Source organism: Cenococcum geophilum, assembly GCF_001692895.1.
Source record: "Cenococcum geophilum 1.58 unplaced genomic scaffold K441scaffold_36, whole genome shotgun sequence".
Classification (NCBI taxonomy): Eukaryota; Fungi; Ascomycota; class Dothideomycetes; order Gloniales; family Gloniaceae; genus Cenococcum; species Cenococcum geophilum.
In genome coordinates this window covers 148,303-220,391 of record NW_027137594.1, presented here as the reverse complement: position 1 = coordinate 220,391, position 72,089 = coordinate 148,303, and the positions used below count along the sequence as shown (strand labels likewise).

The window sequence follows — 72,089 nt, the reverse complement described above, 5'->3', positions numbered from 1 at the left end:
GGAAGAGGGTATTAAACTCTTAGGTGGTAAGCGTTAACGTATTACTATTGCAAGGGCCTTTCTTAAAAATTTAAAGATTTTGCTTTTTAATAAAGCTATATCTATTATAGATACTATAATAAAGAAATTAATTTCGCGAATTGCTTAAAAGTTAGGGGAAAGGTTAAATAATTTTAACTATTACTTATTGTTTTAGTATAGTTAAGGGTGCTAATAAAATTATTTTCTTAGAAAACGGAGAGATAAAAGAAAGGGGAAGTTATACTAAGTTGCTTAACTAATATGGATTATACTATAAAATGTAAATAGTAATAGATAATATAGACGAAACGGAGGGGGTTAAAAGCTAGTATATACGCCTTATAGATAGCTAGTACGCCTTATAGTAAGTATAGTACGCCTTATAAATCTCTATATTAGTAGCTATAAATAATATATAGCCCGTCAAATATAAAAGCTTATATAATATGCTAGACTTCTACCTTTTAGGCTGCCCGTATGTTTACCTATAAATTTTAAACTTTTAGCCTTTCTATTTTTAATTTTAGTAAAGAATATCTAGTATAGAAAATTATACGCAACTATTAAGATAACGTAAAAAGCTTAATCTTGGTACTAAATCTAACTAGGAAGAAAATACGCTTATTAAACCTAAGAGTTATAAACCACGTATTATAAGTTTTGCTATTAGGTAATTCTATAGGCTCTATAATAATAATTTTAGCCACTATAGTAACGTTAGATTTGCGTATATATCCTTTTATAATAAGATTAAATGGTCTAATAAAAGGTACAACACTATTATAACGGAGTTGGATTTAGGGAAAGGTGCCCTAATTATAGGCATTTAATATACGTATAGTGTAAACCTATATAAGCCTTAACTACTATTACTATTTTAGTAGTGCTAATATAGGCTATATAGATTTCCTGTAATGGAAGTTATAGAGGCTAGCTACTCTTAGTCTCCTATATTTAGCTATCTAGTCTAGTATTATATAAGTTTAGTCTTTTTAATTATTAAGCTTATTATAATCGCTACTAGTATTTCTACGGAGATAGTTTGTTAAAACGTAGAATAATATATGTCTGTAAATATAAAGCCTATATAAAATGTTTAATAGAAATAGAAAAAGAGCTAAATATAGAGTTGGATATAATAATTTGGTGTTATAGCTCGTATAAATGCCTCTAAACTAAAGCTTATAGAATACTATATTACGAAGATACTAAGCTAAAGAGAAGAGGAGAGGTATATATAGAAGGTAGAGGCGTAATATATACGCGTTATAACGCTAAGTCCTTAGCTAAACCCTTAACTAGGCTCCCTGTCCAGGTTACGCGCTATAGTACTATAATATTACCCCCCCCTTTAAAAGAAAGCCTGCTTTTAGGCTTTATTAGAAATAAAGTAAAATAAAAAAAAAGGAGATATAAGTGCGTTTGGACTAAGTATATAAGGCAACCGTAGGTTACGTGGAAGCGCTAGAGTAAAAAGGGTAGCTATTAAAACTCTTAGTAAGGATCTAGCTAATTAGAGAACTTTAACTAGCGGTTAAAGTTCCTAAATATTTAAAGGCCTTATGTAACGCGTAAATCTAGGTAGCCGTATATTATAGTAGGCTTTATTCCTTAGGCCTTAGGGCGTTTTTATCTCTATACTCTTCCAGTAACTTATTGTCTTTATTATACTAATATTCCATCTACTTATCTAAGTACTTTAGAGGTCTAGGTAAGTTACGGTATTAATTATAGAACTCTTTAAGCTTTTAGGGGTAGTCTATAAAGTTTTAAGCGGGGTACTAGGTTAGGTCTGGGTTATAGCCCTTTTATTAAATATAGTATTTTAGCGCTCCTCGCACTAGCTTATATACTAGTATTTTCTTAACTTCCTATTTATTATCGCTACTAACTTAAATTAGTAGGGGAGGCTTATTCTTCTATCTGGGTAATAGGTTACTTATAGCTTTCTATAACTTATCCGGTGAGAAAATAGGGTAAACTCTAATTAAATCTATAAGCTTTACCTTATATAAGTTGCCTACCTTCTCTAAAACCTTATATAGTCCTACTATCTAGTAGATTAGCTTACGGCTAGGCCGCTTAGTCCTTTAATTCTTTATTATAACCTAGACCCTATTACTAGGGGCAAAGTTAGGTTCCTAGCGGTGTTTATTTATCTGCTGTTTTATTAACATTTGGGCTTTTTCTAAGTTCTTATAGGCTATTGTCTAGGCCTCTTCTAAGCGTTTAGCGTACCACTAGGCCTTACTATAAGATAGTTTCTCACGTATAGTCTAGGGTTCTTCCGGTCTTTTTTAGTTAAAGCTTATATAGGGTAAGTAGCCTATTTCTAGCTAAATAAGGGCAAACCCTATAGAGTTATAGGGTAAAGTCGCTTAGGCATAGTCTATTAGGGGGAGTAGTTTAGACTAGTTGTTTTAAAAGTAGTTAATAAAAGGCCGAAGTCTCTAGTCTAAATACTAATTTACAATCTCTGTCTAACCGTCTATTTAAGAGTAATACGCCGTAAAAAGCTTTAGCTTAATGCCTAGGATTTAGGTAAACTTGTACTAGAAGGCTAATATAAACTGCGGCCTATAATTAGATATAATAGTATCTAGCGGTTTATAAATTTAGTAGACGTAGTAGATATATAGCGAGGCTGCCTCTTTAGTATTAATATTCTTATAGCAGGGGATTAAGAATAGGCGCTTGCTAAAGCGGTTAACTAGGATTATAACTATATTATATCCGTTATAGTCTATAGGTAGTTTATAAAAGTTTATAAAGATATATTACTAAGGGCGCTCTAATATTAAGAGCGGTTTTAGTAATCCTAGAGTTTTATCTTATAGGATTATAGCTCTTTAGTAGTTATCGTAGTTCCGTATATATTAATTAATATCTATAGCTATTCTAGGCCAGTAGTAGCGGCCGCTAATAATTTTACGGGTCTTATTCTTACTAGGGTATGCCATAGAGACTTAGCAATAGGCTTCGCGAATTAGTTTGGTTTGTAGATTATTAACGTTAGGGACTATAAGCCGCTCTTAATATAGGAGCAATCCTTCCTTTATTTTAAAATTGGGGTTTTCTCTTAGAGCTTAATTATAGAGGGCCTTTAGGGCGTTAGCCGTGCAGTTTATAGTTAAAAGGCGGTTAATTAGCCCTATTAGTTTGTTTAAGGACTCCTCTATTAGTACTAGCTTGTTTTACTAAAAGTCTAGCTCCTTAAGGATCCGCTAGTTAAGCTATTTAGGATAAAAAAGCGCGCGCGTTTAGTATTAGGTCTTTAGCTTATTCTAAGGTCCTATATCTTATTCTCTTTAAGTTAGGGCATTAGCCTTAGTGTTTTACTTACTAGAACAATATATAATTATAAAAAAGAATTAAAAGAGTACTTTAGCCTACTAGGCTTACTATTTAGTAAGCTACTTTATAGTTATAAAGTACTCTAAGGCCTTATAATCTATATATATCTTAATCTAGAAGTTTATACCTTTAAGCTCCGCGCGCTATTAGGATAGTAATTAAATAATAGCTAGTATTTCTTTATTATGTATTTTATAGTTATACTTAGCCAGATTTATTATTTTTTTTAAAAAAAGGCGATAGGGTACTATTTACCGTCCTAATATAACTGTAATAGGATTCCCGCTATAACTTTATTAAAAGCGTCCGTTTCTAACATTAATTTAAGGTCTAGGTTATAGTAATAAAGAATTAAAGAAGAGATAAGCCGCTCTTTTAACTCTTTAAAGGCTTCTATATAGTCACTATTAAAGATAAAGGGCATATCTTTCCGGGTAAGTTATATAAGAGGCTTAGCTATAACTCTATAGTTACGGATAAACTAGTAGTAGAAGTTATAAAAACTAAGGAAGGACTAGATCCCTTTTACGGTATAAGGGGGTTTCTAGTTATAGATTACTTTAACCTTTTTAGAATTAACTTTAATTCCTTTTATAGTAATAATAAACCTAAGGTACTTTATACGTTTTACTCTAAACTCGTATTTCTTAATATTAACTTATAAGCCTATGTTCCGTAGTCTCTCTAGGACCTTCTTTATATAAACTTTATACTTAAGTTTGTTATCTAAATATATAAGGATATTATCTAGATATACTATACAGAATTTATTAAGGTAGTTAAAAGGATATTATTTATATACCTTTGGTATATAGCTAGCCTATTTATTAGTCTAAAAGGAAGGACTTTATATTTATAGGACCTGTAATAGGTACGGAATGTTATTAAATCTTTAGATATAGGGTTTATCCTAATCCAGTGGAAAGTTTAGCGGATATTAAGTTTAGTAAAGATCTTTGCCTAGCTTAGATATATAAGGGTCTTATTAATTAAAGGAATAGGATACCAATCCTTTTAAGTAATAGTGTTTAGCTTTTAATAGTTAATATAAAAACAAAGGCCTCTATTAGGCTTTTTTATAAATAGAATAGGGGAAGTAAAAGGGGCTTAGCTTAGCTTAATAAACCCTTTATTAAGGTTCTAAATTAAGTACTACTTTATTACTTTTAGCTTATCCGTTAATTTTTAATATAGAGGGCTATATCTTAGCGAGTTATTAGCTTCTAATTAAATCTTATAATTGTATATCTAGTAAGGAAGTAACTTATCTAAAGCCGCTTTTAAGAATGCATTCTTATATCCCGCATAAATAGTAGGGAGGAGGCGTTTAATTAGTTCCTTATTAGTTTCCTTAGCTAGCTTTTCTTCCCTCTTATTAATAATCTAGTTAATTTTATATAATCTAGTTATAAAGACCTTATTATCCCTCCTATATATATTAAAGTAGAATACTATAGCGCTAATTACCGCGATATTTACTATAGGGGGGTTATATAATAATAGGGGTGTATAGGACCTTAGGGGCTTCCGGGGTAAAGGCGTTATTATTACTCCTTTTAGCTTCTATCGCATCTTTTAAAGGTTATCTCTTATATCCTATTAGTATATTCTCTTCCATATTAGTTAAATCTACATAATTTAGACATTATCTATATTACTATCTATCCCGCTACTATACGTAGAGTCTTTATCAACCGTAGCGCTCTAGGGGAGTATCTTTGTTGGTATAAAAGAGTTTCTTACGGCCTTATAACGGGCATCTTCTTAAGTAAAGGCTAGGTTGTAGTCCCTAACATCCTACTAATAGGTAAGGTTAGCCCTCGCAGCTAGTATCTTATAGTCGGTTTAGATTTCCCTAATAAAGGAAGGTAATTTTAGTCTATCCTCTAGCTAGACAAATTATCTTTATTATATATTTAGCTAAATATTTAAATAAAATATCTATTTTCGGCTAAGGATTATATTATAAGACCCTAGGTCTAGAATGCAAAAGGGGATACTATACTAGCGTCGTCCGTTAAGAGCAATATATAACTTTAGGATGTAGGTAACTAGCTTACTAGTCTAACCGTTATATCCTCTTACTTAAATAGGCTTCTCTAGTCTAGTAGCTTTTATATTTAAAAACTTAGCAACGTTATTTATATAGGCAGTATTTATAAAGGCAAAACCATTTACTCTAGTATTAATAAGAGCGGTTATATTAACATTAGATCTATTTTAAGATACTATATATAGAACTGTAAAGTGTTTTCCACCTATTAACTAACTTAAATTAATCTCTTTAAGATTAATAGGGTACCCTAGGGGGGAGTTTTTCCCTAGGGTTTTTCTTTTCCTAACTTGTTAGACGTCTCTCCTTCCTCTATCTACTTAATATCGCCTATATCCTTTAGCTTTAGGCAAGATAAGGCAAAGTAATTATCCTTATTATAGTTATAGCATATAACTATAGTAGGGTCAATTGGGGTATTACAGTAATTATTAGTTAAGGGCGTAGTATATAACGGGTTAGGCGAGGCTTGCAAATACGTAGTAGTAACCGCTTTTAGAGTAGGGACTGCTATAGCTTATCTTCCTACTCTAGCTTTTATAGGTATAGTTAATAGGTTTTAGGGTCGCTTTTACCAATTAGGGCAGGCGTTAATTCGCTTTAGTTTTAAATCTAATAATAGGTAATAAGCCGCGAGTCTTTTATAGTTTGGTAGGTTATCTAAGGTTACTATAATCTTCTCTTATAGTCTAATTGTTAGTTTATCGTATAGGTCTAATTAGTAATTTTAAAAGGGACTTAGCCTTCTTCTATAAGGTATAGGAATTAAGTCTAGAATTTGGTAAAGGGTTAGTTTGGTTTTATTATTAGGCGATTATAGTTATACTAGGCATCCTATACTTTATTTAGGTTAACGTAGATAGTAGCTAAGTACTGTATTATTTTATTAACAGATATAAATTGGACAGGGGACTTGTCCTTAAACTTAGCTTAAAGGTGCCGTTAGGCGTCCCTAGTAGTTCGACTAAAGAGGTAGAGCATTTTAGCTTCTTTAGAAAGAAAATAGTTATAGTTAACGCGGAGCTTTCCTTATACTTAAATCCTCTAATTTTTAAAAATAGGGTCTATCCTGTTAAAGATAGTAGGGGGTTAGGGAGCTTAACAGACTTTAATTACTTCGTTATTATATCCGTACTCCCTAGTATATTGTACTTGGTAGAGTAAATAGGTCGGCTAAGGCTTTTTAGGATCTCTTATAGAGTCTCTTATATATTCCTTACCTTAAATAATCGGCTTCCTAGTTAGCTGCGAGGGCGTAAATCTACTTACGTACGTCTACGACGTTATTATTATCTTTAATTTCTGATCCTAATTAGATCTCAGGTTCCTCTTAGGTAAAAGTAGCTCTCTTAAATAAGCTAGCTTTAGGTACCATCGTTAGCTTTTTAAGGTTTATTAGTATTATACGCTTTAGTTTTAATTCTAGGGGTATAGGTCTAGTCCTATTTAGCTTATAAGGTAGAATATTATCTAGGCCTTCCCAGGTAATATAAAGTTGTTTTAGTATCTAAGTATAGCACGTTAACGCGTTATTATAGACGAAGTTTCTTTTAGGGTGGGATATTATTAAGGCCTTCCCAGGCAATATAGGGTGAGCTTAGTATAATATTACGGCTCGTATAAATGCCTCTAAACTAAAGCTTATAGAATGCTATATTACGAAGATACTAAGCTAAGAAGAGGAGGTAGAGGCGTAATATATACGCGTTATAACGCCAAGTCCTTAGCCGAACCCCTAACTAGGCTCCCTATCTAGGTTACGCGTTACAGTGCCGTAACACTTAGTACGTTATAAGTATACTGTATAAAGAGTTAGATATATTAGATATATAAACTTAGTACTATTTAAGTATACCTACTTATATTTATGTAGCACTGCTAATAGTAAAAGAGTATTAATGTTAAGCTAGATATGGACCTGTTAAAGGACCTATTAAAGTTTATAAACATACGCACTCCTATTATTCTAGGTGTAAATATAAGTTTTATTAGGGAAAGTAGCTATAATACTAATACCGGGAGCTATAAATAAGAGGGGTAGTAGTAATAAGGATCGAGTTATAGTTTAGTTTTAGTTTTAGAGTTAAAAGGCACTATATATTTAGCGTAGTTTATTAAATTAAAATTAAATAGTACTAGCTATTAGAGGATAAATTTAATACGCACTTATAAATGCTTCTATATCTATATTCTATTACTTTAACTATTATTTTTTACTTCCTCCATAACGATTTCCTTTAGGCACTATTAATTAATTAAGGAATTCTATAAAAAAAAGCGAGCTAGGTAGTTAGGCGTAGCGCCCTCTAAACATATAGCTAGAATCTTAATAGATTTAGTAGCTATAGCTTTAATTTTATAAGCTAAGAGGTTATAAAAGCTAAGGTCTTATAGGAGCTAGGGGATTTTATAAGGTAAGTAATTATATAAGTAGGGTAGTCTAACCTAGCGCCCTCTAATTAATGCCTAGTATGTAAATAGGGTATTAGTAAGTTTAATAACGTTAGCTTTAATTATATAAGCTAGATACTTATAGGAGCTAGCTAATTCTATAAGCTATATAACTATATAAATATAGTGCTTATAGAAGCTAGGTAATCCTATAAACTAGGTAATTATATAAGCTAGATACTTATAGGAGCTAGCTAATTTTATAATCTAGGTAACTATATAAGTATAGTACTTATATAAGCTAGGTAATCCTATAAGCTAGGCGATTATATAAGCTCGGTAATTATATAAACTAGGAAATTATACAAACTAAGTAATTATGCGAACTAGGTAATTATGCAAATTAGGTAATTATATAAACTAGGTAATTATATAAGCTAAGTAATTATATAAGCTGGGTAATTATATAAGTAGGGTAATCTAACCTAGCTTATAAATAGGAAGTAAATATTAGGAAAATATTAGAACTATAAAAAAAAGGAAATATATAAGTCCTAGATTTAGAAATATTAAAAAACTTTCTATATAAAGACTTTTATAAACTTTATAATAACTTAAAGCCCCCTTATATATACTTAGTGTTGGGAATAAAGGTAAGTGGTCACTATATAAGGCATATTGCCGTTATATATAGCAAGTTGCCGTTATATATCGCCGCGGCATTAGCGTAGCGAGGAGCCTTAAGCTCCTCGCCCTCCCTTATTAAGACATATAAAATAATAATAATTATACTATCTACGAACCGTAGCTATGTAATACTACCTTATATAACTAATACTAATTAGTAATTAACTTTACTATTATACTACAGAGTAGCTAGGTATTCTACTAAGAAGAGATAAGCCACTATATTAGTACTACTTGTGCTAGAGAAAGCTGTCTTTTAAGGTTAGAACTAATCCTAAACCTTAAATAGAACTCTTCTATAAATCTAAGAATTTAAAGGCTAAAACTAGTCCTAAGCCTTTCTAAGATTATAGATTCTTACGTCTATTATATAGAATAACACGCTTTATAAGTCTTTGTAATTTAAGGCTAGAACTAGTCCTAAGCCGTATAACCGCAAATATACGTTATAAACGCGTACTAAACGATAAACGCGTACTAAATGATAAATATACATTATAAACGCGTACTAAACGACAATCCCTATACTAATAATACTTCCCTCCCTCTAAAAACATGGCTATGCCTACTTTAAATAACTAGAAAGACTCTTTACTACTAGGGGTAGCTAAGCATATAAAACTTATTGATAAAGATTGGGACAAATTTGCCTTTAATATAATAACTTATACCGCAAAACAAGTTAACAGCTTTCTCCTACACTATATTATATTCTACTAAAATAGATACTATACTGATTTACAACTATAGGAGTATTTTAGGGAGGATTTCGTGGGATGGGCTGCTAATACTTAGGCACTTAGCAACATTAATATTGTTTAGGATTTTTAAGACTTCCTCTATAGAAATAGGGTATACGTTACTAAGAACGGTAACCCAATTACTAGTAATATTTAGGCCGTTATTATTAGTATAGAAGAACTAATATAGACGGAAGCTAAGATTATACGTTAATTATAGAAACCTAAAAACAACCTATATTCTTTGGAAGGCAACTTTAATTCGTATTAAAACCCCTAAAACGCTAACCCCCTACCTAAAGCTACCCTCCTACCTAGAGGTGCTCTCCTATTTAGAGTTACTTTACCTTTACCTCCTCTACTCTAGCTAACCGGTAAGCCTTTACTATAAGAAGTTATAAATCTAATAAAGGTATATTCGGATAAAGAGAAAAAGTTTAAAGGAGAACTGTATAATATACTTAGAGCAAAACTATAGGTCTTTTATAACTGTTATAATAAGCTTAGAATTTAACGCTACTAGTACTATTACGCTTTCTCTATTATGTTAAAGGGACGGGTAATAACATTCTATTACGACTATATTGCGGGTAAAAACTATAACTTTAATATAATGCTTTAGCTTACTAGAGCCTACTTTAAGACTAATAAAAATCGCTAACTTTATATATCTAAATAGCGGGAGACTACGTTTTAGAGAGTTATTGCTTCTAACCTAATAAAGACTTATTTAAAGTGCCTTTAACTACTCTTTAATAAACTTTAGAAAACCTTCACCACATATGCAACCTTACTAAAAGGTAGCGCCACACTCCAAAACTTATGCATACCCATCTTACTATTAAAAACAATCGATTTTCTAACTTTTAAGACCTAATTCCCACTGCCTAGCGAGCTAGAGGTGGATTTATTTGTCGTTTTACCCCCTTTTCCTAACAGAAAAATTTCTCTAAGGGTGGCCCTAGCTTATAAGCGAGGCACGGACAGGAATACTAAAACTATTACTACTACTACTAATACCAAAACTATAAAATAGGGGCTAGTTTCTCTACTATCTCTTAGCCTAATCTCCCCAGAAATCTTCTAGTAGGATTAGTAAGGAGAAAAGGGTGTAAGAATAGTAAAAACTAGGAAAACCCCCCTATAAGATACAAAATGCCAAGGCCCGGTAGGCCTAAAAAGAAACCTCCTAGGGAAATAAGTAATAATAAGCCTATATCTACATTCACTTTTTCTGCCCCTTTTCCTTCTCCTGGCCTATTTGGGACAGGAGAAAAAAGAGGACATCCTTAGTCTTCTACTGAAAAAGAAAACCAAAAACCTATAAAAAAGACAACTAAACTAAGGACTTTTACGGCTGGTATACCTAGTATATCTTTCTCTCCCCTTTCTCTAGAACAACACCTACAAAAGGCTTTAGATAGCCTAACCCAGGCCTATAAAGGGCTAGAAGAAGAAGAAGAAGAAGATAAAAAGGAACAAGTTAAACAGCTAGAGGACTATACACGTAGTGTTCTAGTAGGAGAAAACCCCTTTATAAAAGGAAAAGAAAAGACAAACGATGTCCTAAAAGGACTAGTTGAAGAAGTAAGAGCTCTCCGTAAGGAGGTAGCCCCTACTAAAGAAACCTACGCAGAGAGGCTAAAGAAGGACCTCTCTACTTCGTCCTCTCTACCCTCCTTATCACTACTATTTCCTACTTCTTCTACTTCTACTAGAAGTAAGAAAAAGCAGCTATAAAAAAGAAAGCTAGTCCTAGTTATAGACCAAAAGGACTAACCTTTAGATACCTTCTCTATACGAAATAAAGTTAATTAACTATTTATATTAAAACTGCAAGTAGGAAAACCTATTTTAGCATCTATAGCTAGAACTAAAGGAAAACAAAATATTCTCCTTATAACTACGGAAGAGTATAATGCGGATTTCCTAGTTAAATATAAGGAAATCTGGCATAAATGCTTTACTTTTTAAAGAGAACAAAAACTAGAACTATAGGTTTAAATTATAGCCTATAGGGTTCCTACCTTACCTTTCCTAGGAGAAGGAGGCTCTAAGCTTCTAAAAGAAGAAATTGAGACCTTTAATCCTATAAGGNTANAAGGACTACCTAAATAGATCTTATCTAGTGTAAAAAGACACGATCCATAGACCAGATTTGGCTCTATAGTTTTTACTATAGAAAACGAAGAAAAAAGATAAGAAATCCTTAAGCAAAAAGAGATATTAATTGCAGGTACAGCTACTAAGGTAGTAAAATACCTCGAAGTCTCTCCTACTACGCAGTGTACGAGCTGCTAAAAATTTGGCTATATAGGAAATAGGTGCTCTACTAGGGCCTACAGATACTATGCGGCTGTATATTTATTTAAAGACCATTCCTATTCTACCTATATAATAATAGGCAAGCCTTGCCAGCATACCACCCCTCTTTGCATTAATTGTAAAGAAAAACACTTTGCTAATAGTAAAGACTGCGAGACTCTTAAAGCTGCTAAACTAGTACGTGAAGAAGATTTTATGGAAGAATAAAAACAGACAGGATTCTAGAAGGAGGCAACTCCTACTAGGCTCTTAAAAAGATATTAGAGAGTAAAAGGATAAAAATAAATTGCAAAAGGACAGGGATAGGGGTTAGGATTTCTTATAGTTTTTCTTACCATTTTCTTATTTACTAGTAGTTGTAGTATCTTAGTATTTTACTAGGAAACTATAAACTCCTAATTTAGGGGTTTATAAACTACTAGGATATAGCTACTAGTACATATTAAGCTGCCTAGAAAGGATTTATGTATATAGAACTATAGCGCTATAGCCTAAGGCTGTATGCGTAGTATTATACGTAGTATAATATAATAGATATAAAATAAAATAAAATAAAATAAACTTTAGAAAATCTAATATAGCCTTATTAAAACTTACCAAAATAAGAATAGTCTAAGGGACTAGGTTATCTTAGCCTACCGTAGCGTTCCTAAGTGCAATTTAGCGCTATATAAACCTGTAGATACGTTTAAAGGAGTATATACCGAACTACGCTCTACTATAGGTACTGTGATATAAATATAAGAACCTTAATAGTTCTATATTAAAAACCCTACCTAACTAAGTATTCCTAACTAATATAATTATAACTAGACTGACTAAATATATAGTGGCCGTGGTAGGGAATATGGTAAAGGGTATAATTAACGTTAACTATAAGGCAATTATAGAGGTCCTTATAGAGGTTTATTTCGAAGTAATCGCTAAAAGAAGTGCTATATTTATAAGAAGCTAAATTGCTAGTTAACTAGATACTCCCTTAATAAGTAAAACAAGGTATATAATAAGTTCCGTTAAAGTATAAAAAACGTTAAAAATTATAAGGTTACTATGGCTTACTTTTAAAGCTTTCTAGTTTAATATAAAGGCGCAGAAGATCTTAAGGGTAAGGTTAATAAGACTAAACAGCTCCTTATAAATATAGAAATTAAGGACTACTCTCCTAACTAATACTTTACTAAGTATAGTAAGGTAGATAGTATATAAACCATCGCTATTTTTAATAACTAATTTACGCTCTATTCTATTATAAAGTTAAATATCTTTAATAAGCTAAAGGAAAGTTCCGCGTTTTCCTTCAACAATAGATACTCGGTAAATGTCTTTTATAGTATTATGCCAGATACAGGAGCCGCAGGAGTATCTACAGTAGGAGAACCTTAAGTTTAAGCTCTTTAGCAGCTTAATAGCTTTATTTAGATTAACTAATTAACAGCAGGCCAATATACAATTTGTTTTAGCAAAGGTACTATAATTTCTCTTGGCATAATTAGGGTTTAAACCCCCTTAGGGTATATTACTTTTCACGTTATTCCCATAAATACTCTATTTTTATTTTGCATTAGAAATACAGATAAATTAGGCGTTAAGCTTAATAACCCTAAGAATATACTTATCTAAGGAGATAATTAGGTGCCTGTTATACGCAAGTAGGGTTACCCCTAGTTGCTCCTTTATTAACTAGAAAAGAGTATTACTTAAAGCTACTTAACTAAGTTAGAGTTACGCCAACTACACCATTATTTTGGCCACCTATCTGTTTATTAATTACTTAGGGTTCTTTAGCAAACAGGCTATAAAATTAAGGTTAAGGCAATTAAGCATCTTATAAAGTATTACTATTATTACTAAATAAACCAGAAGTTCCCTGGCCGATTTAAGTTCACCCTTAAGGATAACTATAACTTTAACTTCTGTATTATTATTAACGTTATATATCTTAGCGGTAAACCAGTGCTCTAAGTTATTAACTTCTTAATCTTTTTCTAAGCCGCGCGTTTTTTAAAAGATATATTAGCTAGAAACGCATAGGATACCCTTTAGTTATACTAAATTAATATCTATTTAGGACCCCCTAATTAAATTATATATAATATAGGAAAGAACTTCTTATCTATAGAGTTCTAATAATAGATAAAGGCAATAGCAATTAAGGTTAAGGAAGTCCCNNTTAAGGNANATAATAGTATTAAAAAAGTNGANCAATATTANNNNCNATTACGCCNCGTATATAAGATTATCTCTTTAGAACTAAAGGATACTAGTAAAGAACCCACCTTATAAATAGCTGTTAAAGCTATTAATAATTCCGCTAGCCTAAATAGACTCATACCTATATTACTAGTCTTTAGCGCCTACCCTTAAATAACTAATAATTTTTTACTATTTCCCTTTATTATATAATAAGCCAAGGCTATTCGCAAGGCAATAAAGGAGGTGCAACGTCTTTACGCTATACGCTAGGTTAATAACGCATTAGGAATAAGAAATGGCCTAAACACCTTAACTACGCTTAATCTGCCACTCTAGTCTAAAGTACGCGTATAGTGTAAAAAGGGAGGATAGTTAGGCCTACACCAACTTATTATAATTAATGGTTAAACTTATACTATTTAGATACCTTATAAACCCACTTAATTCCGTTTAACTATTATTAAGCCTTTATAGGATACCCTAAAAGATACCCTAAAGGAGAACCATAATTAATATACTCTAGAAGGCGACTATAATCCCAATATAATTATAGTAGATACGCTATAACTACGATGTAGTAGAGGTCGCCCAAAGGGATTACAAAATCGCTAATATCTTATTAATTTTAAAGAATAATTTGTTGCCGCTATTAAGAATAGAGTTAAGTTATTAATGGCCTTTATAACAGCCAAAGAGAAGGCTGACTTTAAGCCCGCAAAATAGCTTTAAAAGGAAGGTTATATTATAACCCTAAAAGCTCCTTTCTAAGCATCCGACAAGCAGGAGATTAACAGTCTTATTATAAGAGGAGTCTTTAAATTTAAGAAGTATAACCCTACTAAGTTTAATAAAGTTCGCATCTTTAAGTTAAGGATAGTTAATAAGATTAACGGCAAGGCTATTAACGCCCTATTTAAGAAATTAAGGCTTATTATCTAAGGTTATAACGACAATAGTAAGGAGATAATTCTTATATAATCTTCTATAATTTAACGAGCTAGTTAACAAGTTATTGTTATATTAACTCCCTCCTTAATAAAGAATAAAATGGCGGTTTATTTGTAAGATATTACCTAGGCCTACACCTAATTAGAGACGCACCTTTAGCGCTTAATATTAGCACACCTTTTAAAGTAAATTCGCCACCAATATCCTAAAGATACGATTATAGTTATGCTTAAGCTATTATACGGAATTGTAAAGGCAGGAACTTATTAATAGGCTACCTATAGCTAGCACTATAAAGAGAAGCTTTTAATGACTATATCTATATTTAATCCCTACTTCCTTATTACAACTATAGGAACTCCGTTTAGAATTATCGGCATATAAACTAATAATATAATTATCTTAGGAGACGACCAATTCTTAGCTCTTAAAGAAGATGAGCTAGTAAAGGCAAATCTTATAGTAAAGCTAAAAGAAAAGCTTAATTTAATAACACTATTACTTTTTAATAAATATATCCTCTCCCTAAATGAGGATTCCATTGCTTTACGCCAGAAGGGTTAAGGCAAGAAGATTAATATTATTAACGTTAATTCTCTAAAGTAAGGATATATGGAGTAACGTGCTTACGGAGCTTATATTACTTCTATCTATTAACCTAAGGCTTTATTTAATCTCTTTATTACTACCTAATACTAGGAACTAACTAAGGATAATATTCTTACCCTAAATAAACGTCTTTTCTAGTAAATAAACCATCTTAATTGGGGACTACTCTATATACCTATTAATCTTCCTACCGCTAAGCTCTTTATATTTGTTAATAGATCGTTTATAAATAATAAAGATTTTAGCTCCTAGTTAGGATATACAATTATTATTATAAACAAATTTACTAGAGAGAATGACTTTATAATCTATAGTAATCTTATTTATTAGAGCTTAACTAAGAGCAAGCGCGTTACCTAAAGTGTTTTATCGTTAAAGATATATAGAATAGTTAGCGGAGTTAATATAGCAATTGCAATTAGAACTACCCTAAAGATAATTATAAATTAACTTAAACTTCCCGTTATCTCTATAATCGTATACACCGACTTATATTCCCTCTATAAGTGTTTAGTTAAGCTCGGTACTACGAAGAAAAAGCGCCTTATAATTAATATTATGGCACTTTAGTAATCCTATAAGCGTTAAGAACTCTTTAAGATTTAATAGATTAATAGCCAAAATAACCTAGTAGATGTAATAACGAAGGCGAACCCAAATAAGGTACTAGAGACGTTTATTAATACAAATACTCTACGTATATAAGTTAAAGGTTAGGTTAAAAGGGAGTCCCTAGAAATTTCTTAATTACGTAAAGTCTTAAAATATCCAGAAACTTTAACCGGCGGTTAAAGTTATCTAATTAGTTAGATTCTCTTACTAAGACTTTTTTAAAGGGGGGAGTATAACATTCTACAGACCCTAACTTAAACTAGCTAATTAGGATTTTCTATCCCCGGGATAGAAAATCGCTATTAGCTTACTTACCGCTAGCGCCTTAGCTGCCCTACTAATAAGATACCTACTCACAACTTATAAGCAAGAAAGTACTATATGCTAAGAGGCAAATTTTGGGACAGCGAGACTTATATTATAATGGCAATAGTAAATAAGGAGGATTAATATTTATTCTGCTAGTTAAGCGGTATATATAAATAGATAGCAATTATAAAAGAAGAGTTGCTAGTATTGGGAATAAAGGCAAGTGGCTACTATATAAGGCATATTGCCGTTATATATAGCAAGTTGCCATTATATATGGCAAGTTGCCGTTATATATAGCAAGTTGCCGTTATATATAGTAAGTTACCGTTATATATTGCCGCGGCACTAGCGTAGCGAGGAGCCTTAAGCTCCTCGCCTTCCCTTATTAAGACACATAGAATAACAATTATTATACTATCTATAAACAGTAGTTACGTAATACCACCTTATGTAACTAATACTTAGAGAAGTTTATATATAAATAGCCCTATAAGCGTAGCTATAAGTTTAAGCCCCCTTATATAACCTAACTACCCCTCCCTACTACACTAGAATAGATAAATAACCGCTATATACTATAAGTAAAGAAATGATTTAAATAAAAGGAAAACACTATAAAAGAATATATTTATATTCTTAAGATATAAATCTATAAGTACTATAGTCTTAAATATAACTAATAGTTACTAAGGTGGCATGCGTCCTAGGTCTATAAGAAATTTAAAAAATTCTAGGTCGTTAGTATAGATTTACCTTTTATTATTGCTTTTAAAGTAGTAAATTTATTTATTTAAGTAAAAGTATAAATTATTATAAATACTTTATAGCTTGCTATAAGTTAAGCGGGTAGAGACTCTAGTGGGGATAGTAAAATATTATTTTATTCGGCGATAGGCTAAATAAAAAGAGGCTAGAGTTTTAACCCTTTTACTAGCTTTTTATTAAAACTCTTTTTTATATTTTTATCCTTTATTTATAGATTTAAGACTATAAAGTTAAGACTACTATATTTAACCATCGCCTATATAGCCTCGTCGCTTAATATCTCTTTATTAATAATAATTCTTCTTTAATTAACGTCTGATACGGATGCTATCTAGCCCTACGCAGACTACTCCGTACACAAGGGAAAAGTAATATTAATGGGAAAAAACCCTTGCTGCTAGGGGGGAGGAAAAACCCTATAAGCCACCTTAGTAGGATAAAAAACCCCGATTTGCCATGTCTGTCCGTAGCGGCGGCCCTGCGGGTCTACGGCTACGTCCTGTCCTCCTTGGATGTTCGAACTCCTTAGGAACCACTGCTTCCTTCTCTAGCTTACCCTAGCTAGGGTTCACTACGTCCCAGCTAGGCCTTGCCAATTAATTACCGTACTGCTGTTTCCCGTATCTTGGCTATCCCCTGTATACTATTTCTTGTCTAACTATTACTATATACGCCATGCCTTCCCCCCCCTAGGGCCTATCGAAGGCGTAAGGGGGATTCATCCGTTCTAACTACTGTAATACTAATAAGCGAGCGGGATATTGTGTATTTGGGTATCTTTTATACTTAGGCCCCAGTTAGGCCCTTTCTAAGGGCAGGTAGTTATATATTAGCTAGTAATATAGTAGAGTTTAACATACCTGCTTATCTAGGCCTCTACCCCAGTTTTCTAGTGCTTTGGTCCCAAACTATAAGTAGTTGGCTGCCACCACTAATTGCGGGGAATTTCACCAGTTCTTTTGGATATCTTATAATAGTATTACCCGAGTACCAGTCTACCCCCCAGTAGTCTGTATAAGAGTTTCCTCCTAGAGTTGGTACGCTTTTGTACGGCTTGGGAGCCTTCTATAGCCTCTAGTTTTACGCCTTCTTTATTATTTCCGCTGGCGCGGGCATAAGCTGCCGTTTCCAGGGGTCGCAACTCCTATCTTCGCGCCTACTGACGTAATCCTACAGAGGCGTTGTAGCTGCATCCTGTAATATAGTTGGGTACACCTTCTACGGACGAGGCCAAGCTACTGCCTCTCCCGCCTAAGTAACTCCTGTTTGCTCCTTAAGCATATCTTACCGGTAAGCCGCCCTAGAGGCGAACGGTTCCGTCTGTTAATATACTAATACGCACATCCGTTCTCTTAAGCCACGTAGTAGTCTCTCCGGCTAGGGTATAATCCTACCTACCTACTAGGTGCACTAAAGGTTAGAGCCCAGTTAAGGGATAAGGTCCTTAGAGCCAGCAGTAGCTACTACGTACTACGCCCTGTGGGAAGCTAGTAGTAATATAGGGGCGCAACACCCTATATACTACTAGTTCCCGTTTTATGTTGCCTGTAAGAGTCTCCTTATAATAGGCCAACCGTGTCTTATAAGAGGGGGGCCGTAGAGACTAGGTCCCGCACTAGGCGACCTGCTCTCCCCCCTCCTACTAACTAAGCTTGTGTCCCCCCTTTTTATAAGCTGGCCTGTGTCTCTAACTGTTAAGTCCTCGTCCGACTGGCCTGTGTTTCCCCTGCAGCTTCCCCCATATATATGCATTAGGTTGCGTGTACCACGCCTATTAAGACCCTTCTGTAAGTCGCCTTGTGCATATACGCATTAGGTTACGTACACTACGCCTATTAAGACCCTTCTGTAAGTTGCCTAAATATCTCTTTATTACTATCTGCCTCTATTTTTTAATATTTAGTACTAAAACCATTTTCTCTATTATATAATATCTCTGCGTCCTATTCTTAATCCTTATTACTAAAGTTACTTTCCTAACTAGCTAATACCTCTATATTACCGCCGCCATCTCTAAAGTTAGTTTCTTTTATTAGCAAAATATTTATGCCTCCTAATAGTACTAATAGCTCCTAATAGCTCCTATTAGGGCTATTAGGAGCTTTAGGAGATATTTATACTTAGCATCCTATTAGGAACCTATTAGGAAGTTACCTAGACTACTAAGACCTCTAGAACCTCTAGGACTATTAGGACTATTAGGATAATAATAAAAATTCTAAATTTAAAAATATGGTATATTAACACTCTAGTATTTATAGCTAGTTAAAAAATATATAATTAATGTAATTATATATAATCTAAATAATCTAAATTAATCTTTTCTGCTTACTGCCTGTAGCTATTATAAGAGCTCTATAATTACTTGGGCGTTAGGTAATTAACTAAAAAGCCTTATATAGAGGCTCTAAATTGTTAATTAGCGGTGTTCCCGATAATCTACTAGCTATATACTAATTTCCTAACTAGGCCTAGTGCCTATCTTACCTATCCTGCCTATTCTGCCTATCCTACCTATCTTACTATCCTACCTATTCCTACCTATCTGTCTATATCTATAATTTAGGGGAGAGGTTGGCCTAATTAAAGGTTCTACTTAATTCGGTTAATCGTATTAATTTAAATCGTTCTCTATAGGCGTTCGCTAGCTATATATTTAAACGGTAGTTATCTAGGCTGCCTCCTTAGGAGGCCTTAATTCGATTTAGTTCGGTAATAGGCTAATATTAAGGCTCTAGTTTAATTCAATCGATCGATTAAATTAATTGTAGTATTCGCTAGCTGGTTATTTAAACAATTATTATCTGGCTCTAGCGACGGCTGTCTAGCTCTAGCGACGGTAATCTAGCTTTAACGACAGTTATCTAGCTCTAGTGACGGTTGTCTAGTTCTGGCGACGGTCTCTAGTTTTAATAACGGTCTTCTTTTACCTACCTCTTACTTACCTGCCTATATTAGTATCCAATTTAATTTAGGGGAGGGATTGGCCCGATTAAAGGCTCTAATTGATTTAAATCGTTCTCTATAGCCGTTCGCTAGCTATATATTTAAACGGTAGTCGTTTAGGGTGCCTCTCTAGGACGCCTTAATGCAATTTGGTAATGGGCCAATATTAAAACTCTGGTTTAATCCGATTAATCAATTAATTAAATCGTTCGTAGTATTCGCTGGCTAGTTATTTAAAAGGTTATTATCTAGTTTTAGTAATAGTTATCTAGTTCTAGTAATAGTTGTCTAGCTTTAAGACGGTTATCTAGTACTAGTAACGGTCGTCTAGTTTTAGTAATGGTCCTCTACTAGCTACTATTCTAGTGCCTTCTAAGGTAGGGAGGATATAAGAAAGGGTAAAAAATAAGGTGGCTTAAAGGGGGTAACTTGGTAGAGGCACGTGTCCCTAAAGCGACACCTATATATATACCCCTTAAGCAACACCCCTAATATGACACCCCCCCCCACCTTAGGTACGCGCGCGCGCGATATAGTGCTATTGGACGCGACAAATAATGCTATTAAGTGCGACATAGTGCTATTAGGTCCCCGCTATATTCCTAATAGCCTAGGTATTACAGTAAAAACTCTTTAGTATAATATTTGGTTATAATAATATACTCTATATTACAATCTACACCCCTTAATTAATTTTTTTTTGGTGTAATATTACAATATACTAACTATTAACAATATTGTTAAGTTTTATCTACTAAAATCGGTATAGCTAGTATTTTATAGAGCTAATCTAGTGTTTCCTTACCGCTAGTTCAGCTATTAATACTTACACATAATAATTAAATTCTATTAAAATAGCCTTTAAATCCTACTCTCTATACTTAATTCTACCTCCTTAATATAGCAAAAAGCTAAAATCCTAAAAGGCGTTATTACTATAGTATTTCTAACTACGAGCGCTAGAAGATCCGTAGACACTAACATAAGCACCCTAACCTTATGCAAAAACACCTTACAATTTAGGCTACCAATACCTTCCGCTATAAGTTTAATTAATCTTTAATATCTAAAATACTTAGCAACAAGTTTAGCCACTTAGATTTAATTAGAATCCATTATAGGTAAAATATATATAAGCGTAGAAGAAACGCTAAGCAGCCTCTCTTAAAGGAGGCTCTCTTTAAGTAGCACTAACGCCTATAAAACTTACGCATTCCTATTACGGGCGATCTTATTTATGCTACCGCGACTTAATTATAAAATTATATACCTATATTATTAGAGCTACTAAAGCCTAAGTAGTTAATTAGCTAGTTAGAAGGCTTTAAATCTCGCAACGGAATCCGTAAGAGAAAGCAGTACGGTAAGGCTGCATTAGTTAATATAGAAGGCGCTAAAGATTATATAATAGAGCTTTATATAGCCGTTACGCCTTATTCTTTAAAGAATATTTATAATATAGATAAGACTAGGCTATTTTAGAAGGCTATACTAGATACTATACTAGCTACTAAGTTATAATTAGGAACAAAGAAGTAGAAAGTAAAACTTTCTCTTACTAACTGCTCTAATATAAATGGCTCTAATAAGATCCCTCTCTGGATTATTAGTATATTAATGCGGCTACGTTACTTTACCTAAGCTTAAATTAATATTAACTCGTTAAATAAATATTAGAGGTATAATAAGAAGGCCTAAATAACAACCGTAATTATACTTAAGTAGCTTACTTAGTTTAATAAGAGGATATAGAATAGAAAGGTTCTTTTATTAATTAACAGCTTTAGCGCTTACTAAGTAGCTGTTTAAATAGCTCTTAAAAACAAATCTTTAAAGAATATAAGAGTTAAGTTCCTTCCTCCTAATTTTATATCTATTTACTAGCTACTTAATTAAGGAATAATTATAAACTTTAAAGCTCTCTACTAACAATATTAGCTATAGTTTATAGTAGAACACTTACTAAAGAACCGGGATCTAATTAAGCAGATACACGTCCTTTAGGCGATTTAATAGGCAATTACTACTTAGAAGGAGGTAATACTATAGGCAATTAAGAGTTACTTTATTAAATCTACCTTATTTAGTATAAAGAGGGCCTATAAAGCCGCCCTTACAATTATATTAATCCTCCCGTTTTAGGTAAGATATAGTAAATAGCAGAATAGTTACGTACGGCAGGAAGAGTTCGTAACGTCATAAATATTCGCAATTTTATTAAGCTTCTAGGTAAGGAGGTAGAGGATTTAATTAAAGATCTTATTAAGTACGTAGTAGAGCTCTATATAGAGCTTAATAGAGATACAGAGATAGATAAGGACAACTTTATATAACCTTAAATTAAGATTAATAAGGCCTTGCAAGCCTTATAAAAGCTTTATCTTTATAAGGAATAATAGGAAGATAGTAATAAAGACTTAATTACAGCTCTTATAAAGCACAATCGTTAAATATAAGGGCGACGAATTTGCAACACCAAGTAAAACTCAATTACGACTTATTTTAGTGTAGCTAATTAATTAATTTTAACGTCGCGCATGTAGATATAAGATATTATTATATAATTTTAACCTTTAGTATAATTGACATACAAATATTAAATATAGCAATACCCTTATTATAACGATACGCTCAGCCGTATAAACCGTATCGTACTAAAGAGTTTTTACTGTAGGAGGGGTATTACTTAGGGGGTATCCTGCCAGGAACCTAATAGGACGATTAGAAAATACTAGTTTCCTATTAGGACCTAATAAGACCCTAATAATACAATTAGGAAAATCAAAGATCCTAGCAGAAGCCTATTAGGGCAACTAGGACGATTAGGACAATTAAAATCCTATTAGAAGCCTTTTAGGAGCCTACTAGGACCTCTAGGACCTCTAGGATAATTAAAATCCTATTAGAAGGCCTCTAGGATCTTAGTACCCTAATAAAATGCTAATATTGTCTATAAACGCCTACTTACTAGCTAATAATTTAGGGATGCTATACTTATAGGTACTTAGGGTTATAGGATACTACTTAAGAAGAAATTATAGTCGATATTATTAGGATATAAAATAAGCCTATAGACCTCTAAGTACCGGCTGCTTAGCGCCTTAAGTAAAAGATCTCCCTTAATATAAGGCAGATTAATAGGAGTTAATTACCGCTTATATAAGGCGGAGCGCTTATAAAGGGCTTAGATAAAATACTAATTAAACTACCCTATAGGCACTAATAGATCCTTTACTATAGATAGGGGGTTAATATATAAGATTAACTGGCTAGGATAAGTCTATTACTTAGGTAGTATTTTACCCCAAGAAGAATAGGCGTCGGAAGTTGCTTATATAATGCTATTCCTGCTAAGAGATGTGTTTTTAGGGGTTATTATTAACTTCTAATTCTAGTTTATAACTTTATATAAACGCTTTTAAATCCTACTAAGGTATATAGCGTCTGTTAGGGATCGTTAGCTATTTAAATTTAGCAACAGCCTAGCTAATAGCTACTTTTAATAATGCCTTACTTATCGATCGCTCTAGGCGCTTATAGTCTTAGGCGCAGATAATATATAAGCTAAGAGTAATTATAGCTACTAAATATTGTACTATAGACACTATATAGGGTAGAAAAGGGCGGCCAGTATACTCTACCTTTTCCTTTTACCTTCTATTCTAACTCTGCCCTAAAAGAGAAATAGAATATAAACGTTGTACTTCTAGTTCTTATATGCTATTAAATTGACTTACCTTTAAATCTAACCTCTTAACTATATACCCCTTATAATCTTTATAGGAATACTAGATATTATATATATTACCTTAACTAAGCTTAGATATATTGCTAATATAACCTATAGGTCATTAATTAGTAAAAAAAATCACTATATATTACCGTCCCGGAGATAATATACCTAATCATTAACCTATTAGAAACCTTAAACCCTAGAATTATATTAATGCTAAAGACGCGGCATCTAATAATAAGGATGAGAAAAAATTATAGCCTTTTAGTTATATATAGGAGTAAATACCTTATATACCTACCTAAATACTTAATAAGGCCAGTTTTTACAAAAAGGACAATAATATAAAGGACGATATATAAGAGGATACGGTTTAGGCGAGTATATAAAAAATATACCTTAATTACTTTAGGGGTTTAAAAGGCTATAGCAAAACTAAGATAGACTTACCTAAGCTAATAAAGGACTATGGCGAGGCTAAGATAGGCTTGCCTTAACCTAGGGGGAACTATATTAAGGGCTTATCTTAGTAAATAAATACAGTTATAGGTTCTAAATATATTTCGCTAGTACCTAAAGGTATATTTATAAGACACCTATACTATTTAGCAATACCAATAATTAAGTAGAGAATGGTTTAGTCCCTATACATCCATTTAAAGTATTAATAATTTCTAACGCTAAAATCTTAAGTAGATAAGTAAGGTATTTTATATCTTGGTTACCTACTTATTATATAATAAAGGATATAATATATCTCCAAAACCCTAGTTATAAAGGAATTATATCTTTATATAGTCCTATTATAGTAATATGTTAGTATCCTACCTAGGTTTTAGTAGTGGCTATACCGTATAAGAGACTTATATTATACTATACTAAAAATCTACATTACCTCTATTGTTATACTAGGATATATATACTGCTTAAGGATATTATAATAGAGATAGCTTAAAGTAGTAAGTAAAGAAACTCACTAGGAAAGGCGCTAGATAATAAATTAGAAAATCTATTAAGAAGAGGGACACGTAAGAGAAAGGTAAATTAGACTATAAATAGAGCCTCTAAGAAGCTAAAGAAATAAGAAATTTCTTATAAGAAAAGATTTTTATAATTACGTTCTTGTTTTCTAGCGTTAAGAATTAAGGCGTTAATTAGGATTTCCTTAACTTAGTATTATTTTTCTATCTAGTTACTTCTATATTAAGAGTATCTTATTGTCGTTTGTATATATATATACGTTAAATTAAAATTAAAAACTCGCTTTATAGTAAGCTTAATAAGTTCTCTACCTTTATATGCTTAGTAGCGATAAGTTAGCTATTCTATAACTTAGTTCTTATATTTATATACTATTTAATAAAATGTAATAAAGCCTAATAGTAGGAACTACGGTAGACTTATTAATGGGCTAGGTATATAGGTAAATAAGAAGTTAATAACGTAATAATAACTAGTAGAGTAGTTGCCTAACAGATTAACTCTAATTATATTCTAAGAAGAACTATCTGGGTAGGGACTATAGTCCTTTAAATACACAACCGTACTCCTAAGAAATCCTCCCTATACGTAAGGTACGCCTTATATATAAGGTATATATATTCCTCTTATTCCTTTCGTTTAATATATAATATATTATATAACCTTGGCTACTATTCCTCATTATATAGTTCTACTAGTTCTATCTTAGACTATGCCTTAATTAACTAACTAGCTGCTTCTAACTCCTTTCCTAGTAGTTATAATATTGTACTTAAAGCCTTCATAATACTATCTCCCTCCTTTCTATCTTTGTCCTTAAAGACTCTTAATATCTCTAAGTTATCTACTAGAGGTATAATATCTGTCTAATTAATTTAGTTAATATCGTTACTTATTATACCTAAAGCTTCTTCTTGTTTATACGCCTAATGTTATACCTATACCGTTACTGCAATATTATCGCTTAGTGAAATTATACCATCTCTGTGTTCTTATTATACGAAAAAGGGGTTAGTCTATATTGCGTTAGTAAGTCCTTTTTTATAATAATTATCCTCTTATTTAAAGTGCACTAAAGCAAATATTTGTTTATCCTATAACGTTTACTCTACTTCTAATACTAAATATACGCGTTTTATTATTCTTAATAGTCGTCTAGTTCCCTAGTTAATTTATCTTAGGGTCTTGTATTTAATTTATTACTACTTATCTTAATAGCAAGTTATCCTAAGCTCTTATTAAGTTAGAATATTCTTATAATACAGAACAGAAGGCCTTAAATGCTTATATTGCGGCATTTACTTAGTTACTTTATCTTAAGAAGGTTCGTAAAAGTGTCTATTTTAAAAAGTAAAAACTTATAGAATAAGGTTTATAAGAACTTAGCAATAAAAAAACGGATTTTTTTTCTAACTAAGAAGGAAATAGATCTAAGTAGTTTAGCAACTACTCTTTTTAGGTCCCCCTTAGGTAACTTATTCTTTAGCGATCCTTTTTTTATTAATACTATCTAACTTAATTTCTTCTAATACTTCTATACCTTTCTCCTAGTGTTTTTTTAGATTCTCTAGTAGTTTTTAGGTAGTTTTATTATAACCTACCTACTTAACCTTATACTATATTTTATTGTTAATATCCTTATAACTAATAATCTTTAAAACTTACTATTTATCTTCTTCTTATCCTCTATATATGTCTTCTTTATAAACTAGTAGCTTAATATTCCCGTATACTAGCTCTAGCATTATAATATACTATATAGAGTATATTTTTATTTTAGCTAGTAGGTTTAACTTAAATATAACTAGTAAAATCCTTTATATAATTTTAAAAGGTCCTAGTCTAATATAGTTTAACTTCTTACTTAGTTGTCAACTCTTAAAAATTTTGTATAGTAACCACACTTTATCTCCCTCCTTAAGATCTAGTCCCTTAGATCTCTTAGTGTTATAATACCTTTTTCGCTAATTCTATAAAGTCTATATAAAGATTTATTAACGTCTTTATTCTTTCTTTAGCTATACTACTTATTTTCTTTACTTATTATAGTAATAACGATATTCTTAGTTTATATCCGTAGTTTACCTTAAATAGTAATATACCTATTCCTTCTTATAGTGTTATATTGTATATAAACTATATAACTAGTAATAGTAATACCTAATTATTCTGCGTGTAATTAATATAATATTTTAAATACTACTTTAGTGTCTAATTTAATCTTTCTATTTATCTGTCCGTCTGCGGATAATATATAGTAGAAGTTACTGCTCTAACTCCTTACTCTACTAAGAATACCTCCTAAAATACTGTTATAAATCTTAGATCTCTATCTAATATAATTTTACTTAGTACTCCATATCTTATAAACACTTCTTTAATATAGATTTTAGTGATATCTTCCGCTGAGATTTCTTCTATATATGCTACGAAGTAGCCCTACTTAGTTAACTTATACACTATTACTAAGATCGCGTTATACTCTTATCCGGTAATAGGATCTCTTAACTCTAATAACTTAATAATAAAGTCCTATAATATAACCTCCTATAGTCTCTCTAGTATTTTAATGGGTTATAGCCCTCTATATAGCTTATGCCTTATTAGTTTATTCCTTTAGTAATCTAAACACTCCTTTTTCTAGCTATACCTTAAATTCTATTAATAATATATTCTTTCTAAAGTCTTAATACTAAGCCTATTACTCCGTTGTGTCCTTAAGTTATTCCCTTATAGAAATCTTTTACAAAATACTCTACTATACTCTTTAGAATATACTTTACTTCTCGATTTTCGTATATATTCATTTATAGATCTTCTAGTTATGCTTTTAGAATTCTTTACGCCTAAAAGCTCTCTAGTATCTCGTAGATTCTTTCTAGTTTATTATTCTCTTAAGTTGCTACTAGCTTAGGGTAATTATATCTAATTAATCCATCCTTATCTCTGTATAGTATTGCTCCTAATAGTTTCTTATCGTTTTATAGTTTAGCTCTTTTACTAAGTATATCTACCCCTACATTCTTAGTCCCTTTAGTATACTAAATCTTAAAATGGTATTTTATAAGTATCTCTACCTATCTAACCTATTTATAATTAAGTTCTTTTATTATTAGGAACCCCGTTAGGTTCTTATAATCCGTCTTAACTATAAATAGTTTTTTCTACGCCTTATAAGAATACTCTCTATTTCTTTAGTGCTATAACTATACCTAATAACTCCTTATTATAAACGTTATAGTTTAACTCTAATAGTATTATCTTCCGATTATAGTATGCTACTAGATACTATATATCCTTATACTTCTATAATAAGTATACTTCTAGTATATAGTCTAATATATCTATTTTCACAACCGTATCTAATCCTAGTTAGTAAATTTTAAGGATTAGCTCCTAGGTAAATAGCTCCTTAAGTTCCTTAAACAGCTTTCTTTATTCGTCTCTTTATACCTATAGTTCCTCTTTCTTTATAAGCCTAGTAAAAGGTTTAATATTCTTTAACCATTATGCTATAAACCTTCTATATTAATTGCAAACCCCTAAAAATAACCTTAACTATATTATATTTTCTAGTTCTTACCAACTTACTATAGCTTTAATTTTCTTTAGGTCTATACTAATATAACCTAGTTTAATAATAAATCTAACAAAATCAGTCTTCCTTATAAAGAACTCGCATTTCTTAATTATTACTAGCATTTATTCTTCCTGTAGTCTCCTTAAAACCCATTTAACATATTCTTTATATTCTTCTTTAGTTATTAAATAAATAATAATATCGTTAAGGTATACTATAATAAACTTATTAAGGTGTTCTCCTAACACGTTATTAATTCTTTTTTAAAATATTACTAGAGTATTTATTAACCTAAATTACATAACTAATAGTTTATATAGTCCTTCTCTTAACTTAAAGGCTGCCTTTTATTTATCGCCTTCCTTAATTCTAATCTAATGGTACACCTATCTTAGATCTATCTTTATAAAGATTTACGTATTACCTATCTAATCTTAAATTTCGCTAATTAAGGGTAAAGGATACCTATTCTTTTAAGTAATGCTATTTAACTATCTATAGTTAATATATAGTCTAAGTTTTCCGTTCTTCTTTAGTACGAACAATACTAGATAACCCGCTAATAACTGCGATGGTTTAATATACCCCTTTTATAAGTTCTCTTAGATAAACTCTTTAAGTACTTTAAATTCTTCTTTAGTAAGTTTATAGGTTATAAAGAACCTTAAACTTATTCCTAGTTCCAACTCTATTTTATAGTCCTATTTATACTAATTTAATAATATAAGTGAGTTATATCCCGGGGCACGAAATACGTATAGTATTGTATACTCTTTAGGATAGTAGTAACTGTTAATTCTATTAAGGTAGACTACGTGGTCTATATACTGACGCGCCCCCCCCTAATTAGTCAGCACGTAGGTGGTTGGTGCATGAACGCGTAAATACGCGTTCGTATACCAGGTGCTATAACTATATATTAGCAGTACTTAGAAAATAAAACCACTTATATACAGCCTCCGTAATTGCCTTAATAGAACCATAAAACACGTAAGGAAATATATAGGAAATCCCTCCTAAGGTGCCTTCTGGGCTGCCTCCTAAACGGTGCTCTAAGCTAGCTGTAAGTCCTGCTTACGGTCTATAAAATAAACCGTGCGGCCTTTTAACGGGCCGTGAATAAACCGTACGGCCTTCCGACGGGCCGTAAATAAACTATAAGTGTTCCGTTAGTCTCATTCCACCTATTTTATAACCCTTAGGTTAAGCTTATTTGTATTAATTAGGGGTTTAAGAGCTTAGTACGGCTTTGCCTTAGTTATAGCGTCTGCTAGGTTATCTCCGCTGCTAATCTATTTAACCTCTATAATCTTATGTCGTTTATAGACCTAATATAAGCATATTAGGTCGACTATAAGCCTCTTCTCTTATATCGTACCTAGTTTAACTAGGCAGTTATAGAGGGACTTTAAATTGGTGTATAAAACCAGGGGTAACTACTCTAGTTATAAAATCTTCTAGACCGTTAATTTAATTGCGGCTGTTATATTAAATCTATAAGCTAGTGTATATAGTTTAGAAGCTAGTACACTACGGGTTACTTGTTTGCACTTAATTAAAGACCAGTATAGTATATTTACGTCCTAATTATAGTCCGTAAGTATAATTATAAAGCCGATTTATAATAATAAGTCTTTATTATTAGTAAAAGAGGCGTCTGTAAATGCTAGTAAGCTAAGGGAATTTAGGTCTAGTGGTATAAAAGTAAATCCCCTTACTGCATTGTTAATTTGCCACTAAATGCGCTTATTAAGCTATTTAATATTTTCCTCTTGCGGGTCTATTGCCTAGGCTATAAAGGATAAATTATAGGCAGATTTAGGTTAATAGACTATAGTAATATAGGCGCCTCTTGCACGCTATATAGCGTATTAGTCCTTTATATTTACGGTTTTATGGGTCTCTCTACGGGAACTAGTAAGGTCCGTAGGCTTTACTATAACGGGCTTTAGGTTTTAAGCTTAGCGTTCCTAAGTTAGCTTAATTAGGTTGCCCTTTTATATAATTAGGCCTCTATTAAACTTAATTAGATTCTGCTTAGTTAACTACTCTTACGGCTTTATTAAGAACTTAGCCTTTTATAGTTTAATTTCTTTAGTATCTATAAAGGTTTAGTCTACTAGGAAGAGGGTATTATTTATTTAAAGTCCAATAATACTAAGGCCGTTTAATGGGGTGTATAGGAGGTAGGGGTTGTAGGTCAACTGTTCCATTTTGAGTTTACTAACGTAATGCTAGTAATACGTCTTAAACTAATAGTTTCCGGCTTCTAGTACTCCGTAGAGAGGTTTTATAACCTATAAAATTGTTTTTAGTTATAGGTTAAACTCGCAGAGTAGTTGTATAAAGATATCCCTACTTAGGTAGGTATTAGACTATATATAGGCTTATAAGATGTCCCGTAAGTATAGGGCTACGGGCTTAGTTTACTGTAGTCTAGGCGTAAGTGTAAGTATAATCCATTAACTAACTTATTAAATTGTGGATGATTGCGTAAAAACTAAGTCCTTTCCCTAGTCATTATAAGCTTGTATAACGAGCCTTAACTTTTTAAAGGCTTTATCAGTACTAGGGTGCTTAATTTTGTTAATAAAGTGTAAGTTAAATATGCGGACGTCTTGTGGAACGTCTCTCTCCGTTATAACCGTAAAGACGCCCTTCTTAAGAAGTCCGTTAATCTCTTTGCGTCGTAAGTCTGTAAAAGGGGTTTCCTATACTAGAACTAATATATCTATAGGCGGAGATTGCCTTACAGATGTGCCTGCGAAGGTTAGGTGGTTTTTTATTATAGGGTTCTCTATTATAGGGTGCTTTTAGGGGCATCCTCGGCCACGCTTTATAGTAGGTTTAGTAGGTTTAGTGGGTTTATAGGGGGCTTCCGGAGTAGGTAGGGGTGCTTTTAATTTATTTAATTTGGTGGGTACTTCTAGTTTATCTGGTTTGATATTATAGGTGTTTTTAGGCCGAAAATAGGGTTTTACGGACGTGCTTCTAAAGCTAGTCGGTCCGCTAGGGAGTTATATATAGTACGTTTTGTTTTCTATAGCTAGTAAGCGATAAGGTCCAGTTTAGTTGCCGCTCTTACGCTATATAAAGACTTTAGAATTAAGCGGGAGGTCATGAACTAAGGTTGTGTTAGGTCCGTTATGGTAATATAAGGCGCTATTAACAGCTTATTTAGCCCGTAATTTAACTATTTCGGCTATTGCCTTCCGTATTATAGCTGCTTATTTTGTAATAGATGGGGTAAAAGGGCCTAGGTTACTTATCTTTAGGTAGGCTCCGTAAACCAAGAGGGTAGGTACTAATTCATTAGGGCTAGCGGTGTTGTTAATAGCTTTTACGGCTATTTGTAAAGCTAGTTCCTTTTAAATGTCCTTATACTTATCCGTAATAATCTAGTAAGCTCTCCGTAGAGCTAGGTAAGCTCGCTTAATAAGCCTAATAGACTAGTACGCCTTAACTAGAACGGCTTTTGTTAAAATAGCTATAGCCATAGCGTACTATTAAAATTCCTTGCTAATGAAGTTCTTACTAGCGTTGTAGGAAATATACTTAGGAGGTCTAAGGTATATATTAATCTAGTAGGTCCGTAAAATATCCTAAGTATATTTTATAGATATATTTTATAACTAACGGGCGGCTTAATAGCGGGTTGCCTTGTTAATTATATATAATACTAGGCTGCCGTTAATATACATAATGTCTATATATACTAAGTAGTTGAAATTAAGATCCTTATAAAGGGTAAACTTAAATTAGCCTAGGGAACGTCCGTATTTCTGGTAAAAGGAGCAGTACTTAGTTAGGTGGTTAATTGCCTTTTTATTAACATTGTCGTGTCTAGAGTGTTTAAGGACTCTATATAGCTTTTCGGCTAACAGGTAGCTAAAACAGTAGTATAGGTAGTGGATTTCAGTACTGGTAAGGTAGTATAGGTTATAGTTAAAAGATTCCTAAATATAGGTCCGTAAAGTCTCTCCCTATATAAGGAACGGGTGTCTAAATCGTTGTATAATTAGTAGGGTAATATACTTACTTCCTAGGTTAGTTATAGGGCTAATTAAGGTGTCTATAACGTTGTTATAGTAGACCTATAACCTGTCTATATCCGTAAGGCAGAGTAGGAAAGATATATCCGCTTTTACTATATGGAAGTTAACTAGGCTAATTGGAGTTTTGACTTTAACTAATCTAATTAATGCTGTTAAGCTAATGCCGAATTGGACATTTACGGCCCTAGTTTGCATAGTATTAATGTCCGTATTGTTATTTGTGGTGGTTTTATATATAAGGTATTGTCCGTAACCTATAGTAGACTTCTTAAAGGCACCTATATTAATTATAACGCTGTAGAATTCTTTAGGGGTATAGCGTTCTGTAGTAATATATACAAATAGGTCCTGTTCGCGGTCTATAATATCCGTAATAGGTCTAATAGATATGCTTACGGGCTGGTTTTTGGGTGTAATTAAGTGTATAAAGGAGCGGTGGGCTAATACGGTTGTAATATTAAAGGCTCAGCCGTCCGTAAAAGGTCTAAAAGTAGTTAGAAACGTCTCTAAGGTCTCCTATTTCTAAGTATCTAAGTTAAAGTCGATTATAAGGGCTTCCATTAACTTGTTAAAAGACTCCTCTGCTTCCTTTCCTTTATAGTCTAAAATAAACTAGTTAATCCAATTATTAAATCTCTTTTTAGACTTATTATGTTCTTTCTAGGTATGCCTTATAGATTAATATCCTTCCTTACCGTATATAAAGCACTTCTAGCTAGTTTGTCTACAGGGGTATACTTTTATATGGGAGTTACTATAGGGGTTACGGGTAGGACCTGGTCGATGCGGGTGCTGCTAGTAGTAGTGGCGGTCCGTAAAGTAGGCATCTAAGTTAGTTTACGGATTTTATAGGTCCGTAATGAAGGCTTAAGTACTACCTAGCGGGTTTAAGGCTTTATACGTTATAATAGAGGACTGTAAATCGTTAATAAGGCCAGCTATGGTGTCTACGGGCTTGTAATAGGCGTATTTATAGGGTTCTATTTCCTAGTAAGCTGTAATAAGTTTATTATACAGGAAGTCGTCCGTTTAAGCTTAATATTAAGACTGTGCTATAGGTGGCGGAGGTCTTTAATAAGGATTTACAGGCACTCTATAGTCGATTTTTTAGTATTCTTATCTATTACGGTCTATAACTTAGTTGTATTCTATTAGGTAAGGATATTACACTTATATTCTAGTCCTTTAAAGTAGTTGCGTATAGCTTTATATAGCTTATTAAAGGGAATACTAAGGGGGTTGCTTTTAAGGTTAGTGTAGTAGTGGTTAAGGGCTAGGCCGCGTAGTATAGTAGAGTAGGCTTAGCTAAACTTCTATTTAGGAATATTAGCCTTCTGACAGAGGTTTATAAAGATAGTTAGTTTAAAGTTAAAGTTATTATTTTCACCGCTATACTTGGATTCGTTAGTATAGAGCTTAGCTAGGTTAGCTAGCTCCTTGCTATAGGTCTTTACTTAGGTAGTTTACGGATTTATAACTTAGGTAGGTTATAGATCTATAGCTTAGGCAATGGGAGGGTTTTAGTCCGTATTTATTTTACGGGGGTATTACGGTCCGTAACTTAAGTACTAGGTATTTTTTAGCCCGTAAGATTAATTCTAAAATCGCTTAGGTTTATAGAACAAATTTAGTTAAGTAGGTTAGGTATAAGGCTAGCGATGCTATTAAGTTTAGAAGAAGTAAAGAGTTTATTAGTAGCTTTAACCTAGTTTAGGATTTCCTCTTTAGTCTATTCCGTTTGGTCCTCCTCCTATATTATATTATATAAGGACCATGCAATAGTAACTTATTTTTCCTTTTTAATCTATATACCTTAGTAATGTAAAAGGGTTCGTAGGTTATAGATAGCAGTAGGGCTAAAAGCCTTAAGAATAGCTTCCGTAAAGTCCACAAAGTCTTCCTTATATTACTCCTATAGGTTGTTATTTAGAAGCTTATAGTATCTGTATTTAAGGATTTTAAAATTAATATAGTTGTTAACGCTATCCGTAGACGTAAGGTCGACCCCCTAACTCTACTTCTTTTAACCTTTACTAATTTGCTTAGTTATATCTGCTATATTATATAGCGTAGTATATCTATATAAGCTGTAGTAGGTAGTAGTTGTTAGCGACTTAGTCAATCGAGATATAAGCACAGCAAAAGGGTCGCGTAAGCTTGTACGATTGGATTGTCTATAAACGAGAATCTAAAGCTAAAGAAAGAAAAGGAGAAGAAGGGGAGCGCCGCTCGAAGCTATATACGATCTTCGCGTCACGTGACCGCAATATACGGCAATTGGTAGCAACTTGCCGGTACGTAGTTCTGCTAAGTTCTACCAGTGCCGTAATATTACCCCCCCCTCTAAAAAAGCCTGCCCTTAGGCTTTGCCGCTAAAAGTCTTAGTAAAAGAATCTAACTAATTAGACAACTTTAACCGCCAGTCGAAGTTCCTAAATATCTTAACACCTTATATAACTAAGAAATTTCTAGGGCGTTTTTGTCCTTATATTCTTCTAGTAGCTTATCGTCTTTATTATACTAGCATTCTATCTACTTATCTAGGTACTTTAGCGGTCCGGGTTTATTAGGGTAACGGCTATAGAACTCCTAAAGCTTATAGGGGCTATCTATAAAGTTCTATATAGGGTACTAAGTGGGGTCCGGGTCATATCCTTTCCAACTAATATAATACTTTAACGTTCCCTTTACAAGTTTATAGGCTAGTATTTCTTTAATTTCCCATTTATTATTATTGTTAACTTAAATTAGCAGGGGAGGTTTATTCTTTTATCTAGGTAGTAGGTTATTTACAGCTTTCTATAGCTTATCCGGTAAGAAGATAGGGTGAACTTTAATTAAGTCTGGGAGCTTAACCTTATACGAGTTGCCTACTTTATTAAGAATCTTATATAGTCCTACTATCTTATAGTCTAGCTTATAGCTAGGCCGTTCTATCTTTTAGTTCTTTATTATAACCTAGACTATATCACCTATAGTAAAGTTAGGTTCGCGCCTATGCTTATTTACCTACTATTTTATTAATTTCTGGGCCTTTTTTAGGTTTATATAGGCTACTTTCTAGGCTTATTCTAAGCGCTTAGCGTACTACTAGGCTTCCTTATAAGATAGTTTTTCGCGTATAGTCTGGGGCCCTTCTAGTCTTTCCCAGTTAAAGCTTATACGGGGTAGGTAACCTATTTCTAGTTAAATAGGGGCAAATCCGGTAGAGTCGTGGGGTAGGGTCGCTTAGGCGTAGTTTATTAAGGGCAATAGTTCGGCCTAGTTATCCTAGAAGTAGTTAACAAAAGGCCAGAGCCTCTGGTCCAAGTATTAATTTATAATCTCCGTTTAACCGTCTATCTAGGGGTAATATACTATAGAAAGCTTTAGCTTAATGCCTAAGATTTGGGTAAACTTATTCTAAAAGGCTGATATAAACTGCGGCCTATAGTCGGATATAATAGTGTCTAGTAGTCCGTAAATTTGGTAGACGTAGTAAATATATAGTTAGGCTGCCTCTTTAGCATTAATATTCTTATAATAGGGAATTAAGAACGGGCGCTTGCCAAAGCGGTTTACTAGGATTATAACTATATTATATCCGTCACGGTCTAAAGGTAGCTTATAAAAGTCTATAGAGATATATTACTAGGGGCGGTCAGGTATTAAAAGGGGTTTTAATAGTCCTAGGGTCTTATCTCGTGGGATTATAGACCTATAGCAGTCGTTACAGTTCCGTACATAGCGGTTAATATCTATAACCATTCTGGGCCAGTAGTAGCGGTCGCCAATAATCCTGCGGGTCTTATTCTTTCTAAAGTAGGCCGTAGAGACCTAGGTATATACTTTAGCAATAAGCTAAGTCCGTAAGTTCTGTTCCTTTACCACTACCAGCCATTCCTAATGCTTAAGTAATCCCTTTTTAAGGGACTATAGGCTGGTAACATTCTTTGCCTTTTTACGGTACTTCTATAGAGAAGGGGCCGTACGGTTTATCTATAGCGATTTATTAATTAAGTTAAGTCCTAAAGGGTTAATAGGATATATCTTGGCGCCTAAGGAGTCTGTACTTAGTTCTGCCTATATTTAGGGGTTAAGGTGCTCTAGTTATAGTAGCATCTAGGTCCGTAATAAGATCTTCACAGCCATATAGTTACCTAAGTCTTATTTGCGCCTAGTAAGAGCATCCGCACGGTTCGTAGCGCCTAGTTTATATATAATTAAGAAGTTAAACTAAGATAAGACATCCGCCTAGCGTGCCTACTAGGCTATAAGGGCCTTAGTTGTTATAAAGTATTCTAGGGCCTTATAATCTAATACTACTTTAATAGGTTTAGGGGTCCCCTCTAGCTAGGTACGCCAGTGCTAAAAGCTAAAGATAATAGCCAGCATTTCTTTATTATAGATATAGTAGTTTAGTTTAGCATCTATTATAGTCTTTAAATAGTATATAATAGGGTGCTATTCTCCATCCGGTTACTTCTAGGAAAAAATACCGGCTATTACGCTGTTTAAGGCATTAGTTTCTAGCATTAAGGGCCGTTCTAGGTTAAAGTAGGCAAGTAAGGGGGCCAACACTAGCCGTTTTTTAAGCTTATTAAAGGCCTGTATATATATGGCGTTAAAGTAAAAGGGCTAGTCTTTCCTAGTAAGGCGGTTAAGAGGCTAGGTAATCCTGCTGTAGTTCTTAATAAAGCGTTAGTAGAAGTTATAGAAACTTAAAAATAATTACACCCCCTTTACGGTCCGTGGGGGCGTCTACTAGTTAATTGCGGTCGTTTTCTCTAGGTTGGCCTTAATTCTATCTGTGCTAATAATAAAACCTAGGTACTTTATACGCTTAACACTAAATTCTAACTTCTTAATATCGGCCTAGAGGCCAGCTTTGCGGAGCTATTATAGGACTTTATAGACGTACTCCTTATGTTTTAGTTTATTCTCCAAGTAGATTATAATATTATCTAAATAGGCCGTATAGAAGTCGTTAAGGTAGTTAAAGAGTACATTATTTATATACCGCTGGTACGTAGCTAGTCCGTTAGTTAGTTTAAAAGGAAGTACCTTATATTTATATATCCCGTAACGGGTTTAGAATATAGTAAGATTTTTAGACTTAGGGTTTATCCTAATTTAGTAAAAGGCCTAGCGGATATTAAGCTTTATAAAAACCTTAGCTCTATATATTTGGGTAAGAGTCTTATTAAATAAGGGTAGCGGGTAGCGGTCCTTGCGGGTTATATTATTTAGCTTATAGTAGTTAATATAGAAGCGCAGTCCTCTATTTAGCTTTTTAATAAAGAGAATAGGTAAGTTAAAAGGGGCTTAGCTAGGCTCAATAAAGCCCTTATTTAGGTTATTGATAAGGTACTACTTTATAGCCTATTATTTAGCAATAGACTATAGGTAAAGAGGGCTAAAGCTAAGGGTGCTTCCCTTATCTTGCTCAATCTCGATCTTATAGTTATATAGTTAGTGGGGTAAAAGCATATTAGACGCTGCCTTAGAGAATACATCCTTAAATTTCCAGTATTAATTAGGTAGTTTTTACTCCACTAATTCTTTATCCATAAGCCCGCTTTCCTATCCACTAAGCTCGCTTTCCTTTTTCTTAATTATTTAGTTAATTTTATATAGGCTAGTTGTAAAGGTAATAGTATTAGGCTAAACTAGGTTCTAGTAAAATCCTATAGCGCTAATACAGCAGATATTAACTAGTAGGAGGTCCGTAGGTTTCTTTAGCGTCCGTTAGGCTGTAGTTTACGGTATAGGGTTTATAGTCTTCCTTAGCTTACGTTCTATTTTCCATAAGTTGTCCTTCCTATCTATTAGTTTAGTATAGCGTCCAATATCCCTAACTTTCCTTTATAGCTTTATAGGGTTCTCTATAGGGAACTTAGCTAGGTTATTACTAACTTTCTAGGTCTTTGGTGCGGGTGGCGTAATATAAGTAGTCTGAGGGCGGCGTAGTATACGGATCCGTTGCGGGTTAAGCTGTACGTCCTTCTTAAAGGCCTGGTCTCTGCGTATAGCATCGGCCTAGTAAATAGTATTGATCTAGGGCCGTATAAGGTTTTCTATTATAATGCTAATTTCTTTTATAAAGGAAGGGGTTAGGGGTAGAGTTTTAGGCTAGATAAGCCGTCTACTCCGTACTTTAAGCTGCAAGCCTAAATAGGCTAGCTAATTTCTTTTTAAGATTATATTATAGCTTCCTAAGTCCGTAATAAGAAAGGGGATGTTATACTACCTTCGTCCGTTAACGCGGAGGTAGATCTATAAGATAGTTATAATAGGTAGCCCTATCCGTCCGTTATAACCGCAAATAGGGATTAGTTTAGGCAGTTCTTTAAGGGGTATATTTAAAAAGTCAGCCAGTTTTATAGCGCACTTTGTGTTAATTAAGGTAAAGGCATTTACTCCTAAGTTAGCTAAAGTGCTAAAAGCTAAAGATAATAGCCAGCATTTCTTTATTATAGATATAGTAGTTTAGTTTAGCATCTATTATAGTCTTTAAATAGTATATAATAGGGTGCTATTCTCCATCCGGTTACTTCTAGGAAAAAATACCGGCTATTACGCTGTTTAAGGCATTAGTTTCTAGCATTAAGGGCCGTTCTAGGTTAAAGTAGGCAAGTAAGGGGGCCAACACTAGCCGTTTTTTAAGCTTATTAAAGGCCTGTATATATATGGCGTTAAAGTAAAAGGGCTAGTCTTTCCTAGTAAGGCGGTTAAGAGGCTAGGTAATCCTGCTGTAGTTCTTAATAAAGCGTTAGTAGAAGTTATAGAAACTTAAAAATAATTACACCCCCTTTACGGTCCGTGGGGGCGTCTACTAGTTAATTGCGGTCGTTTTCTCTAGGTTGGCCTTAATTCTATCTGTGCTAATAATAAAACCTAGGTACTTTATACGCTTAACACTAAATTCTAACTTCTTAATATCGGCCTAGAGGCCAGCTTTGCGGAGCTATTATAGGACTTTATAGACGTACTCCTTATGTTTTAGTTTATTCTCCAAGTAGATTATAATATTATCTAAATAGGCCGTATAGAAGTCGTTAAGGTAGTTAAAGAGTACATTATTTATATACCGCTGGTACGTAGCTAGTCCGTTAGTTAGTTTAAAAGGAAGTACCTTATATTTATATATCCCGTAACGGGTTTAGAATATAGTAAGATTTTTAGACTTAGGGTTTATCCTAATTTAGTAAAAGGCCTAGCGGATATTAAGCTTTATAAAAACCTTAGCTCTATATATTTGGGTAAGAGTCTTATTAAATAAGGGTAGCGGGTAGCGGTCCTTGCGGGTTATATTATTTAGCTTATAGTAGTTAATATAGAAGCGCAGTCCTCTATTTAGCTTTTTAATAAAGAGAATAGGTAAGTTAAAAGGGGCTTAGCTAGGCTCAATAAAGCCCTTATTTAGGTTATTGATAAGGTACTACTTTATAGCCTATTATTTAGCAATAGACTATAGGTAAAGAGGGCTAAAGCTAAGGGTGCTTCCCTTATCTTGCTCAATCTCGATCTTATAGTTATATAGTTAGTGGGGTAAAAGCATATTAGACGCTGCCTTAGAGAATACATCCTTAAATTTCCAGTATTAATTAGGTAGTTTTTACTCCACTAATTCTTTATCCATAAGCCCGCTTTCCTATCCACTAAGCTCGCTTTCCTTTTTCTTAATTATTTAGTTAATTTTATATAGGCTAGTTGTAAAGGTAATAGTATTAGGCTAAACTAGGTTCTAGTAAAATCCTATAGCGCTAATACAGCAGATATTAACTAGTAGGAGGTCCGTAGGTTTCTTTAGCGTCCGTTAGGCTGTAGTTTACGGTATAGGGTTTATAGTCTTCCTTAGCTTACGTTCTATTTTCCATAAGTTGTCCTTCCTATCTATTAGTTTAGTATAGCGTCCAATATCCCTAACTTTCCTTTATAGCTTTATAGGGTTCTCTATAGGGAACTTAGCTAGGTTATTACTAACTTTCTAGGTCTTTGGTGCGGGTGGCGTAATATAAGTAGTCTGAGGGCGGCGTAGTATACGGATCCGTTGCGGGTTAAGCTGTACGTCCTTCTTAAAGGCCTGGTCTCTGCGTATAGCATCGGCCTAGTAAATAGTATTGATCTAGGGCCGTATAAGGTTTTCTATTATAATGCTAATTTCTTTTATAAAGGAAGGGGTTAGGGGTAGAGTTTTAGGCTAGATAAGCCGTCTACTCCGTACTTTAAGCTGCAAGCCTAAATAGGCTAGCTAATTTCTTTTTAAGATTATATTATAGCTTCCTAAGTCCGTAATAAGAAAGGGGATGTTATACTACCTTCGTCCGTTAACGCGGAGGTAGATCTATAAGATAGTTATAATAGGTAGCCCTATCCGTCCGTTATAACCGCAAATAGGGATTAGTTTAGGCAGTTCTTTAAGGGGTATATTTAAAAAGTCAGCCAGTTTTATAGCGCACTTTGTGTTAATTAAGGTAAAGGCATTTACTCCTAAGTTAGCTAANGNANAGGTTAAAACTTANTATCTATTANNAAATAAAGTATAAGGGATAGTGTAGCTTCTTCTACTAACTAGCCGACCTAGATTAATATATAATATATTAATCCCTTTTAACCCTAGAGAGGAGTCTTCCTTTAGGGTTCCTCTTTTTCCGGCTCTATACTATCCTCCTAAATTAACAGGACCTCGTTTGTTCTTGCCTTTATTAGGTAGTTCCTTATAGGGTAGCCTATTTAACCGTATAAGAAGTAAGCTCCTTAATTGCTGAGGGCCTATATATAGGGGTCGCTGTATATAGGCCGGGTGTATACTAGGCCCGTAGTAGGGGTAGCTGCGCGGCTAGCTATTAGGTTAGCTATAGGAGTTGCTAATTATGCTAGGGCACTATAGGCTATACTCGCAGTACTTACGGCCTAGTTTATAAAGTTTTTAGTTTTTAGCTAGTTGGCGTGTGCCTTAGTTTAATAAAGGCCTTAGTTAATAGCTAGGTAATAGTCCGTAAGTTCCTTTAACGTCTATACTATAGTATAAGCTAGTAATATAGCCCGCTATAGGTCTAGGGTAAGCTTATTAAAGAGGTCTNGTAGTAGGTCTTNNTAGGNNATCTAGGCCTATNNNGCTAGGTATANAAAGCGGGTTTANAAGGCTAAAAAGGTCTCNGTTNTTTTTATATTTAGGCTTTTATAGCTAAGGCAGGCGTTTTATACTTTAAAAGGGTCTTTATAAATAGAAGATAAGTATTTAATTATTTCTTCTTTAGAGATAAAGGGGTCTGCTAAGTCTTTAGTATATTGTAAGCGTAAATACGTCTGGGCGTCTCCGCTAGTACGGCCGAAGACGTAAGCTATTCTAGCTTAGGCGTTAGGGAAGTAGTCTATATTAACTTTAAGCTTATCCTATAATTAAAGCTTCCAATTATTAAATATAGGGTCGGTTTTGTCTATAAGTAGTGGGGGGTCCGCGACCTTTGCTGACCGCTTTAGTGCTATATAGGCCTCGGTAGATCTACTAAGGCGCTAAAATAGAGCCTAAAGGACTATAGTAAGTCTTTAGTTGTCTAATAATGACTTATTATTAGATATAGGGGTATCTCTAGCTTTAAGCAGCTCTCGCAATTGTTTAATTTTGGTATTAGTAGCCGTAAGCTCCGCCTAGGGGGTTAAAACGTTAATTGTTTCTTTGTCTAAAGTATTTAAGGGTCCTGCAGCTACTTTACCCGCTACTATAGTTTGTGGCATGGTGGTAGGGGTGTTAGGTAATTCCGGGTAATTTCTTTAGGAGTTCTGGTCTGTGTATATCTTATAGGTCCTTTCCTTAGGGTTTTATTCTTTTCTTTTAGGTCCTGTCCTTGTGGTCCTAGTAATGTCCTTAGGGTCCTATTCTGTGTTTTTGTAGATATATTTAAGTTCCTTCTTAGGAAGAAAGAGTAGAGTAAGCTTTAGATAATGTTAGTGACTTAGTTAATCGAGATATAAGCACGGCAAAAGGGTCGCGCAAGCCTGTACGATTGGATTGTCTATAAACGAGAATCTAAAGCTAAAGAAAGGAAAGGAGAAGAAGGGGAGCGCCGCTCGAAGCTATATACGATCTTCGCGTCACGTGACCGCAATATGCGGCAATCGGTGGCAACTTGCCGGTGCGTAGTTCTACCAAGTTCTGCTAGTGCCGTAATAGTAGTAGCTTATAGCGGGCGGAGGAGGTCTTATAACGGTCCGTAAAATCGATTAACAAGTCCGTAATAGTTTAAGAGGTCTTATAATAGTCCGTAAAGGCAATTAACGGGTCCGTAACGGTTTGTAAAAGGGTAGGGGGTTTCCATAAGGTCTGAAGAGGTTTAAGGTTTAAGGGGGTTAAGGATAGGGGGTTCTATAAAGGTCTGTATTCGCGTTTATAAACTTCTAGTAAACTGTATTAAGACTTAAATAAGTATATAGAGTTAGTAATAGTCTGTAATCCCTAACTTCCAACCTTTTAGTAGGTTGTACTAGGAGTCTAAATGGGTGGTCGCTGTTGAGTATCGCTTAGTAGGAGGTGTCGAGTGATTGCTAATCTGTACGCGCTTACTAATCTGTGTTTATACTAATTTAATAGCATAAGTGAGTTATATCCCGGGGCACGAAATACGTATAGTATTGTATACTCTTTAGGATAGTGGTAACTGTCGATTCTATTAAGGTAGACTACGTAGTCTATATACTGACGCGCCCCCCCCCCTAATTAGTTAGTACGTAGGTAGTTAATACACGAACGCGTAAATACGCGTTTGTATACTAGGTGCTATAACTATACAAGTCCTATACTATATAATTTACTAGCTTTTTACTTTTTAGGCTCTATAGTTTCTTACTATACTTATAGTATCTCTTTAATATATAACTTAAGCCTTGCTTAGTCTCTTTATATATCGCTCTAACTTAATACTATACTAACTTAGTTTGCTATTATATTTTACGTTGCTAAGTATCCCTAATATCGACCTAACTTATAATCTAATTGATCCTTAAATTATATTCCTATAACTAAGGCATTCTTAATACTGCCTTATCCCGTCCTAATAGTAGGATATTAAAAGACATTTTAATTTATCTTCCTTTAATGGTTATCTAAATAGGTCCTGTTTTAAGGTTAATAATGCTTTCTCTATAGGCTATTAGATCTCTTAAAATAGTTACTAATATATAAGGTTGCTCCTTTTGTCTATAAGGTAACCCTATTCTTTTAACCGCTACTAATAAGATATAGTTTCTCGTTACTTTACTATCTATTAGTGCTTTAAACTATTAATCTTACTAATTAACTTATAAATTTAGGTATTGTCCTTAAATTCCTTTAAGGGTCTAAGGCTCTACTACTAGCTCCCTCTAGTCCTATAGGCCTCTACTTTTCCTACCTATTAGCTGTTTAATCCTATTGCACTTAGCTTATTCTTTAGCTAATATTTAGTTCGCTTTTTATCTTTAATATACCATAGATATATATTCTCTAGGTATTTCTATTACTATTATTTATTTAAGTATTCTTCCGTAAGGAATCTTTTTAGTTATTTCCAATTCTTTTCTTTTAGATTTTTATGCATTTCGTATATATTGTCTATATATATAATCTATAATAGTATATAGTGTGCTAGGTGCTTTAGGTTAACTCTTAACTTATTTTTATCTTTAAGTTTAAACCTTTACCGTATTAATCTAAATGTTATAACTTTATTCGCGGGTACTAAGATGCGTTTCTTGCTTCTCTAGTCCTCTAATCATTTCTCTAAATCCTTTAACATTATAATTAAGGCTCCTTTAATATAAGTTATGGCCTTCTCTATAATTAGGTGGTCCTAAATAACTTACTTATCTAACTATATATAAAAATCTTCCTACTTATTGTTATATCGCTGTCTATACTACTTTTAGTACAGTTACTAAAGTATATATAGCTTGTCCGTAAGGAAGTATCTTTTTATTACTACGTTATAATAGCCCTTTATATATTATTCTTTAAATCTAGTAGGGATCCCTAAATCCTTTTCGTTTTCTAGTTTAATAAGCTACTTAGCTCTTAGTATGCCTGCCTTAGGCCTATTAGTAATTCTTTATATAGGTACTCTATCCCTTATACAACCTAGCATACTAAATCTCTTATCTAGTTTCTACTCTTACTATGCGATAATTCTTTACCTAAATTCTTCTATAGTTTCTTTTAGTTTATATCTTATAAGTAGATCCTTAAAGCTCTCTTACTTCTTAATTATAGTATTAATATTTTAATTCTATTACCGAGCTTTACTTGCAATTTCTTTAATAGTCCTTATTCTATTACTAAAATCTTAGTTTTATAGGATTCTTAATTTTAAGCTTATTTCTCTCTTAAGCTTAGCTCCTGCCTTAGTTTAACTAGGCTTCTATAGTGTTCTTATCTTATTTTAAAAGTCTTAAATCTTACTTATCTCGTCTTAAGAATCTTATACCTTTAGGAAACTTCGTCCTAAGCTTATTTATATATTACTAAACTAAGCCGTTACTCTACTCTATTGGTTATTATCTATTATAGGTCCTTAAGCTTACCTTATCTTATTTTAAGAATCTTAGTTATCTTATATCTCTTCCTAAGAATCTTAAGCCTATGGCCTTTTGCCTTTATTAAGTGCCAAAATAGTTCGCTATCCTATTTCTCTTATATTTTATAAAGCAATAGACATTATATCTAGTGGGGTCTTAACCCCTACTAATATTCCCTATTCTGTAGTGGAATTATTCTTTACCTCTTTTATAATATCTCTAAGGTCTATATACTCCAAATAAGCTGCCTTTATTACCTTACTATTACTAAATATTTTACCTATATTAAATTTATCGTCCTTAATATCCAATCTATAAACTAGTTTGTTGGTTCCTCTAAACTCCAATAATTTTGGCTCTTACGGCTAATAGCTTACGCTATACTTAGCATCCTTATAAATTTGGTATGTATTATTATAATAAAACGCGAAACTCTTAATTGAATATTCTTTTATTCCTTATAGTGCACTATCGTCATTTTATACGTATATGTTGTCCACTAGTCTCGTTCCTTTTACTATATAGTAACTCTAACTACTTCTATAGTCTTTAATATAGTAACCCTATTTTTTATAATTTATATAAGCTCCTTCTTTAAACTATTTTTCTTGCTATAGAGTCCGTCTAAATATCTTCTACTACTAAGATTCCTAGTTTAGCCTCTACTCCTTAAACCTTTAATTACTTAATCCTTGTCTCCTAGGTTTCTATAATTATTTATTCCATTTTCTATTTTCTTTAGTACTACTTAGGTCTATTAGCTCTGCGCTATACTATAGTCTTTAGTTTTAGCTTTATTATTATATACCCTACGCCTTATATAACTATAGAACTCTATCCTAACCCTTCTTAGTCTGCTCTCTTTGGTAAATCCTATTATTAATCTTAATTACTTAATTAATTAAATCCCTAAGAGTATCCGCATCTTCTATTAGGATAATTATATACTAGACTTTTACCTTAAGTCCTTATTTATACTGTGCTATAAACGCCTTATTATTCTATTCAACCTATATTACTAATATTTAAAACTACGTTATATATTTAATTACTGAAGTTCTTTATACTAGGTTTTAAAGTTTTCTCTTTACCGTAGTAGTTGCCTCCGGGTTTCTAAATATTTATATTAATTATTCCGTAAACCTGTTTTAACTTAAGAATATATACTATACCTCCTGGTTAGTGGTTATTATACTATACTCCTATACCTCCATAAGGTAAGGTTTAAACCACTTAAGTGCCCTTTCCGTTAAGAACAATCCTGCGTAAGCAACTTAATCTATAGGTGTTCTTAGTTTAACTCCTTCCTATATAACCTTAAAGTGTATTTACGTAAGGAATTCTTTAAGCTTTAACTTCTCTTCTAAGAATTGTTTAATTAAGGGTAACTTAACCTTAGCTGCTCCGATGCCATTAATCCTTTCTTTAAGTATCCTATTATTATCTGTTAATTAATTAACTATTTCTTATAGCTGTCTAACGGTAACTAGTTGCGAGTTAGTATCTGCTATACTAGTGTCGTTACCTAATCCCGATGTAGTTGCTGCCATTAACGCTATTATGGCTACTGCTTTTAGTAGTATATTGTTTAACTTTGTTAATACTATAACCTTAGTAGTGAATATATAACGAAGCCTTGTAGCAGGAACTAGGGTAAACTTATTAATAGGCTAGGTATATAGGTAAATAAGAAGTTAACAACGTAATAATAACTAGTAGAGTAGTTGCCAAATAGATTAACTCTAATTATATTCTAAGATTTACTATAAAGAGAAGAACTATTTAGGTAGGGACTGTGGTCCTTTAAATACACAACCGTACTCCTAAGAAATCCTCCTTATACATAAGGTACGCCTTATATATAAGGTACGTAAGTTCTTCCCGTTTCTCTTATTTAATATATAGTATATTATATAACCTTGGCTACTATTCCTCATTATATAGTTCTACTAGTTCTATCTTAAACCGTATCTTAATTAACTAACTAGCTGCTTCTAACTTCTTTCCTAGTAGTTATAATATTATACTTAAAGCGTCCATAATATAGAATACCTCTTTTACTTCTTAATACTTATACTGCTTATAAAGCGTTTATACTAGCCTATATTTGCTATTAAGCGTACTAAAGTAATCTTTGCCGACCGTTATTTTATATCCTTATACCGCTTAACGGAATATCTCTTCTACTTCTTAATACTTCTGCTATTTGTAAAGCGTCTATACTAGCCTATATTTACTATTAAGCGTATTAAAGTAATCCTTACTAACTATTATCTTATATTCTTATACTGCTTAACGGAATATCTTTTCTACTTCTTAATACTTATACTGCTTATAAAGCGTCTATGCTAGCCTATATTTACTATTAAGTATATTAAAGTAATCCTTACTAACTGTTATCTTATGTCCTTAAACCGCTTAACGGAATATCTCTTTTACTTTTTAATACTTCTGCTGCTTATAAAGCATCTATACTAGCCTATTTTTACTCTTAAGTATATAAAAGTAATCCTTGCTAACCGTTGTCTTATATCCTTATACTGCTTAACAGAATATCTCTTCTGCTTTTTAATACTTCTGCTACTTATAAAATGTCTATACTAGCCTACGTTTACTATTAAGCGTGCTAAAGTAATCCTTGCCGATTGTTGTCTTATATACTGCTTAATGGAATATCTCTTTTACTTTTTAATACTTCTGCTACTTATAAAGCGTCTATACTAGCCTATTTTTACTATTAAGCGTACTAAAGTAATTCTTGCTAACTGTTGTCTTGCGTCCTTGTACTATTTAACTAAATACCACGCTATCTATATTTACTTATGCTTATACTCCTACCGTTATATATTAGGTGTATATAAAGAAATAGAGTTTAAGCTAGAGGCTAGCTAGATACAGAAGTAGGGTTAAGGTTTAAGGGATTGTAGTTAGGCCTAAAGTTTATATAGCTTAGTGTAAACTAGATCCTATGCCTGTTTTATATTACTTATAGTAATATCTAAATATATAACTAATAGTGTAAGAATGTGCTATTTATTACTACTTTAGTCTTTAACCTTAGCCTCGCTTATATCTACCTTCTCTTTATTTTATAATATTAGCGCTTAGGCTATTAAATTTATATACCTAATATATTATGGTAATAAAAATACTTTAATACCGCACTGTTGCTTAACGCTTAACTTAGTTTAGTAAGACGATTGCTAAGAGATCTGCTTCTAGGGCGGTAAAATTTTAACGGCGTAGTTAGAGGGGAAGCCGATTTTATAAGTCGCTGTAGTATTAAGCCAAACGGCTTAATAGTCTTGGTGTCTATAATATTTTTAGTTCTAGCTTAAATTGCGACTTTTAAAGACTAGTTACTAATTCCGGTTTAAAATATAGGCTAATTAGCTACTATAAAAAGGTCGCAATTCTAAAAATTAGATTTAATTCTAAACTAAATCCTGTTTTTAGGAATAGGTCAGTTAACCGCTATAAAAAGAGGTTAACTATATCTGTATTTGGTATATTAGATTTAGCTTATTTTAGGACTAGCTATATAATTATTTATTAGCGCTTATATAACTAACCTTAGTTAACCTACTTAGGCCCTTTAGCCTCGCTATATAAGAGCCTTACACGTTATAAAATAAACTAAAACTAATAGGCATGACTAGAAAACGCTGCCTCCTTACACTTTTAGGTTATTGTAGCTTAGGATTTAACTAAGCTCTATAAAGCCTTAGTCTAAGCCACATTAAATCGGCTTAACTTTTCCGCGCCCAATTTTTAATCCTTCCTACATTTGCTCGCACCTTTCTTCCTTATACTTTTCTCCTTACCTATTTCCTTATTATAAGACGCGCCCGATATATCCTCAACCTCCCTATACTTGCTTATATCTTTACTATTATACTATCTACCTCTTTAATCTCCCCTTATCGCCTACCTACCTACCTACTACGTCGGCCCTCCTAACGTGGCTCTTAGTGCGTTCTCCTACAATAGCAAATCTTTTTAGATTGGAGGTAGTTAAAATAAAACCTATTAGAGAGGGATTAAATGGTTTTCGTAATTTATTTAACTTAATTTATAAGGGCTTAAGTGTCTCTAACTCTTTAAATATATTACGTTAGATAAGTAATAAAGGTAACTATTATTTTACCTAGTATAAGCTCTATCTAACGCTCGTAAAACTAAAGAATATTTTACTTAATTTAATACTTACTCTATAGAGCTTTCTTGCTTCTCGTTTATTAGCTGTTTATTTTTATAGCTTTTTATATCTAATAGAGGTTTATTAAAGTAGTAATATAACTATAAACTAACCGCTATAAGAGCCGCGTCTTCTCTTATGGTATATTAATATTAGCTTTATAGCTCTTCCCTGTTAAGGGCTAGCTTATAACCTCCTTAATAAAGAAGAAAAGTAGCTTATCCTTTATAATAGTATTACTATTATAATACTACTTCCGTTTATAAAAGGCCTAAAGCTAATAACGCGTTAGCTATAGGCCGCGATACTTTTAAAGGGGGGGGGGTATAACCTTAAACTCCTTTTACTTTAAATTATATATTATAAATATATTTTTAGGCCTTATAGTATATATAAGGGCAAGGATATACTATATATTAGCGTATAATTTAGTATTATTAGTAATATTAATCTCTATATAGTTAGTTAGCGCTATTTTATATAGTAGGTATAATAGTAGACGTGCTGCCGTAATTAAGAATTAGGTAGGGAGAACTTTTTTATATATACTTAGGGCCCTAATAGCCCTAATTACCCTATAGTCGACGTTAATTAGCAGCTTAATTAGTAGGTGGCCCTTAATACGCGTATCTGCTCTAGGTGGCTGGCTAAATACGTGATTTTCCGGCTGACCGAGGATCAGCCGGGCAGTCAATACCAATATATGTGAATATACATCATGTGATTGTCACGTGAAGGCGGCCTAACGTTACAAACAGCAAGACGCCACCTCGCGTAGCGAGGTAGTCGATTAAATAGCTAGTTTACTAGTACGAGATACAGTATCGCTGCCGGCTACATGTAGCTTCGTCGTAAAGGAATGACCGTTCTTCGGACCACTCTGCTCTAATCCCAATAGTACAGCCAGAACCAATTGGCTCTCTTTCACAGCATTTCTCTCTAGTCTAATAGCACCTTAGCCCCTTCAATTAGAGCCGCCCGAACAGCACAGTGAGTGCAGTCTCCACGCTGAATCATGCAAACGTCCTTCCTGGTTTGGTGCGACACCACTGCTCTCTCAATAACTAGGTTGTTATGGGCCAGAACCACGGTCAGCTTGGGTAATTCCTTTTGGTTCGGGCCCGCAAGTTGAACAAGGCTCCCGTAGTTGGTTCCGTCAGCAACCTGGACTTGTCGTATTTCTGCCTCCGTCAGGCAGCCCTGAGCACATTTTCCTAAGCAGCCATCCCAGAAGCGAACGGTAGCTGCCGAATTAATCGCCTTGATAATATCGACGCCTATACTCTTCTCTCCGACCCTCACCGAGGTTTGAATTGTGGCCTTGTCTCCGAGGACGTCAACAACATGCTCGAACTGGCAAGACCCAAACTTGTCTATAGGACGTTGGACATCGCTTAACTCCATCGCATTGCTCCATCTCCCAAACCCTGAGCCGGCAAAACGGAACTGGTACATTTCCTTAACACGCCTCTGGGGAGTTTCCATGGAGCCAGGCACCGTGTACAGACAGTACCCCGGATCGGTAAGCAACGACTTGTCCTCGTTGCTCCTAAGCCCCGAAACTGCACCACCTGCAGCAAGGCCCATGATATTCTCGTCGTTGATATTAAAAAGTCTCCCGGCAAGCCTGGTAGCGACACAGGATAATAAAGTCTGTGTGGGAATGACTGCTGGAATCATTTCGTACCCACCACTCATCATGCCGAGCTGGTTCATTACATTCCATTCGGTGATTGGCCCCATATCCCGAAGAAGCGCGTGCGACTTGATGTCCAAATGGGCGCAAATCCAAATCTTCCACGCAAATTCCTCCAGCATCATGGAGATGTGTAAAAACTTGCATACCGCCATAGGCGAAGCATGCGCTTCGCAGTCGCAAAGCAATTTTGATTTTTCCTTCGGCAAAGACTTAGGTAGGGGGCTAAGCGGAGTCGGGGATTCGTCGTCTGCTATTCTCTTGAATAGAAGGTTGATGTGCTCTGGGTCAATTAAGTCGGGGTTGAAGACAGTAAGAGCGATACGCAAACGACCCGCTAGGGCTCGGTCTCGAGATGGCGTCCTTATCTCCTCCGCAGATACCGATGCTTGGGAACCTAGTGACCTATGTATGGCAAGGAGCTGTGTATTTCGGATGATGGTGTGTAAATAATTCATAAGCCACATGCTGACGTACATGCCGTTTCCCGTCTCCCATAGTTGCTTCTTCAGGGAAGTCAGGCCCACGAGGTTGATGCTGTTGTTGGCTTCTATAGTCTCAGTAGAGCAAGAGTAAAGGCCAGGGTGAACCGGCGCGAAGGCAGATGCTCCTGGCCTCCACAAGACCATGCTAGACTCCCGGTCGCCGCCCAGCCAGTGTTGCACAGATTCTTCAATCGAATGATTGTCCATCAGATATCCTGTTTGCCACTTGGAGCCCACTTCTCGATCAAATACAACCACAACATTTGTTGGACTATTCTCATCTCCGAATTCGACGTCATTCTGGTCAAGGCGAGCGGTAACCCGGAAGCCGCACACTACGGTCAGATAGAGTATAAGCTGCCCAAATCCGTTCGAGCCTTGTATGTGTATCTTCGCGCCGAGATATTGCTGTTGATTCTTGTGCATGGAATTGGCCATCTCCCACGCCCGAAAACAGGCAGACATCATAGGAGTGAAAGACTCAGTTGATGAATCCGGATATGCCGCGCTGACAAGGTTGGTCTTGCTAGATTGTTGGCATCGGGATACGATGGATTGAAATTCTATCTGGACAGGCGACGCGAGAAACAGCTCTCTTCCCATGAGCCACATCTTTTCGGTCTGCTCTTCGTCCAGGAGATATTGTGTCGTCTTGGCGTTCGCGATGGCCTTTAGTAGGCGGTGAAGCTCTCGTGCTCCCTGGTGTTCTGTTGTGGCGATGGCCAAAGCCGCCAGAATTCCGAGCCATCGAGGTCCAAATTGGGTGTTCACCAGGTGAGGCAGAAAGCCGGAGCCAGGATACCCAATGCGAAGCGTGCCAATCACTGTTCCAGTCGTGGACCGGAGAGAGAGAGACTGGAGAGTTAGCTTCCAGCCTTCTGACTCTCCGCCGACGATACTGCAGTTTGCCGCGTATACAACAGCCGAAGGCTGCATGCTGGACTTGCTAAAGAAATTGAAGACTGCGACAGCCGTACCCCAGATGCTCTGTACAGCCTGTACGGCGTCCAGGTTTATCGCGGCACCAAATTGAAAATTAGACGTCGCCATTGCGTGCAAAAGGAGTCAATTCTGATACCCCTGCGTGGACTTATGTGCGTTTTGATGCAGTGGCGAGAGAGGTGCACAGGAAGCGCATATCGACAAGTAATCCTGCCGATGGCTGAAAGTTCAGACAAGCGAGCGAGCACCTAGATGAGAGATTTGGGGGACGCACTGAGTATTATGAACAAAAGGTTTGCTGCCCAGCTTTCAGCCAATGGATGCGACAATTCAGCGTGATCTGTTGGTACTGGTCGTCCCTGGGCATCAGTCGCGCAGAGATAGTTTCCTGTGTTTGCGGGCTAAAACTCTCTATTGGGAGCACAGCTCGTCAATACCTCCCTCCTCAGCCGCACTTTGACTTCGACATCAACATCACATCCTAGAAACGGTATCTTCTCCTTTGAAGACACAAACTGCCTTTCCACGCTGGTTCTGCAGAGGGCGTTCGCCACTAACACGGATTGATCGCGCGTCTGTGCGCCCATACACAATTATATATCACAGGGCTGTGCCAAGCAAACACAGCTGCGGGCGCCGCATCCCTTCACTTCCGCCTCACTTCACTCCGCTTTATACTCAAATCACTTCACTTTCATCCTCATATTCCCCACCAAGGGAAGACTGAAAACACCACAATCCTCCTCATCTTCCCTAGACACCAAACATGCCCGGATATTGTTCCACATCAGCTCTCGTCGCTAGCTCCGCTGCTATTCTGTTCATCGTTGTCTGGGCTCTTTTCATCAACCATCTAGTCACAAACGCGCACATTACCGAAGGATTGGATCATTGGGTCAACATGGCTCGCGACGAAGCATATGGGGTTTGCTACGACGGTTGCAACGACTGCCTAGATGTGGAGAGCATTGCGGCAGCCTGCCAAATGACGAGGAAAGTGAATATATCTGGGGTGGTATGTGACGCTAGTAAGATGTGGACGTGGGCCGATCGTTACCCCTTAGAGTGCCTCATATCTGTTGGAGAAATCTACAGGTCCGACGCTTTGTGGTGGAAAAGATTCTGGTTGAGGAGTCTTTATATCCTCAGCCTTGCAGCATGGCCCATCTTCCTGGTCATGTACTCCGCAACTGAAAAGCTATCCAAACTACGTACCGTCGAGCGCCGGAGGGGGATTGGAATCCGAACACCTCTCCTCAACGCTGCAACCATATCGATCCTAGCCCTTGTATCGGTAGTGCCTTCTGTGGGTGCTTACAGATGCACATACATGAACCCAGCACATAATCAGCACTTTGCAAGCGCAGACGGCACTCTCTACGGCGTCATTCATGGGTGGCTATCGGATTGCTATGACCAGTCGTCTTCGTGCGGAGAATCCTGCTCGACACCGTCGTCGAGTGGCAAGGAAACATGCTCTCCAATATGGTGCTCCCAGCCCCAAATCAATCAACCGCCGCGGTACTTTGTGAATGCTGCGGCCCGGAGAATCAGGGAATGCGGCTTTCGAATGGTCGATGCTATACCAGGAATTGTGGACAAACGCATCGCAAATCCAAGAATCGAAGGCACGTTGTGGGTCAAGGTGTCAGTAAATCAATTTAATGGGACGGGCGGGCTACTAGAGCAGGTACGGTGCCTCTATGATATAGTATAAGTGTTATGGAACTCTGCAGCTTAGCTTAGGTGCTTGCCCCTCGGCAGCCCTACACGATGAGGCGTTTGGATAACGAGTGGGGGCGCATAATAACTTCTCAGCGATATACAAACTACACTCCAGTGCCCGGCGCAAAACGGCTAATGCTCGATTGACAGTATCACAGTCATTCTGCGTATTGAGTTGCAGTATGCGTGCGAGCTCGAGGAGAATAGCGCTGTAAGGCGGTGCGTCCGCAACACGTGCGGCCGCGATGAGGGATTGGAGGTTCGCAGCCTGTGCATGATTTCGTCTTGTCCGGCCTTGATGGAATGAAATTCTACTTTGCAATTTCGTGGCTTCTTTCCACACTTCCCATTGTTGAGCGCTGCTCCAGTCCCCACCTGAGTAGCAATGAGTGGCGTTAGCATTTGTAACCGACTACCGAGGCTCGCATTACCTTATGACTCACCACCCTTGTTTTCAGCTACAATTGTACATCATTCAGCTGCAATTATACATCGTTTCAGCTGCAATGGTACATCGTCGTCATCAGCCTTTTGCCACCTATTTTATGTATTTATATCACTCGATTTCCATAGATTTAGAATTAAGTCGTTCACTCAATTCTCCTACACTGCAAAGCTTACAGTTATAAGCCCGGATTACACTACCTGCTAAGTAATCAAGCTACTACCTCATTTAAGAAGTCACTACTTCTATCACCTTTGCAAGTGTCTTAAACTTCTTCACCTACCAAACAAACGGACGATCGACCTCGACCGACAACCGTACCCGACCGACAAACGAACTGACAAATCAAATCAAGAGTTCGGAACGTTAAAATAAGGTTTTCGCCAAGCCACCAATTAAACCCTACCTAACCCCACAAATTCTAAAAATAACGACTATGAACGAATCAAAAGTCAACCTCATCCTCAACTAGCCATCCGATTAGACTTAATGGTTCTTTATTATCTAAGACATAGCCAAAACCAACGAGGTATAGTAATACATCGACCTATATACAAAAGATAAGCTTCTAAAGCTAGAACTACCGCATCGACCTATATTAGTAGACGTACTTCCTAATACTATATTAATAGCTTAACTAGACCAAATTAAGCTTACTACCTATAACTAGCTCTACGCCAAATATAAGGATAATCTACGCGTATATAAGAAGTAAAAATAAGCTATAAACAATATTAGCAACTATATCATTCGTACTATATTAATAGCTTACATTTTACTTATTAACGGCCTTAATACGGTGCACGAACGGCTTTAAGCATTAAAGACTGCACTTGCCCCTACCTCCTTAGTTAAAAGTATAATGTCTTTAATTAATACACGGCTTTAAGAGCCTATAATAAAAAGTAAAGCATTAATAAATAGTTAAATAGCTAGCGGAACGTCTATAAGCTTACGGAGTAATTAGAGCTACCGGATATATAGAGATTTAGGCCACACTATAATTTCGTTTAAGTAATTAAACCTATCTCTTCTAGTTTTATAGGAGCACTAGAAGTAGACCTTATTAAAAAAAAAATAGAAGGACGAAGACGTCCTATCTATTATCAATCTTATTAAGGAATTTAAGGAGCACTACCATATATAGTAAGCATCCTCTACCTCTACTACTAATAACTCTACCTTTATAACCCTTTAAAACAATTCTAATTCTAATTCTAATTCTAATTCTAATTTAAAATGGTATAAGGAATGCGTATACAGCCTTATATATTAATTTAATAACTACTACTATATTGTTAAGTATAATCGCCCTTAAGGATAGAAACTAAACCTAAATATCCAAAAGGAAGTAGATAAAAAGATCTTATCTACACCTTAGATTAAACGCATTGTTAAATAGATTAAAAAATAAGGGGTAAAGAAGGATAATTAAAAGAGCACAGAATCTATAATTAATTTTAATTCTAAAACCCTACCTTTTAAAACCCCAACTAGCTATACTGCCGTATATAGTACTAATTAAACTTTATTTAAACTCCAGAATACCTAAATATTTAACCCTAGTACAGATACCTTATTAGGAATTTTCTTTTTAGACACGTTATTGCAAATTGCGGTAATTTACTGCAAACTATGCGATTTAGGTAGTTGTATATAGTTATTAGCGATTCGCGCAAACCGCGCGTTTTGTAACAAAATTGCAGCATTTACTAGCAAATTGCAGCAAAACGCTTAACTACTAAACTAATTCTAGCTTTTTGCTACCCTATAAATAAATAGCGCGTAAACTGTACGAACTATATAAACTGTATAAACTGTACGAACTGTATAAATTGTAACTATATAAATTATTATTATATTATATAATAACCAAATTATTATATATTCCTATAGATTTCTATAATATACTTTTTAATATATTTATATTATAACTATATAAAATATAGAGCTATCTACTTTAGGCATTAAGGGGGAAGCCTCTTATAGAGGCTCTAAATTATCTACCTACCTACCTATCTACCTACCTACCTACCTACCTACCTGCCTACCTACTTGCCTACCTGCCTACCTACCTACCTACCTATCTACCTACCTACCTACTTACCTATTTACTTACCTACCTATCTATCTACCTATCTATCTATCTATCTGTTTATCTATCTATTTATCTATTTGTCTATCTATACCTACCTATCTATGCCTACCTGTTTATGTTACCTTAATTCGATTAATTAATTAAATCGTTTATATTTGCTAGCTAGTCGTTTAAACGGTTATTATATAGCTTTAGCAGCGGTTATATAGCTCTAGCGACGGTTATCTAGCTCTGATGGTTATCTAGTAATGGCAATAGTTGTCTAGCTCTAACGACGGTTGTTTAGCTCTAGTGATAGTTATCTAGCTCTGGCGACGGTTGTTTAGCTTTAACGACAGTTATTTAGCACTAGTGACGGTTGTCTAGCTCTAGCAATAGTTGTCTAGCTTCTATAACGGTCGTTTAGCTCTAGTAATAGTTATCTACTAGCTATTATTTTGGTGTCTTCCTAGGTAGGGAGGATATAAAGAAGGGTAAAAAATAAGGTGGCTACCTAGGTATATATAGGGGGTATACTTAGTAAAGGTATGTATAGAGGTTATTGGGAATATAGCGGGGACCTAATACAGAGCTTCGCGTAGAGCCTCTATACGCAAAGCTTCGCGTAAAGCCTTATATAAAGCCTCTATACGTAGAGCTTTATATAGAGCTTTATATAGAGCTTTATATAGAACTTTGTATAGAGCTTTATATAGAGCTTTATATAGAGCTTCGTATAGAGCTTTATATAGAGCTTTATATAGAGCTTTATATAGAGCCTTATATATTATAAACGCTTTAAGTATAATGCTACGACTACTTAGAGAAGAGTCGGAAGAAGCTAGTTGGTTAATTTAGGCACGGTCCAGAATGGAGCCGGTAGAACTATGTGACGAGGAATAGTAGCCGAGGTTATATAATGTGCTATATATTAAACGAGAGGAACGGGAGGAACTTACGTACCTTATATATAAGACGTACATTACGTATAAGAAGGATTTTATAGGAGTATGGTCGTGTATTTAAGGACCCTTAGTCCCTACCTAGATAGTTCCTTCCTTATAGTAATTCTTAGAATACAATTAGAGTTAATCTATTAGGCAACTACTTCACCAGTTATTATTACATTGTTAACTTTAACTTGCTTTACCTATATACCTAGCCTAATAATGAGCCTATCGTAGTACCTGCTACAAGGTTCCGTTATACAATTACTACCTAGTTACGGTAATAAGTATAGAAAGTTAAACAACATGCCACTAAAAGTAGCTACTATAACGCTATTAACGGCAGCAACTACTTTAAGGTTAGGTGACACCAATATGGTAGATACTAACTTATAGCAACCTATAACGGTCGGACAGTTATAAGAGATAGTTAACTAGTTAATAGCTAATAATGCAGTAATAGAAGAAAGGGTTAATAGGATAGGTGTGGCAAGGATCAAGCTACTATTAATTAAAAGGTACTTAGAAGAAAGATTAAAGCTTAAAGGATTCCTTACGTAAATGCACTTTAAAGTCACACAAGAAGGGGCAAAGTTACCAATACCTATGAATTAAATAGCCTACGCAGGCCTATTCTTGTTAGGAAGAGCACTTAAATAGTTTAAGCCTTACCTTATGGAGATATAGGTAAACGGAATAATAACCACTAATTAAGATATGCGATTTATATTCTTAAGCTAGGAAGGGTTTACGGAACAACTTGTGTAAATATTTAGAGACCTGGAATTAACAACTATAGTGGAAAGAAAACTCTAAAACATTATATAACGAACCTTAGCAATTAAATATACAACGCAGTTTTAAACGCTAGTAATGTAAGTAGAGTGGAATAATAGGGCGCTTATGGTATAGTATAAATAAGGACTTAAGGCTAAAGTCTAGGACGTAATTATCCTAATGGAAGATACGGACACCCTAAGGGAACTAATAGATTAAGTAATTAAGATTAATAACTGGATTTACTAAAGGGAATAGACTAAGAAGGGTTAGGATAGAGTTTTATAGTCGTATAAGGCGCAGAGCACGCAATAACTAAAGCTAAATTAAAAACTATGGTATAGCGCAGAGCTAATAGACCTAAGTGGTACTAAAGAAGCCTATAAGAGATGGAGTAGGAAACTATAAAAACCTAGAGGTTAAGGATCTAGTAATTATAGGACTAAGGAGCAGAGGCTAAACTAGGGATCTTAGTAGCAGAAGACGTTTAGGCGGACTTTATAGCAAAGTTAATGGTTTAAAAACGGAGCTTATATAAATTACGGGAAATAGGGTTATTTCGCGAGGGATTATAAAGATAGTTAGAGTTATTATATAATAAAGGGAACCTAACTAGTAGAAGATATATATATATAGAGGGATAATAGTATACTATAAGGAACAAAGGAATGTTCAATTAGGAGTTTTACGTTTTGTTATAACAACGCATACCGAATTTATAAGGACGCTAAGTACGGCGCAAGCTATTGGCTATAGGAGCCAAAATCTATAGAGTATAGAGGAACTAATAAACCAGTTCGCAGATCGGATATTAAGGACAATAAGTTTAATAAAGGCGAAATATTTCATGATAATAAGGTAATAAGAGCAGCTTACTAGGAGCATACAGACCTCTAAAATGTTATACTAAAGGTAGAGGATAATTCCACTATAGAATAGGGAATATTAGTTAGGATTAAGACCCCACTAAATATAATATCTATCGCTTTATGAGACGTAAGAAAAGTAGGACAGTAAACTACTTCGGCACTTAATAAAGGCAAGAAGCCAAAGGCTTAAGATTCTTAAGAAGAAATAAGAGATGACTAAGATTCTTAAGATAAGATAAGGCAAGCTTAAGGACCTATAATGGACGGAAACTAATAGAGCAGAGTAGTAGCTTAGTTTAAAGATATATAAATAAGCTCGGGACAGAGTTTCCTATAGGCATAAGACTCTTATAACAAGATAAGTAAGATTTAAGACTCTTAAGATAAGATAAAAACACTAAGTAAGCCTAGTTAAACTAAGGTAGGAGTAAGGCTTAAGTTGGAAGTAAGCTTAGGATCAAAGAATCCAAGGGATTAAAAATTTAGAGTATAAATTAAGACACCTATAAGTAAGAGGCAAGAGGCTTCTTTATAGATTAGAGAATCTATAGTATAAATAGTAACTAAACTGGGAGATAGATATATAGACCTAGAGGACTTACTAGGGGAATATAGTGTTTGGCCTAAGGATTAGAAGACTAATACTAAGACTAAGAAGTAAGAAGACTTTAAGGATCCACTTATAAGACACGAAAGGAAAGAAACTATGGAAGAGTTTAGAGTAAGAATTACCTTATAGCAAGAATAAAAACTAGATAAGAGATCTAGTATATTAGGACGTATAAGGGATCGAGTACCTATATAAAGAATTACTAATAGGCCTAGAGCAGGCATACTAAGAGCTAAGTGGCTTACTAAACTGGAATAAGAAGAGGATCTAGGGATTCTAACTAGGTTTAAGGAACGACATACTAAAGGCTGTTATAATGTAGTAATAAGAAGATACTTCCTTATAGACGAGCTATATACACTCTAGCAGCTATACTAAAAGTGGTATAGGCAAAGGCATAATAATAAGTGGGAAGATTTCTATATATAGTTGGATGAAAAAGTTATCTAAAACCACCTAATTATAGAGAAGGCTATAAGTTATATTAAAGGAGCCTTAATTATAACATTAAAAGATTTAGAGGAGCGCTTAGAGGACTAGAGAAGTGAGAGGCGTATCTTAGTACCTACGAATAAAGTCGCAACGCTTAGATTAGTACGATAAAGGTTTAAAGATAAAGATAAGCCGAGAGTTAACCTAAGACACTAGGCATATTATACGCTATTATAGATCGTATATATAGATGATATGTATAATATACATAAAGCACTAAAGGATAAGTATTAAAAATATCCTATAAGAATATATTGGCTAGTAAAAGAACAGAAGTATAGAGACGCTAAGTATATATATAGTTAGTATCTAGTAGAAGTTTAGGAGTTAGGAGACTTAATACTTTAGCTAGGAAGATTTCTTACGGAAGAATACCTAGACGGACAATAGTAGTAGGAATGCCTAGAGAATATGTGTCTATAGCATATTAAAGATAAAAAGCGAACTAAGTATTGGCTAAAGATAGACCAAGTATAAATAGAATTAAGCAGCTAATAGTTAGGAAAAGTGGAGGCCCATAAAACTAGAGGGAGCCAGTAGTAGAGCCTTAGACCCTTAAAGGAATTTAAGGACAATACCTAAATTTACAAGTTAAATGGTAAGATTAATAGTTTAAGGCGTTAATAGATAGTGGAGCAATAAGGAACTATATCTCGCCAATAGCAGTTAAAAGGATAGGTTTACCACATAGGAAAAAGGAACATTCTTACTTATTAGTAATAATTTCGGGAGATTTAATAGCCTATAGAGGAGGCATTATCAACCTTAAAATAGGACCTATTTAGTTAACTATTAAAGGGAGACAAGTCGAGATGTCTTTTGATATATTACCATTAGGAAATAATAAGGCAGTACTAGGAATGCCTTAGTTACAGGAATACAATCTAAAGATTAATTAGGTTATAGGTTAGGTTAATATTAGGGATACTTAACGCCGTAAGATGTAATAATAAGCTAAGATGGTATAGTACTAAGTAGGAGCAACCTATAAAGAAACAGAAAAGGGACTAAGTTATATACTAAAGAGATACTATAAGTATAGTAAGAAACTATAGTTACTAGAAAGTAAAAAGCTGTTAGAGTATATAGCATAGAACTATAAGATAGAATTAGAACTAGGAATAAGTTTAAGGTTCTTTCTAATCTATAAGCTTACTAAAGAGGAAGGTAGAGCATTAAAGGAGTTTATTTAGGAAAATCTATAAAAGGGATATATTAGACCATCGCAGTTATTAGCAGGTTATCTAGTATTATTTATACTAAAGAAGAATAGCAAACTAAGGCTGTATATTAACTATAGGCAGTTAAACAGCATTACTAGAAAGGATAGGTATCCTTTACCCTTAATTAGCGAAATTTAAGATAGGATAGGTAATGCGTAAATCTTTATAAAGATAAACCTAAAATAGGCGTACTATTAGATTAGAATTAAGGAAGGCAACGAATAGAAGGCAGCTTTTAGGTTAAAGGAAGGACTATATAAACTATTAGTTATATAATTTGGGCTTATAAACGCACCAGCAACGTTTTAGAAGCGTATTAACAATATATTAGGAGAATACTTAGATGAATTTATTATGGTATACCTTAATGATATTATTATCTATTTAATAACGGAGGAAGAACACGGGGAATACGTTAAATGGGTTTTAAGGAGACTATAGGAAGAATAGATACTAGTAGTAATTAAAAAATACGAGTTCTTTACCAGGAAGACTAATTTCGTTAAATTTATTATTAAACTAGGCTAACTTAGCATAGATCTAAAGAAGATTAAGGCTATAGTAAATTGGCAAAAACTAGAGAACGTTATATAGTTAAGATTGTTTCTAGGGTTTTGCAATTACTATAGAAGGTTTATAGCGCAATAGTTAAAGGATATTAAGCCATTTACGCGATTAACAAAGAAAGAAGAACTATGGGTATGGGGAGAGGAACAGTAGGAACTCTTTAAGAAAGTTAAAGAGTTATTTACCTAGGAGCCAGTTCTTAAGATCTATTAACTAGGTTTAGAGACAGTTATAAAGATAGATATATTAGACTATATACTAGGAGTATACTTTATATAGAAACATTAAGATAGATAGCATTTAGTGGCATATTATAGTTGGAAGATAATACTACTAGAGTTAAACTATAACAGCTACAATAAGGAGTTATTAGGTATAGTTATAGCATTAAAGAAATAGAGAGCATTCTTATAAGGTATAAAGAAACTATTTATAGTTAAGATGGATTATAAGAACCTAATAGGATTCTTAATAATAAAGGAACTTAACTAAAGATAAGTTAAATGGGCAGAGATGCTTACAGAATACTATTTTAAGATTTAGTACATTAAGGGTAGAGACAATACGCGAGTAGATGCTCTAAGTTAGAAAGCTAAACTATAGAACGATAAAAAGCTATTAGGGGCTTTACTGCGAAAGGATATAAACGGATTAATCAGGGATAATTATCTAAAAATTATAGCAACTTAAGAGGAACTAGAGAGAGTTTATAAGTCACTAGAAAGCTTTTAGGTATAAAGAATTCTAAAAGTATAACTAGAAGATCCATAGATGGATATATATAAGAATTAAGAAGTAATGTATATCCTAAAAAGCATAGCAGAGCAATTTATAGAAGACTTTTATAAGGGGATAACTTAAGGACATAATAAAGCCACGGGCTTAGTGTTAAGACTCTAGGAGGAGTATATTATTGATGGAATCTAGGGCTTAGCGCGAAAAGTTATAAAAAAATATCTAGATTACTAAAGGAATAAACTAATAAGGCATAAGCTATATAGAGGGCTACAACCTATTAAAATACTAGAGAGACTATGGGAGGTTATATTATAGGACTTTATTATTAAGTTGCTAAAGTTAAAAGACCCTATTACCGGATAAGATTATAACGCAATCTTAGTAATAGTAGACAAGCTTATAAAGTGGGGATACTTTATAGTATATACGGAAAAGATATTAGTAGAAGCTGTCGCTAGAATCTATATTAAAGAAGTATTTGCAAGATATAGAGTACTAAGTAAAATTATATTAGATAGAGATCTAAGATTTATAGTAGTATTCTAGAAGGTATTCTTAGCGGAGTAAGGAGTTAGAGCAGCAACTTCTACCACATATTATCCGTAGACAGACGGTTAAACGGAAAAACTAAATTAGACACTAGAACAGTATCTAAGGCACTATATTAATTACGCACAGAACAATTAGGTATTATTATTACTAGTTATATAGTTTACATATAATATAATACCTTAAGAAGGAAAGGGTATATTACTATTTAAGGCGAATTACGGGTACGAGCCAAGGACATTATTATCGCTACATTAAGTAAAAAAGATAAGTAGCACAGCTAAGTAAAGAATGGAGACACTAATAAATCTTTATAAAAACCTTATAGAAATAGTAAAGACGGTACAATAAAGAATAAAAAAGTATTATAATACTAAGAGATCTAAGGGACCAGATCTTAAGGAGGGAGATAAAGTGTAGCTACTACACAAAAATTTTAAGAGTCGATAACTAAGTAAGAAGTTAGACTACGTTAAACTAGGACCTTTTAAAATTAAGTAAAGGATTTCACCAATTACGTTTAAGTTAAACCTACTAGCTAAAATAAAGATCTACCCTATATAGTATATCGCAATGCTAGAGCCAGTATATGGGAATATTAAGCTACTAGGCTATAAGGCAGATATATATAGAGGACAAAAAGAAAACAAATAGTAAGTTTTAAAGATCATTAACTATAAGGATATTAACAATAAAATATAGTATAAAGTTAAGTGGATAGGCTACACTAAGACTACCTAGGAGCTACTAAAGAATTTAAAGAATACTATAGGAGTACCGGAAGAGATTAGGTCAGGAAGCATTAATAAAAAAAAATTGCTAAAGAATAAGTTACCTAAAGGGGACCCAAGAAGAGCAGTTGCCGAAGTACTTAAATCTGTTTCCTTCTCTATTAGAGGAGAATCCGTTCTTTTATTACTAAGTTCCTACAAACCCTATTCTACAAGTTTTTACTCCTTAAAACGGACCTTCTTATAAACCTTCTTAAGACGGAGCAAATAAGCAGATGCCGCGATACGAGCATTTAGGGCCTTCTATTCCGCGTCCTAAAAACGTTTTAATTTAGTAAGAGCTTAAGACAGTTTACTATCTAGCTATATAGCAGTAGATTAAATATAAGACCCTAAAATAAATTAATTAAGGAACTAAACAACTATTAAGAGTAATAGGTCGCGTATATTTAGCATTAGAAGTAGAGTAAACGTTATAGGATAAACAAATATTTGCTTTAGTGCACTCTAAGCAAGAGGACGGTTATTGCAAAGATAGGTTTACTAACGTAATATAAATCGACCCCTCTTTTAAACAGCGAGAATATAGAGACGGTATAATATCACTAAGAGACAATATCGCAGCAATAGTGCGAGCACGACGCTAGGCGTGTAAAGAAGAAATTGCTTTAGGTATAATAAGCAATAATATTAACCAAATTAATTAGATAGATATTATACCTCTAGTAAACAACTTAAAAATATTAGAAATCTTTAAGAATAAAAATAGAGAGGAGGGAGATGGTATTACGAACGCTTTAAGTACGATGCTATAACTACTTAGAGAAAAGTCGGAAGAAGCTAGTTAGTTAATTTAGGCATGGTCTAGAATGGAGCCGGTAGAACTATATAACGAGGAATAGTAGCTAAGGTTATATAATATGCTACGTATTAAATAAGAGGAACAGGAGAAACTTATATACCTTATATATAAGACGTACATTATATATAAGAAGGATTTTATAGGAGTACAGTCGTGTATTTAAGGACCCTTAATCCCTACCTAGATAGTTCCTTCCTTATAGTAATTCTTAGAATATAATTAGAGTTAATCTATTAGGCAACCACTCTACCAGTTATTATTACATTATTGACTTTAACTTGCTTTACCTATACACCTAGCCTAATAACGAGCCTATCGTAGTACCTGCTATAAGGTTTCGTTACATTATATAGAGCCTCTATATATAGAGCTTTATATAGAGCCTTATAAAGCCCATAGAGCCTTATATAAAGCTTTATATAGAGCCTTATATAGAGCCTTAATATATAGAGCTTTATATAGAGCCCGTAGAGCCTTATATAAAGCTTTATATAGAGCTTTATATAGAGTATTATATAGAATATTATATAGAGCTTTATATAGAGCTTTGTATAAAGCTTTATATAGAGCTTTATATAGAGCTTTATACAAAGCTTTATATAGAGCTTTTATAGTATTTTTATTATAGCCAAAAATTAGGGTTTAGTAATTTGCGGCAATTTGCACAAGTAGCCTATATATTTATAGTAAATCGCTACAAATCGCCGCAAATTGCCAAAATTGCGACTTATGCAGGTTTTGCAGACCCCGATTTTCGCTTACAATAATATACCCAAAAAAAATCCTAATAAAGGATATATCTTATAACCTATAAAGGTTATACTAAAGTTACTACGCAACTTATAAATTTTTATAAAAACTTAGTTTCTTCTAGAGTAGATAGAACTATTTAAACCTAGGACTAGTAAAATGGAAGACTTATCTATACTCTAGAGGCTTATAATTAGGCTATATAGGGGCTAGTTTAGGCCAAAGACTACCTTATATTAGGAGGAATAGATAGTAGGCTATAAGTTTAGGATTATAAAGACGATTAGCTACTTTTTAAGCTAAGGGACTAGGTAGATATAGTCTAGTAGCTTATAAGTGGATAGGATAAACTTATAATAGCCTTATAGGTTAGCGACGGAAAGCACCTAATTAAGTTATAGACTTTACTAGATATAAAAGATAGGTATATTTAGGAAGTAGCGAGAGAAGAAGTTATATAAACTAGTAATATAACTTAATTATTAAAGAGCTATTATTAGGCGTAAGGCTATAAGGAAATATAAGTACGCTATAGGCTACTATAGGTAACGTAACGTTAGATAATTATATATCTTTACCTATTATCTTATTTCCATTTCTATAGGGAATATAAATTATATAGCTAAAGTATTACCCAAAATCCGGCTTTACGCGTTTTTCCTACTACCTATTTTAGTTTTAGCTACCTTACTACTATAGTTATATTAATTCTAGCCTTAGGCGTAAAGCCTTAAAAAATATAAACCTTCTTTCTACGCTTACTTCCCGCCTTATTTATTAGTACTAATACCCCTATAGTATAGGTACGTAATAATACTAACCCTAATCTATTATTCTTTATTATAAAGTTATTAGAAGATATATTATAATAAATCCGCTAGTCCTATAGGCCTAAAGTGCTTCTATAACTTAAACCTAAACCAGTTAATATAGATAATGCTAATCTAGACCCTTAACTACAAAGCGAGGATAATAGCAACTATAGTAGCCTAGTAGAGTTTAGGTCTACTGCTAATATTATAAAAAATAGTCTAGATAGTATACGGGATACTAGTAATAAAAGTACCTATTATAGGGGTAAAAGGCGTATATCTAATACTTCTCTATCTCTACCGCCTATTAAGCATACTTAGAACTATATAGCTATACTAGAGCTAGAGTATATTATAACGGTTAGTAATATAAATAGGCATAAAGAAAGGGAAAGGTGTAAGAGGTTAGAAAATAAGCTTTTTAATATCTTTATAACTAAGAAAGAGAATAATATATAGGATATATATATACAGGAGAATGGGAGGAAACTTGGCTAGCTAGCTAAATAGCCTAACTATATAGGAATAGGTAAATAAGAGGCGTCCACCTTAGTCTATAAGGTAAGCGCTATTAGTAATAGTAAAGCTATTAAGAACGTTAAGGCTATACTTATATACTAGCGAAAAAACAGCACTATAGATTTAAACCGGCAAACTACTCCCTAATTATCCTTATATCCTCCCTAATTGTCTTTATAGTCCTTAGTTACTTTTACCCCTAGTAGCTAAAATATAAACGCCGCGCTATTCGGCTTTTAAAAGGCTTTCTTTAACATTACCAGTATTAAAGCAACTAGAATACTTTAAGATATTCTTTATTACTATTATCTTATATACCTCTATAATTGTTATTAAAATATAGAAGTACTTCTAGATTATACGCCATTAAGTATATAGGGTAAAGGTATTAGTAACGCCTCTTTAATTAAGTAGTAGCTCTTTAAGGCACTCTACCTATCTATAAATATACCTTCTTTATTACTAGCTAACTCCTCTACTCTATCTAATAAGCAATAGCGCTACTTTATAAAGTCTTTTATAAAGGGCTATTAATAGTATTATATATAGAAGACACTTAGTCCTAGTATTCTTACTCTTATTCCTATATCTAAAATGCCTTATTCTTTTATAGAGCGCCTTTTATTAGGCGTATTTAATATATTCCTTAAGCTTATTAAGCGCTTTTACCTAGCCGCTATTAAGTTTAGTTAACAAATAGAGGACTTTATATAAAATATATTAATAGGTTAGCAGCTACCTTATACTTATCTTCCTATTGAAGATATAAGCGATAATCGACTATATAAAATAGATCTTTCCAACGTGCTCTAGCTATTCGACCGTTATCTTATACCAGTTATTAAGGATATTTCTTCCTTACTTATTTCTTAAGTTAGTGGGATTCTAGTAGTATTAGGTTGTAGATATATATAATAAATATATATATTTTCTAAAAACCTTTCTAAAAATTATATATACTCTTCTTTATATCTATAAATTAAGGCTTAGTACGTTAAAAGGATAAGGGCGGGGTAGCTCTCTGCCTTATATTAGCCTGCCTTAGCAAACCTTATAACTATAATATAACCTTACTCTAACCTACTTATAAATATATAACATAGCGGTCACATCCTAATAGCAATAGCAGCAATAAATCGGGCGTAGTAGGTTGTGGTATTTTAGACCTTTAAACTAATAGTTTATATTAATTCTTAGTTAAAACAATTTAATTGGATTTTCAAAACGTTCCAACCCCTAGTCTTTATCCCACAGTTCTTTTTTAAACCGTTTTAAGTTAAAACAGTTTGCCTATTAATATTAGAAAGCCTTCTAAAAAATACTCCTTATACTATATATCCATACTACCTACCTACTAGATTATAACCCTTACTATATATAATATAAAGGGCTTTTTCTAAAAGCCTTCCTAAAAATCCTCTACTTATAACCCTCTAGATATATAAAGAAAATACCTATATAATACCTATATCTTTAAAATATTTATTCCCTTTTATTCCTTTTTTATAATCTATTTAAATATCTCTAATATCTCTAATATCTCTAATATACTATATACCCTTTTACTTAATTTATTTTCTAATCTATATTTAGAATTTATATAATACTACTACTATCTATTATTATCTATTATCTATACTAATCCTAACTAAACTAATATATATCTCTATTTATAATATATTTACTAATACTTATAATATTTATTCTTTAAACCTAATCCTATTTTATAATATAACCTTATATATATACTACTATAATATATAATTATAGATACTAGATACTAGATACTAGATACTATATATATATACCTTAATTAATATTATAACTTCTTTTTAATATCTATTAACTAAACTATTATTATATTAAATAACTATACTAATATTACTAATTTTATTATTATACTTATATACCCCTATAATACTACTCTATTACTCTTTTATAAAATACCCCTATTAAACCTTCTATATAAATCTCTTTATTTACTTTACCTTACTATTTTATTAACTAACTTAATTAAATAAATACTACTATATATAATATCTATAACTAAATATAATTCCTACTTTATATATTTATATATTAAATTATTATTCTAAATATAGAAGTATATATATATATACTAATACTTAACTAACCCCCTACTTATATTTATTATACTACTATAATACTTATTTTCTTTTACCTACTTTTACCTATTTTACTACTATATTATAGATATATATATATACTATATAATTTAAATACTATATAGAGCTCTTACTATACCTAGCCTAAAAAGATTAAAACTAACTAAAAGAACCCTAAAAAATACCTAGAGAATCCCTCTAAGATATATATATTATAGGGGAGATATATATTAAATAATAGTAGTTTATACTTATATATAACTACTAAAACTATACTTAGTAATAGCCCTTTATAATAAAGATAGGTAAATACTATACTATAAAGTAGAAATACCTCTATTAAGAAAGTATCTAATAAAATATAAAGCCTATTAGATATATCTAGTATCTAAAATTAGAGGGAAGTAATAGTTAGCTATAATAAACTAATATAGCTAGTAAAATAGCTTTACTAGTCTAGTAAACCTTAGGTATCTTTTTAGTAAACCTTTAATTAAAACCTTTAATAGCTAAATAAAATTAAAAATAAATAAAACTCCCTTTTACTAGTAAACTATACCTAGGCTATTATAGCTATACTTTTATAGTATAGGGAACCTACCCCCTTATAAGAGTATATATATATTAGATCCTACTACACTTATAATAAGTTTATAAGTACTTTTTATCTTTTTAGCTATATAGTAATATAAGGTAGGATATATTATAATTATAATTATAAACTTACTAGGGCTAGGTATAGGGCCTATTAATAATAGGTTAAGGGTTTAACCCCTAATAGTTATATACTTTACTCTAGTATAGTCTAATATATACCTATAGGGGTTAGGTATATAAGAGGTGTTAGTAAAGTCTAATCTAGCTTAAACTCTAAGTAGCTTTTATTACTAAAGATACTAATATATAGTATAACTCTTAGCTTATAACCCCTATAGTAAACACTTAAGAATAAGTACGTAGAGGGAGAGGTAATTGTAAAAGTATATATATTAGATCCTGTCGGGAATAAGGCAAGTTGCCGTCGTATAAAGCATATTGCCGTCACGTGTTGACGTGGCCCTAGCGTAGTGAGGAACCTTAAGTTCCTTACCCCTTTCCTTATTCCTATTAAAAAGAATTAACCAATATTACTATAACCCTACTTAAGTAGTTGTTATTGGTAAGTCACCCTATGTTTCTAATACTAATTAGTAGTTAAATACACAGTCAACTATAGAGTAGCTAGGTTTTTAAATAGAAGAGACAGTCTTATATAGGGGTGCTATATACGCTTATATAGAATGGATCCTGGCGATACTATACTACCTTAGACTTGCGGAAAACTAATAATAGAAGTGTTACTAAGTACTAGGAGATACTAAGTTGCGTCTATTACGCAGAATAACCACATTTACAAAGATTTGGTCAAGTACTTTAGGTCAGAAGTGTTACTAAACCTACGGTCCCAAAATTAACGTCCGAAACGCGTTAAATAACTACACATACAAAGATTTAGTCGAGTACTTTAGGTTAGAAGTATTACTAAACCTACGGTCCCAAAGTTAATGTCTAAAACGCGTTAACAATATCTTAATTGCCTACCTTTTGACAGCAAACCTACGAGATTCTATAAAGCCAAAAACCCTACCTACCTTCAATGTACGACACCCCGTTAATTTTATACCTACTATGGCGTCAACCTACCTAAAGAAGTATAAGAAAAGCATTAACCTAGAGACGTGGGATATAGATATTAACCTTATAAATGCTAAGAAACAGGACCTAAACGGATTCTTAGTATACTATATAGTACACTATATAGATAGCAAATATAACAATACTAAGCTATAGTGTTATATAAAGGAGGACTTTATTAAATAGATAAAGGAAATATAGGCTCTCGCGAAGAAGGACGTTATATAAGACTTCCGTAACTTCCTTCAGGAGAATAGAGTATTTGTCCCTATAGATAGGGGTGCCATTAGAGACAATATCTAGGAGTAAGTTATTAACGCAAAAGAAGAGCACGAATGGACTTTATAAGAGGTTAAGCACTAACTACGCACTAAGAGAAAGCTTAACTTATAATAGAATCTAAATAATACGCTAATAGAGACGCGCTCTAATTCCATTACTCCAGGCATAAGTTCTTACGTTCTATATCTATCGCTTCTACCTCTATCTCTAGCTCCCTAGGATCCACTAATTTAACTAGCAACGTTAACTACTACCCCTTAAGAGCAAGCGTAAGATCCCCTTGCTTCGCGATTTAATAACCTTTAAACTCTACTATAGGAAGATTAGGTACTACGCTATGTTCTACTAAGCCCTATATCTTTACTGCAGCCTATAAAGCAATCCCCACCTTAATCTCCAATGCAATTTTAATATAGTCTAATATTACTTGGAGGCACCTTAAAAATGCTTATAGAGCTTACGAAGCTCTATGCGGACTAGGAGAAGAAGTTTAGCGGGGAACTATATAACATCCTTAATTTAAAGCTGCGTATCTTCTATAACTATTACTAAAAGGTTAGACTAAAACCTAACCAATATTATAACACCTATTTCGTTATACTTAAGGGCCGCGCCAGTACCTTCTATTATAATTATTTAGCAGAAAAAGGATATAATTTTAACCGAATAATATATAAGATAAGATGCCACTTTAAAATAGAAAAGAATAAGCAGCAATATATATCAGAGTGGAGAAAGACTACCTTTCTAAGAATTATTGCTATAAACCCAGGTATCTCTCGGCTTAATTGTCTTTAAAAGCTCTTTAATTAACTTTAGACAATTTAGCGTAGTTTATCCGAATTATATTAAGAGGACCTTAGCCTATATAATCAAGTTATTAGCATATACTAAGGTATTAAAGAATACAATCTTACTCTCTTTAACCCTATAAGTACTTACAAAGGAGTATATACTTAATTAAGATCCTCTATTAGCACCGCTCTACGCTCTTAAAAAGTATAGTAATTTAACGCCTAACTCTAACCTACCTTAATCAACCCGGCTAACCAATATAATTATAACTGGACTAATCAAACATATAGTGAACATGGTAGGGGATATAGTAAAGGGTACAATTAACGTTAACTATAAGGCAATTATAGAGGTCCTTGTGG

The 72,089-nt window shown here is 33.6% G+C and overlaps 3 protein-coding genes across 3 annotated transcripts; 1 reads left to right on the top strand and 2 right to left on the bottom strand.

Annotated features, from left to right (window-relative positions):
• Positions 1-37,054: 37,054 nt before the first annotated feature.
• K441DRAFT_461420 (uncharacterized protein) lies at positions 37,055-37,333 on the bottom strand (the record flags this gene model as incomplete). The annotated part of the gene is made up of 2 exons (XM_067641777.1): positions 37,055-37,159; positions 37,193-37,333. Coding segments are annotated over 2 exons (246 nt in total), but the record flags the coding sequence as incomplete, so codon positions are not given.
• A 12,437-nt stretch (positions 37,334-49,770) lies between these two features.
• Positions 49,771-52,426, bottom strand: K441DRAFT_664029 (uncharacterized protein). The gene has a single exon (XM_067649285.1). It carries the CDS (start codon positions 52,263-52,265, stop codon positions 49,974-49,976), a length of 2,292 nt encoding a protein of 763 aa, XP_067501317.1. The 5' UTR covers positions 52,266-52,426; the 3' UTR covers positions 49,771-49,973.
• Positions 52,427-52,638: 212 nt separating this feature from the next.
• On the top strand, positions 52,639-54,445 carry K441DRAFT_640855 (uncharacterized protein). Its single transcript, XM_067646630.1, has 2 exons — positions 52,639-53,847; positions 54,033-54,445. Exons 1-2 carry the CDS (start codon positions 52,924-52,926, stop codon positions 54,054-54,056), a joined length of 948 nt encoding a protein of 315 aa, XP_067501316.1. The 5' UTR covers positions 52,639-52,923; the 3' UTR covers positions 54,057-54,445.
• Positions 54,446-72,089: the final 17,644 nt, after the last annotated feature.

What these genes read in the sequence shown, in the direction of transcription:
- K441DRAFT_640855 (XM_067646630.1), top strand. Translation starts at nt 52,924, where the DNA reads ATGCCCGGATATTGTTCCACATCAGCTCTCGTCGCTAGCTCCGCTGCT. An exon ending in CGGGCGGGCTACTAGAGCAG is followed by an intron (nt 53,848 to 54,032) that starts GTACGGTGCCTC and finishes CTCGATTGACAG; the next exon opens with TATCACAGTCATTCTGCGTA.
- K441DRAFT_664029 (XM_067649285.1), bottom strand. Translation starts at nt 52,265, where the DNA reads ATGGCGACGTCTAATTTTCAATTTGGTGCCGCGATAAACCTGGACGCC.